The following is a 71,545-nucleotide window of genomic DNA, read 5'->3' as shown; positions in this document are numbered from 1 at the left end:
TCCCCAGGAACTCTTCTCCTGGGAAACAGGTTGTGAGCAAAAATGGAAACCCCTTGGTCCCTCGGACCCTAGTGCTAATTATCTAGTCTCTTATCAAAAGCGCTTAAATAGATTTTGACAGGTTGGAGCTCAGGAGGACACCGAGACACTGGGCATGAGGGAGGAGGCTGCTAAGAAGATGGACGAGAGAGGTCAGAGGGAAGGAGAAAGAGAGCAAGAAAACTGCCTTGCACATTCCTGAAAGAAATTTAGGGAAGGGCCTGGGAAGAGATCTAACCATACGCTATGGATACAGTAGGGCATATCACAAAGCAGGAATGATAAGAACAGTCCATCTGTGTTTTAGGGATTTCAGAAATGCATCTGTCCTCTGTCTCCCCAGAAAGGGGTTATGTGCAGACTCCTTTAAAACCTAGGCAACATTCCTGTTGGCCACTGAGCCCTCCCATGGGATTTAGGCTGAATGTCAGAGGAGAGACTGTGGGTCTTCTTCCCCTTGGTGTGATGGTGTGCCTGGCCCCTTGCAAAGGATACCTGAACTTCGGCTTTGCTAGGGGAGGAGGAGACAGACCATGAAGGCACTTGTTGACTAAAAGGAAGACTTGAAGAATGTTCCAGCCTTGAAAGGGGACCCAGGAAAATTAGGAAGTAAACAGCCACACTTTGCAGAAGCTCAAGACAAAAAGGACCCTACTGTATATAAGTGGCTCAAAGATGCCAATAGCAGGAGGCGGCAGCACATCTAAACACAGGTGGAATGAGAAAAAGCTCCATAAGCCAGTGGTTCAAAGTGACATCAGCTGCCCTTCTTCTGAGAAGGGAAAAGCCATGTCCTTGTGAGGCCTAGACCTCCATCTTTGTCCCTGTGTCCTCCTGGGGCAGCAGTTTGGAAAGGCAGCAACGGGGAAGGGTTTTTTTTAAAAATCTCACATACTATGAGTTACGTGGCCTCTTGCCAAGGACGAAGGAGAGCCTAGTGGGCAGGAGGCATTGGATCAAAATCAAAGAACTGGGCTCCCCAGAAGAGCCTGCCAGGAGAATGCTAACAGCATAGCAGAGGGAGAGCAGGGGTTGGAATGCAGTGCCCAAACCTCAGACTCCAGGGCCCATCTAGGGGGAAAGCTTCAGATGTAGGTCCTAGGGACGCCATTAAGAGCAGAGTGGGCAAGCTCCAAAGAACATGAGATGCAGACCCTAATTTGGTGTCAAAATATCCTTTATCAGATGACAAGGACAGTACACAGGGTGTGTGTGTGTGTGTGTGTGTGTGTGTGTGTGTGTGTGTATTGCTTAATCCCCTCAATAGATACTGATTCAGAAAAAGTGGAGGAAATCTCGTAATTTCTCCTATAACACATGTGTGTGAGGGTGCAGCAGCCTCCTGCCCTGTGGTCCTAAAGTACACAATTAATAGAACACTTTCAGGGGAGCTGGAAACTTTGAAGAGTCTGAATCTTTAGCTACCACCCACATCATTGGGTACCTAGTCCCTGGCATAGTCTCAAGAAGCAGGGCAGCTGGGGACCCAAGTTTGGGGTGATCAAACTCAATCTCTTCCTAATATGTAGAAGGAATGCCCTGCCCCCACTCAGCCCCCCCCAGCCCAACCCCCAGTACAGTACCATTAACCCATGCACTTTGTAGGGTACCATGTAATTTGCTAGCAGGGAATTTAAGAGCAAGGAGATGGTTTCATTCAGCTTTTCCTCCCTTGTTTCTAGCTTAGAGCATGGCATAGTCTGAGATTTATTAAGGAATAAAGCGAGAAGGATGAGGAGGGAGGGTTGTGGAGCAGACAGAGACTTGGGTCTAAAATAACAGAAGGGAAGGAGAGTTCTCTTAAGCACTCCCTTCCCCTTTTGAAGGGCTCTTTTTGATCCCATGCCTTTTTCTTTCCTTCTTGCCCTTATCCTTCTTCCAAATTTTCTTTTAACTTTGAATGTCACCTAATCTCTTCCTGTGTTTGCTTTATTTCTACTCCTGTTTGCTTTTTAGATACTTCTACTTTCCTCTTTTTTATTCTCTGCCTATCTGTCTTTTCTCTGATTATTTTTTCTCCTTGAGCTCTTTCTTGTTCTGTCATCGGATGACTCTTTTTTCCCCTCCTTTTAAATAGCAGTGACAGGGCCCCAGGAGAGTGAAGGGGATAAAAGAATGGCTAAGAGAAGGGGATCATCTGATAGTTTCCCAAGGGCAAAGGGCCAGGTCATCGTTCTCCCCTTGCCTCATTCCATTGAATCAGAAATGACCATTCAAGGTTTGTCCTACCTCACCCTCTGTCTCCCTCTGGGCTCTATTCATGTGCCCTTCAGATCTACCAGTTACGATCAACAGGGGAGCTAACCCTTCCAGTCATGACCTGGCCTTCTGTCTTCTACTGCACCACCTTGGTGAGGCAGCCCCATGCCTTGCCTCTGAGCAGTACGAAGACCCATATTCCACAAAAGCCAAGAGAGCTCCCTGTTTTTTCCAGTCTGCTTCCCCAGAAGCTTACATCTGAGAACTTCACATCCCTACATCTAGGCTCGGTTCAGAAGTTTCTAGGCAACTTTGTCAGACATGGCCAGAGGCTACCTCTCATGAAGGGGTGACTCCAAGTTCCAGCTTCCAAGTGCAGCTTTTCCCTGAGATAGCAACATCTGACTCCAAAGAACCCTGACAGAATAGTGGCTATGTCTTGTTCAGCTCTGAATCCCAGCCTCAGTGGGGAGTACCTCACCACACTAAGATCTCTCTGAAGAATCACATGATTTCCTAAAGGCATTAACACTTAAAGTTCATTTTTAAAGCATTATAATATAGAATGAGGTGGGAGATGGCAGAAACTGTGGCTACTAGTCCCAGATGGAGGTCAAGGCATGGTTTTATCTGGAGGTTCCAGTGGTGGGTTTTCCAACTGCGATCAATGACCGCTGGTGATGCCTACGCATCTGGGCTCCAGTGATGTGGAGGAAGGTGCACAAAAGGGGTCTTCCCCCTTTCAGAACCCTGGATCTGTAGCTGGTTAGAAGATCTTAGCAGGTATGAAAAATGCCACAGAGTCACCACCTGTCTGATGTCATTTCCCTTAGCCTGCTGCTCAGACACCAAACCCTTGAAAGGAATTAACAATCCAACATTCTCCCAGCTCTTAAGGAAACATCTGAATAGCTTTGTTTCCAGAATTTCTTGAAAGGATGTTTGTGGGTTTCCTTCTTGCACTGTTTAGATTGGTTCTACTGATTTGCAGGGGTGTCCCGCAGTGTCTTATAAACAGGGAGGAATGGCATAATCATTTCATTGGTTTCCACTCCCAGACCCTTATGACTTAGCTCTTGTTATTTGTTATTGAAATCTCAGTGACCTCTGCACTTTCATCCTCTTCATATTTGCTTCTATTCTGAAGAGACCCTGACAGTCTTCAGTCATTATGCTCTTTGGCCTTGAACCCCAAACATGGGGGAATGCTAAGGCTAACCACATAGGTTTGTTTTCTAATCAGTAAGTAGAAGCTCCTTTCAAGTCACTGAGTCTAAAAACATTTCCTGACTTTTTAGATCCTTGGGGTCTCTTCAGTTTTGGCACTGGATAGGGTGGGAATGTGCTTTGATGGCCAGCTCTTAGAAGGACAAATAATTTTCCCTCCTTCCCACAAATAAGGGTCCAAATGCAATGGCCTATGACTCACTGAAATGTCGTCATTACCTAATTTCCCAAGAGAAATTTATTGCCCTTTAGATTGAAGCAAATAAAAGGGTAAGAAAGGCAGCTAAGAGCCAGCTTACAGGCTAAAAGGGAAAGAAAGGAGTGAAGAATAGTAGGTACAGAGAGGAGTAGTGCCCAGGGGGTGAGGGCATAGATGATACTCCATGGCCCTTGTCCCTGCTCCAGTCCCTTGTGAAAGCTGTCACAATGCAGGCAGAGGCTGGCTCCCAGGAATAGCCCAATGAGGACAGAGGGCCTGGTCAGTTACTTCTGGACCTATTCCAGTCCTTCTGTCTTTATTCCCTTCATACCTCACACCTGATCTGGTCTCAGCCCTTTCCTTGCTCACTGAGGTGCCTCTCTTCATTGCTGACACTCCCTCCCTTCTCGGTTTCTTCACACCCCCTGAGGCTGTCTCATGCTCTCTCAAATTGTGCCCTGATCCCCACCTGTAAGAACAAAGGACAGCAAGAGGAAGGAAGTAATTTCTAATTTTTGAGCTGCCCCTTGGAACTTTTGGGCTCCATTTCCTTTGGGCTTACCCCAAGTTGATTTCTGTCCCGTTTAAATTCCATCATGGGAGCTCCACTAGCTTCAGAAACTGTCACCTTTTTCTCTACCCTTCAAAAAGTGTTCAAGTCTGTTCTAGGTGGTACCACAAGATCTGACTACTTAAAGACTGGTTTCTTCACACATACCTTTTTCCTTTCTCTAAGATTGGTGTCAATCTTTCCTAGTTCTTGCCCAATCCCAAACCCCAGTTAGCAGACTGGCCTTCTCTGTGGATTCTCACACACTACCCCACAGCAAAAAGATCACATGCTATGAAATACTTCAGGGCCAATTTGAAGGCCCTATCAGATATTAGCTCTAAAAATACACAGTCTTCAGAGCTTTATGCTGCTCCTGTAGCAGATGAACTTTAATGCCCAAATCCCTTAACCTATTAGAGAAGAAGGTTAGTTGCTCCACTGGACAGGGAATTCTGAGGCCAAAAACCATTGTTTCATCCCTCATGCCCTGCAATGATCCCAGTAAAATTTCTGTAATTGATTGATTTCTCTAAATGCGTAAGAAAAAATCAAATTTCATTTTCTACAGTATTTTAGCTGGGTTTGGTAAGAAATAAGAGGGCAGGCATATGCTGTGTCTACACGATCCATAGAATGAGCGGGATTTGGTTAGAGAGAGGAAAGAAGGGAAACAGGGAACCCCACACAGAAGATACTCATGGTTGCTGCAGAATGTGAGTGGGGCACAGATGTTCCTTTTTGATGACCTCTGAGCAACTGGGAATAAAGAAATCTGTGCTCTGGAGATCCCTTAAAAAATAAGCAGTAAGTTTTCTCCAGTCACTCTCTTATATTCCAGAGAGCTACATATTAAGGGAGAAAATGATCTTGATATGGAATTAAAGAAATCATTTGTCCTTTCTTGTGGCCTGTATTCAGCAGCTATTAAATTTCTATCATATGTACTTTTTCTATGATAAAGTTTGAGTTTGGAGGTTAAATTTGAGGCCACCACACACTGACTCCACTAATAGGCTTCACAGACTCAAGCAGCTTAGACCCACTCTCACCCCAAGGTCAGAATCTCCTGCAGACCACATCCTACACAGCAAAGTGTGGGCCCAGTTACAGTTCAAGGTTTCAGCTGCCAAGGTTTTTGGTTTCCAACTTGATATTTTCTAGGGGATATTCTTTACAATAGGGCTCCTTTAAAAAGGTAGTCATCTTTACCATCCCCTTTGAACCAAGAATAACGAAAGCAACATACACATTTCTGGAGGATACCACTCCTTCAGGACTAACAAGGTCAGGGTCCAGAGTTTACGTTATCTCTTGACAGGTTTCTTGGCAAGGGCCATCAGTTATCCTAGGGGTATTGCCAAATTTTCCTGCCAGGGTCTCAGGGCTTCTTGACTGGAGTTCTGGGCATGGTGGTTCTTTCAGCAAGGATAGGCCGGCCCCTGTAACAGTTCCTCTGTCATTTATAAAGCTTGTTGTGTATGGGAGTACCTACAACATGCCTCTCCCTGAGCTTGGCAGTGGACATACCAGAGGACAGAATGGAAGAGCTAATGGTAGTCACTAGCAACAGCACCCAGGGCTTTCTCCTGCCGGAAGTGGTTTCCAGAGACTCTTCTTTCTTCAGTTCACAGTGTCTACAGTGTTTCTTGCCTCTTCAAACAATCCTAAGTTCCTATCTTGCCTAACTTCTTCCTCCACTGTGTTCCTAGATCCTTTTTTAAAACTAGGGTAAAATGCACATAGTATAAAAGTTACCATCAGTGACACATAGCACATTCCCCATATAGCACAGTGATAGTGGCAACTATCACTATCAAAGAAACTTCTGTACTCATTAATAACTGTTGCTCCCTGTCATCTCCTGCTTTCATACTCTCTCTCCTCCTCCCTCCTCCTTTTGTCTGCTTCCTCCACCCCCCCCCCCCAACGAACACTATTCTGCTTTCTGGCTCTTTGAATTTGCTTGTTCTATATATTCTTAAAAATTGAATCATGCAATAGGACCTTTGGAGTCTGGTTTCTTTCACTTAGCATAATGTTTTCAAGGTTCATCCATGTTAAAGCATTTGTCACCATTTCCTCATTTCCTTTTAATTGCAGATAGTGTTCTATTGTATGGGTATACCATATTTTGTTTATCCATTCAATTGATGGACCTTGGACTCCAAGGTGTTTCTAACTTTTGATTATTATGGATAGTGCTGCTTTGAATATTGGTTTACAAGTTTTTGTTTGAACCCGTTTTCATTTCTTCTAAGTAGAAGTCTATGAGTGGGATTGCTGAATTATATGGTAATTCTCTTTATTGAGAGACTTCCAAACTTTTTAAAACATTTATTTGTTTTGAATGGGGGGAGAGGCAGAGGAAAAGGGAGAGGAGAATCTCAAGCAGGCTTCCTGCTGAGCACAAGCCATGTGCAGGTCTCTATCCCAGGGCCCTGAGATGAACCTGAACTGAAACCAAGAGTCAGATACTCAGCTCACTGAGCCATGCAGGCAACCCCCCCCCCAACCTTTTTTTCACACAGTCTATGCTATTTTACAATCCAACCAGCAATATGTGAGGGTTCCAATTTCTCCACATTCTTAACAATACTTGTTATTATCCATTTTTAAATTATAGCCACCCTAAAGGGTGTGAAGTTGTACCCCATTGTGGGTACATTTCCCTAACAACTGATGATGTTGAGCATTGTTTCATGCACATATGACCATTTGTATGTATCCTGTGGAGAAATATATATCCTCCCCCGCCCTGGTGTTTGCCCATTTAAAAATTGTTTTTAGTCTTTTTGTTATTGAGTTGGAAGAGTTTTTATATATTTTGGATAATAGATTCTTGTCAGATATATTTTTAAGAACATTTTCTCTTATTCTGTAGGTTGTCTTTTTACTTTCTTTTTAGTGTCCTTTGATGCACAGAAGTTTTAATTTTTTTGATGCAATTTATTTACCTATTTATTTCTTTTATTACTTGTGATTTTGGTGTCATATCTATGAAACCATTGCCAAATCTAGGATCATTGAGATTTACCTCTATATTTTCTTCTAAAGTTTTATGGTTTTACCTCATATATTTAGAGGATTGATCCCTTTTGAGTTAATTTTTGTATATAGTGTGAGGTAAGGGTCCTACATCCTTTTGCCTGTGGTTATCCAGTTGTCCCAGGACTGACTATTTGTTGAAAGACTGTTCTTTTACCATTGAATAGTCTTGGCATGCTTGTCAAAATCAACTGACTTTAGATTTATGGCCATATTTCTTGAACCTCAATTCTAGTTCATTGACCTATGTATCAGTGTTATTCCAGTACTACATTTTTTTTTAAGTAGACTCCACACCCAGTTTGGTACTCAATGCAGGACTTGAACTCATGACTCTGGAATCAAGGCCTGAGCTGAGATCAAGAGTCAGACACTTAGCTAAATAAGTCACCCAGGTGTCCCAGTACTGTATTGTTTTGAAGTAAGCTTTGCAGTAAATTTTGAAATCAGGAAGGAAGCATTAGTTCCCAGAAGTGTTCTTCTAGTTCAAGATTTTTTGGCTATTTGGAGCCCCTTACAATTCCATATGAATTTTAGAATGAATTTTTCCATTTTTGTAAAAAACTTTCTTGATTTTCTGGATAAAAATTATATTCAAACTGTGAACTGCTTTGGGTGTTATTGTCATCTTAACAATATTAAGTCTTCCAATCCATGCATATGGGATGTCTTTCCACTTATTGATGTCTTCTTTAATTTCTTTTAGCAATGTTTTGTTGTTTTCTGGTTGCAAGTCTTCTACCACGTTGGTTAATTTTATTTCCCAATATTTATTTTTCTTGATACCATGTAAATGAAAAAAAAAATTTTTTTTAAAGATTTTGTTTTTTTGACAGAGAGAGATCACAAGTAGACAGAGAGGTAGGCAGAGAGAGTGAGAGGCGGGGAAGCAGGCTCCCTGCTGAGCAGAGACACCCCCCCCACCCCAATGAGGACCCTGGGATCATGACCTGAGCTGAAAGTAGAGGCTTAACCCACTGAGGCACCCAGGTGCCCCTGAAATTGTGTTCTTAATTCCTGTTTGGATTGTTCATTGCTAGTGTATATAAATACAACTGATTTTTGGTTTTGTACCCTGAAACTTTGCTGAATTTATGATCTCTTCTAATTTGGGGGATTTGGGGGTGGTTTTTTTGTAAATTTATAAATTCTTTAGGATTTTCTGCATGTAGGATCATGTAATCTGTGAAAAGAGAGTTTTTGTTCCCCTTTTTCAATTTGGATGCATTTTTTTCTTTGAATAATTGCTCTGGCTAGAACTTCCAGTACAATGTTGGCTAGCAATTATAAAAGTGAGTATCCTTGTTTTATTTCTGATCTTTATGGAAAAGATTCCAGTCTTTTATAATTGAATATGATGTTAACTGTAGGTTTTTCCATAAATGTCTTTTATTATGTTGAGGAAATTCCCTTCTATTATTTCTAGTTTCTGATTTTTTAAAATCTCTTAAGGGTGTTAGATTTTGTCAAATACTTTTTCCGCATCAATTGCAATGATTATGTGTTTTTCCCCTTTATTCTATTAATGTGGTGTATTACATTGAGTTTTGTGTGTTGACAAATGTTTGCATTACTGGGATAAGTCTCTATATACTTTTAATATTCTGAACTGTTCATTTCTCATTTCGTTTTCTCTTATTTATTTCCAGCTGTATATTTGTATATTTCTGCATTCATCTTTCTCCACATTTGTCACTCTCTCAGTTATTATTGTTTCTCTTTTATTACTTGTATGTTTTACTATCATCATCTCAAATAATTGCCTTATATTCCACTGTCACAGACAATTAAGAACCAAATTAGGAATAGAGGGCAGAAGGACCTAAGGAAGATGACACTACTGACAAATTTCATGGTCAGATCCCACTACCCTAAGTCAGGATGAGGTTACAATGTCCATCTTTCCTATACCCAATTCTTATGGATCAAGAATATTGATCCAACTGGAATCTTTTAAGATTTTACCCTAGAAGAATGGGGGGAGGGAGGAGCTACCATATTTAGGGTATTGTTATGTACTACTGATAGTCTCCTTGACCAATGAGAGGATATCTACATAACAACATTTGGGGAAGTTTAGAAGCATCAGGAAAGCCTCACTCCCTGAAAGAACTAGACCAACTCCTGCGCTAATGCATTAAAGTATACCATTGGAGCTTCATTTCCTTAGTGAAGGGACTGGCCTTTCTTAGAAATTTAATGCTCTGGCAGACAACTCAGATATTTTTAAATGTACATGAACAAGTTCAAAGAAGGGGAGAGAGCAAGAATGTCAGATGTACTTGGGAAGAGATTCTAGGAAAATGGAGGAGAGTGCACAAAAGAATAGGTTGGGAAATCTGTAAACGTACTTCCCTATTGTACAAATGGGCCCAGGGTGAATTCTGAGAAAAGGATCCAAAAGACAGAAGTTATGTTCTGTAATCAGAATGCCCTTAAGGAAGGTAAATGCCCAGATTTGTCCAGGACAAGTCATGAGACACAGGTTTCAGAATGGACACGAAAAATTTCTCTTCTGAATGAGTAATAATTCAGTTTCCAGGTTCCAGCTAAGTTACTCTAAGGCTTTCTCAGTTTCTATTAACAAGGAAAGAAGTTTAAAGTCTTTTCAAAAGTCTAAATTCTTACCTATCATAATGCTACCAGCTTTCAGCCTTTCATTCCATTTCTGGTTCCCATCCTACGTGCCACTTTACTCCCTCCCCCCACAGATCTGACTACTATGGGAAATTCCTGTCTCATATTTCTTTACCCCTAAAACCTGATCTTGGTTCTCATCAAAACCTTTCAAATTCTTATAAAATTGTCCTGTGTGGAGAAATACTAATCTCTAAACTAAATACATCAGCTGTAAAAAAAAATATCAGAAAGATAATATTTCAGTTAAGTTTTCCCATTTGAAGTTGCCTTTAGCTTCTAACTTGCAGTCATTTCTTGTCTGATTTTAAGTTATTGAGCTGTTTTTCTGCTGACAACTGGATCTGTCCCAAGGATGACTTCAGTGATAAATGCCATGGTGTCTCCATCTTTGTCAAGCCGCAGTCAACCAAGGAAATGAACATTCATCCCCACGGGGAGAAATGGAAAAACCAAAGTGATCCTATCTCCATGTGTGATCTTTAGGTAGAAAACTAGAATGGCTGAATCCCTGTGTTTTGAAGGTAAGCCACCTCCGGAGCTCATTATTTGGGAATCTTTCTCTAAAGTACTTATGTATGAATTTAATTCAGTGTTTAAAAAACGTACTTTATTCACATAGCCCTCAAACTTGTCTACATCAGTGTGATTTTAGATCCTTTCAGATGATTGAGAATGGAGATCTAGAAGAAAGGGATGGCCATCATGGGTACCTAAGAAGTGGAAAGAGGGTGTTGAAGGAACCAGAAGGAGGGCACTGACAGAACAAGGCCCTCATTTCTCCCACACCATCTACTGATGACACCAAGAGGAGGCCTTCAGTCTTGTGGAGCAGGTACCACTAACAACCAGAGGAAGCCCTCTCTGAGGTAGCTAAGACCAAGACCTTTTCAACCCCACCATGCTGATAGGGAAGGATGTCAGGATACAGAAGTGACATCAGGACTTTTCTCCATTTTAATCCTAATTGAGAACATTCTTGACAAATACCAACCCTCATTTTCTCCACAGCAGAGCCACTTAGTAGCACCTGCATTGTTTCAGGTCATTTAAATGATGCCCAAATTGAGGGTTAGATTTCAACTCTTTAGCTTGACTAGAGGAGAAGCTTTGTGGCGAGCACACCAACTCATACTCACCCAAAGCAACTTGCACAGAAAAGAGTTAACAAAGCAGGCCTGAGATTGTTCTCTAGAAAGACCTATGTGCAAGGTTGGCCCTTGGCAGGCATCAAGGGATGTATGTTTTGGGAATTGGGATTTAGGGTTCTCACCACCCTAACTGATAAAAAAAAAAAAAAAATTTGGCCCACTATGCCTAAACTGTTTGCACAAATAATGTGATATGTGCTGAACACCTGCTTCTCTGAGTCTGAGATTTGGGTACACAGTAAGCAGAGAGTGTCTATACATGTAACTCTCAATAAAAACCCTGGGCCCTGTGTCTCTAATGAGCTTCTCTGGTGGACAGTATTTCACATGTGCTGTCATAACTCATGGCTGGGGGAATTAAGCATATCCTGTGTGATTCCAGTGGGAGAAGACTCCAGACTTTGTGCTCTATGAAACTTCTCCTTTTGCTGATTTTGCTTTGTAGCCCTTTGCTGTAATAAATCACAGCCATGAATACATCTATATGCTGACTCCTGGAAATCCTAGAGATTCATTGAAACTGAAGTTGGTCTTGGGGACCCTCAGTACACCATCCAGTTCTTTTTTTCCTTTATTCTGTTAGTTCTTATACCTAGAAACACTTGGAGGAGGGGGTGGGAAGAGGGGGTGGAAGGAGAATTCTGTCCTTCAATCCCAAGATATTCCTCCTTGTCCCTTTCCATTTCTACTCCATTCAGACATACTCCTTAAGCTACTTATGTTTTCTCACATTTTCTTCTCTCAGAATTACAGAAAAATTCTTTTATTTTTTTATTTTATTTTATTTTTTTTTAAAGATTTTATTTATTTATTTGACAGAGAGAGATTACAAGTAGGCAGAGAGGCAGGCAGAGAGAGAGGAGGAAGCAGGCTCCCTGCTGAGCAGAGAGCCCGATGCGGGACTCGATCCCAGGACCCCGAGATCATGACCTGAGCCGAAGGCAGCGGCTTAACCCACTGAGCCACCCAGGCGCCCCAGAAAAATTCTTTTAAAGAAGCTTGCCAACCATGGCAGAAATGCCTGAGGTATTGTTCGTTCTAGGATCTGTCTTCCAGTTGACAGCAGCGTACTTCCTGTATGTGAGTTTCTGATACCCCGAGCCTTGATTTCTCAGTCTTTACTGCCTCTTTTAAATCTCCCTCTTTTAATTTAATCTCCCTCTTTTACTTTAATCTCCCTCCTTTAAATTTGCTTTTCCCTCGCTATAGTATCCATCTACATTTTTGGCCTGTTCTGGAGCTGTCCCTCAATCTGTCTGTCTCTCTGACATAAGCTCAATACTGGAATGTTTGTGTGTCTTCCTCTCACACAGCTAAATATGTTTCAACAAATTTTTTCCTGGGAGGCCTAGAGAAAGACACCATCTGAGTTTCTGAGTACATGAGTACTACTACTTGAATCATCAATCTGTGAACAAAAAATGATATTTTTCTCTGCTGGGCCCCACTGAGTGAGAAATAATTGTGTGGATAGTACCTGTTCCTATTAAAATCTGTGCTCCAGCCTGGCTGCCTGCAGGCTCACCCACATTCAGCAATGAAGTGGATATTTATATAGGGGATCTACATCTTTACCTAATACACAGCTACATACAGGCCAGGATCTCCATCCTTTAACCCAAAACATCAGGAAGTGATTTCAAGTCCTACACTTGGTCAGCAGCAAGGGCCAATCTTCCCAAAGTCCCACCATCTTGATTAAAGACTTGGAGATCCATACCCAATCCTTTTTGGCTGGCCCTTCTGGGTCCAGGTGACTTAAGACACAGCCACTGTTTTATTTTAGAACAAAACAATAATAACCTTCCTTCCCCTCCCCTACTCCAGTAAAAATTATTGTTGCAAAGGCAGAGATAATAGAACAACATGCATTCTGCTGTCTCAACCCCAAAAGGTTTTCTGTCACTCCTGGCATGTTTCCTAGGCTTCCAGATAGGGCCTCAAGGCTTTCTGGCAGGTTTTCCAAAAATTTCAAATGGGGGCTTCCAGACTTCCTTTTGGAAGTTTTAGGGTTTTATGTTAAGATTTCAGGACATTCTTTGTAGAAACTATAAGACTTGTCAAAGTTTCCAAAGTTTCTCCAAAGGGGTTACAGGTCTCCTTGGAAAAGGCCATAAACTTCTTCTCTGGGTTATTCAAAAGTTGTAGGCAGAAGCTCATAGCATTGTTTTCAAAGAAGCAGGAGCAGCTGATTATTTTTAGACAGGGAGGCTTCTAGAGGGTCCTATCAGTGTATGCTTTCCTCAGCCACCTCCTTTCATTCATTCATTCAGCAAACATTTAGAGAGTAATCTACCATGTCCTAGGCACTGAGCTGGGTCAGATTTATGACACATAAAATCAATGTCAGGGAGCTCACAGAGCTGCTCTTAAGGCTCTCCTGCTGGTGGGGGCAGCCACCATCTCACCCTGCCTTCAGCTCCCACAGGATCCCTGGTGTTTAGAGCTTTGGTTTCTTTCCAAGCTGAACAGCTCAGGAGCATTAGTCTTTTACCCGGGGAGGAGATACGCTCTCCAGCAGCAGTTTTGTTCCAAGCTCTTTCAGATAGTTTCCTAAAACCTCCTATGGAATGATACAAGGAGAGCAAATCTAAATCAGCCCACCAACTACAATCCTAGGGCCCTCTGGCATTTCTTGGATGAGACAATGGTAGGGCTCTTTAAAGAGCAAGAATTTAAGTCATTTAGGACTAGCCCTACTCATTCGTACTTTGGTGGCCTGGTAGCAACTCTTTTTGCCACACTTTTGAATTTATTCTATAAGCCACACCTAAAGAATATGTTCTCTAAGGAAACATTTGGGGATTGGGGTTAAGCCCCTCTTATCTTTAAGAGTTTTGCTCAGCCAGGACCTTCCATACAGCTTGAGATTTCAGCCAGCTTCACCCCTCTATTGCAGGGACTGACTCCTATTAAAATGAAAATCCCCAGAAGATGTCCAGCTTCCATCAGACTTTTTTACACTCCTACTGTGAGTGATCAGATCCCTTCAGGAAAGATAAGCGAGAGCAGGTTTTGCTGTTTGAAAGGGAGAGAAATAAACAAGCTTCCCTGGATACCTGAGAGGAAGAAAGAGGCAGCTTGACGGGGTACGAAGAGACTCCAAATACATTTTTCTATTAATAGCTGGCCATCAGATCAACCCTGAAAACAAGATCCAAGTGAGTGCTAGAAGTGATGTGATGCCTACAGCCAGGGGACATACTCTCTGAGAGTATTGGGCTCTCCTGCAGGGCTCAACCTGCAGGGCAGCCTTCCAAGCAGGTAGTAGGTGGTCTCTTCCTCTCAAATACCCAGTACAAGGACCCCATAAACCCATAGTGATACCCTTCTCTGCTCGTTGTACATTTCCACACCTCTTCTATACAATAGATAAAAAAAGCCTGAGGGGGGTTGGTCTTTGAAAGTGGAGGACATCACATAGTGTACCTGCAGGTGCTATCACTGAAAGGGACTAGGTAGACTCAAGTAGAGGAAGAATAACAGCTAACCTCCACAGCAGTGTAACACCTCACTAAGCATTCCACGGATTGAACTCACTTTAACCACCCAGTATCCCTATGACGTAGGTACTATCTATGATTTCATTCTCATTTTACTGTTGAGGAAACTGAGGAACAGATTTTAAGTAACTTGTCCAGTGTCACACAGCTGGTCTAATAGCAAGACTCGATTCCTGGAGGTCCCTCCTCTGACTCAACTCTAAAACCCACACCTCGCCATGGTCACTGGGCATTTCTCTGACAAGACTTATTTCCCATGACTTTTTCTTCCTTTCATTTTTTTCTCCTATTGTATGAGTTCAGCTGCTGAAGACCACTCTTGCTTGGTCCCCTCCTCCTCCTGGGACAAAATTTTCTCTCACTTTTCCATCTCTGGCCAATTTTGTCAATCCTTTATAACTTGGCCTTTGCTCTACTACCCCTTTTCCAAACCAGAAGCCTTGGGGACCAGACCTCTCTCTCCCCTTCCTTGGAGCTGGGAGCTGAGACAGAGTGTGCAGTGGCAAGAAAGCCAACCCACAAGGTCAGAGCAGGGTGTGAATGTGCGCATGTTGCCAGCTTCTTGGGGCTCCCTGCTGTCCCCTACCTCTCCTCTCTCACTCTTTGTTCATGTTGTTGCTCCTCCCACCCCACCCACCGTCCTTCCCCACATTGTGTGCTGCTGTATCTATTTTTCTCGGCCTTGCTTTCCTTCTTCTACAGGTCAATCTCTGGAATATTCTTTTTCTCAGTTTACTTGTTCTATATCTTGTTGAAGTTATATCTGTGTCTGTTTTTATTTCCCTTTTTTTTCTTTCAGGCCAGCCATAAGAGGAGAACAGGAGTTCACTACCCCACGATAAAATCTGTTCTCTTTTAACATAGTTTAGAGGCCTTTGCATCTGTCTTCAGCATCAACTTTGGCCACTTGTGCTCCAACATGGTGCTACAGCCATAATGAACTTCCTTTTCCCCCTAAATATGCTCTGCCCTGCACAGGTTGCCCTTCCTGCTGCTGGAGAGACTTTACCACCCCGAACCCAGTGCTCAACTAACTCTCTTCCATCCTTGTTAAGACTCAGACACTGCTTCCTCCAGGAACCATTCCTGGCTGAGGCATCTTTCTTATGAGTGTTTTCACCCTGTGTTTCTACTGCTAGAGCAACAATCACATGAACTATTTGCTTATACCTTTCTCTCTTAGAATCAGATCTTTGAAGGCAGATTTACTTCTAGACACACAGTACAGTAAAAAGCCTTTCTTGTAGCCTTCCCTCCTGGTTCTTCTCTCCCCACACCATCCTCTAAAACACTGGCTCATTTTTGCCAGATTTGGAGATTCTACAGGCCCAAATACTATCTATGTTTTTCCACCAAGTCTAAGGAGACTTCAATCCCCTGGGGGTGTTTTTTTCTGGGGCTTCTGGTGTCAACTTCTCCTCTTATTAATCATAGAAGAAAGTGAGATTAGGTAGAGATTTTGTGGAGTCCTTCCAACAACTGTGTTTGGTTGCTCCACTTAGGGGTAGGAACCTAGAGGAAACCACTCACATGTCAGTTCCCAAATCCACTGTCTCTAACAACAGTGTGCTCTCCTCCAAGGCCAGCACCACAATTGCATTCTTTTCCACGCTTACCCAGTGCCCTGAGGAAACAATTGTTGAAAATCTTTATTCATATGTATATGTGTATGTGCGTGTATGTACACATATACACACTATCTACATGTATGTATAGGTAGTAGTTCATTTACACAGATTTCATTCACATACACACACATGGTTTAGGAGTACAGGATAGGGATGGGATATAGGTCCTAGATGACAGGTAGTACTCCCTCCGGTTTTTCTGGATGCATCTGAGAAATGTGTTTGGGCCATGCGTTGGGTTCTGAGAGGACACAGTCAGTTCCAAACCCCTTTAAATCTGAGCCGTGAACATTTACATAGTCTCCTAAAGGAAAATAGCTTCTGTAGCAGCTGTTGCCAGAGAAAAACTATATCATTGCTTAGCAGAAGTGACCCCCCCAATGCTTTGCCTGCAGGATTCTGTTTATTAAATGAGTATCTGAACATTGTCCAGTTAGTTTGCATCCTCTCCTTTCTCTGCATGCTCCCCAACACTTGAGAGAGAGTGTGAGCCATGTTGTGCTGAAATTTCTGTTGCTGGCTTCAGCACCAACCAGAGCCTCTGGCGGGGCCTGTTCTGCTCTGGACTCCCTCCCAGTAGAGGCAGAGATAACATTCTAGCCACTGACCCTATATCCCTTCTCCAGCAGCTGAGAGCTCAGAATTGTCTCTGTTCTGGCATAGTAGTCCCCTGGCTGAGCCGTCCCATGGACCCTCCTGTGCTCCAAGCCTTTAGTTTCAGTAGCTTTCTTGGGGAACTTATGTCACCTCTCATATGGTAAATTCCTCAGTCATCTTCCTTTATATGATTTTTCTTACCTATTTTATTTACTTTTTGTTTGTTTGTTTGTTTTTCAAAAAATAGGAAACGCTTCACAAACTTGCATGTCATCTGCACTCAGGGTCCACACTCATCTTCTTGGTATGGTTCCAATTTTAGTTTATGTGCTGTCAAAGTGGGCACTTTTCATAGCTATTTTAAACATTTCCTCTTCCACAAGAATTCTAGGATCATCACATCCAATTTTGGAAAAACAAAGATTCATAGGGACGTTATTTTTAAATCTCCCACTGTATTGTATTTTTTTAAAGATTTCATTCATTATTTCAGAGAGAGAGAGCACAAGTAGAGTATGGGGCAGAGGGAGAAGCAGACTCCCTACCAAGCATTGTGCCCAACTTGGGGTTCGATCCCAAGACCCCAGGATCATGACCTGAGCCAAAGGCAGACGCTTACCCGACTGAGCTACTTAGGTGCCCCTCTAATTGTATTTTAAAAATCAAGTTCTCCTTGCCTACCAAATAGTTTTTGCTCGATACACTTAGCTGCTGTATTGTTAAATGTATACATATTTTTGACAATTGATTCAACCTAGCTCATAATCATACTGCTATTTCTGTTCTCTTATATAAATATTTGCATTTGTTTCTTTCTTTTTTTTTTTTTTTTAAAGATTTATTTATTTGACAGAGAGAGATCACAAGTAGGCAGAGAGGCAGGCAGAGAGAGAGGAAGGGAAGCAGGTTCCCTGCTGAGCAGAGAGCCCAATGCGGGACTCAATCCCAGGACCCTGAGATCATGACCTGAGCCGAAGGCAGCGGCTTAACACACTGAGGCACCCCGCATTTGTCTGTTTCTTTATTGTCAAGGTTTTGGAAGCATCTTGTTTCAAGTGTATTTCTTGCTTAATGGCATATAACAGGGTTGGTTTTTTTTTAACCCCAATAACCTAGTCTCTTTTAATAGGAAAATTCAGCCCATTAATATCACACAATAATTGTCATACTGTTACACTCCCGCTTATTCTACTTTATGTTTATCATTTATTTAATTGTATCTCTTTTATGCATGTTTACTTTTTTCTTCATGTAGTCTTCCCTTTCCCTTGTTAATTCAGAAGTTCTCTATTTTTCCATTCTGCTATCATTACCTACCAGTACTTGACATGCAGGATCAAATGCATGTTTCTTTACTTCTGAATAATTAAAAAAAAAACAACACTAAATATTCTTCCACTCTCCCCCTTCCCCTCAATTCCATACATGTTATGGAGAAATGACTACACCCAGCTACTCAGGCCTACCTGTCTGGGGTTGGGGGGGACAAGCAAGCAGAGTAGGCTTGGACCTGAGAGTAGGACTCCAGGGGCCCCATCAAGTCCATGTCTCCACAGACAAACTAGATCTGACCATTCCCAGTGACTGATACTGAAAACCCTACTTTTAGAGCTGGAGGTCCCTCTTTAGGCCTCATGGGACCAGTCATTAGACCCCTTAAAATAGGCCAGATGAGGCTGATTGGGACACTGGAGAGTAAGATGAAGGAAGAGGGTAAGTGTGCTGAAGGGAAGTTGAGGGGATGTCACTTGAACTTGAGGCTGCTCTGCCTGGCAAGTTAATCTCTCTTGGCAAGTACAGAAGCTACCCAGAACTGAAGCCTGTGTGTGTGTTGGAAAGGATGGGCACTCTGGACCTAGGCTCTCACAGGGAGAAGGGTAAAGGCAGGAGGAGGAAGAGCATGGCTTGGGATCTGGCAGGGAAAGGGAAAGATGGTGGAAGATGCAGTGACCATGGAGTCTATGGTAGAGGAAGGGGCTCTGATGTGGAGGCAGGACTTTAAGTAGTTGGACAGACTGGGTCCACAGCAGGGAATTTCCTGCTATGGAAGAGGTTGAGTTTTGAATGGTGAGAAGAGGGCAGTATCCCAGGGTCTAGCAACTGAAGCATCTCCTCTTGGAGCATAGACTGGGGACAGTCAGGGTCAGCCTTGGGCGGGGATAGGCAGGGCCTTTTACCTTTGGCCCTCAGCTGAGGGCTGCACTGGGAGGTAGGATCAGAGCCTGAGACTCTCAATGGCCCCTGGGGGAAGGTGGAGCCCCCAGCTGTGGTCAGATTCCTCCAGAAACCCAGGCACACCTAGACTTTAGCACCCCTGAAGAGACTGTGGAGGTAAGAAGGCACCCTTTCTCAGGGTCTGCAAAAGGGTTCTTTCAGGAAAACATCTTTGCTCCACTCCCTCATACACAGTATACACAAAGAGATGGGGATACAGAAGAGAATAAGGCATATGCTAAAGGAAGCCTTGGGCTCCTGGGTTAGGTAATGGTGGGAAAGCAGAAAGAGGGCCACCAACTCTCATTTGCATAGTATTGACTATTTGACAGGCACCATGGTGTATGGAAATCCTTGCAAGTTATCATTCCTTTAGAGATGAAAAATCAGAGGTTGTGTTTAGATAGCTTGCCCAAAGTTACATACCTAGCAAGTGGGCAAGCTTAGATGAAAACCAGTCCTGTCTGATTTCAAAGCTTAACAACCTCTTAGGCTCTCCCAAATTATTCTGAATACTTTGGTAGCCTTAATTTGGGATCCAACCTTACACTTAACAATGAATGGGGAAGCAGCCCAAAGATTGAACAAATAAAATATGGTAACATATATATATGTTTTCAGTTCACTTCTGTATTTGTTTTTCTTGCACACACACACAAATGTGCAAGATGGGTTTGCTAGTCCCTCCTGTGGGAAGATAAAATCATTCATCTTCCTCTGCCCTCAAACCATGGTCAGAATACCCACTAATCTATTGCACACGATCTTCCTGCACCCTGCACTAAGTTAAGCTGCCCTTTCCTTTTCTTTCTCTTACAACCATAATGTAGGAAAAGCCTAGAAGTATTAGAGGAGGTTCCCCCAAAGAGTAGACAGTCCCTTGATGAGATTGTTAATGGGGTTGGTCTCTTCTTCCTGGTTCCCAGTTTCTTCATGTCTCTGATCCTCATGAAACTGAAAATGTCTATTAAAATATATGTGGATGGTAGAAAATAGTTAATTAAAAGGACAATGGAGAACATCTCCTCACTTGCAAATAACCACTGGTCTCATCTCTCTCTCTCCCTCCACCCCAGCAAAGAATAAGTGTAAGAAACAAAGCTTAATTGTTTGGGGAGCAGGGGTGGTTATGAAGTGATTACAGTTTTTGGAAATCAAAATTTGTGTCTGCTATTTAAACCATTGGAAAGTATTCAACAGACTCAACTATCTTAACTTTGTTATCATAGTTTAAAGCTGTCATCAGTGAGTAAATGTTCAAGTAATAGGTTTTAAAAATGGTATGTGTGAAACCTACTGGTTTTTTTCCTTCAAACTTAGAAGTTTAATAAACCAACTACAAAAGATTATAATAAGGTGGTGAGTACTGCTATCTGTGAGCATAAACCCTTTGGACATTAAGGAAGAGCAAAGAAAGGATATGTTGTAAACGAGAGAGGCCCAGGAAAGGGTGATAAAAAGAGAGCGCAGAAAGTACCAGAAAGACTTAGAGGGGCCAGAAACATGGGAGAACAGGTGCCTCCAATGCTTCTGGAAAAGGGGGCCATGGGGCAGGGGGTTTTTGGAAACAAGAGGCAGGGTAGAAGGGCCTTCAAACCAAGCGGAGAGTGGAGACAGGAATGGAGAGATCACTCCATTTCCAAGGAGAAATGAGCAGTAGGAAATGCATGCCTGCCCCACCCTCAAGATCCAGAAAGGTCTGTGTCTGACCAATTCAGATGGAGGCAAGAGAACTAGAAGGGCCAGTGAGGGAGGAGAGGGCTGTAGCAGTGGGCCTCGTTAGATCCAACGTGGAGCTAACATCCAGGCACCCACAGGGTGTAAGTGGGGTAGCCAGCCCGTGTGACAGCGCAGAGAGACGAGGAGCAAGCTGCCACTGAAGGCCACAGCAGCAGAGGGATCAGAGCCCCAGGCTGCAACCAGTGAGCTTCCACCGGACATGGCCAACGTTTGCCACAGAGCTAGCATGAGGCAGGTAAGTGGGCTCAACGTACAGAACACCTGACGCACTAACGCACGCGGGTGGGGCTGTCAAGGGGCGTGGCCACTCGCCACCAGCCCTGCCATTGGCCAGGCCCCTGCCAGGAAGCCCTGTAAACCCTGTCCTCACGGGTCTACCCCTGCCCCTACTGCCCCAAGGCCACGCCCCCAGGCCGCTGTTGGAAGGCGTTGGTCACTCCCCACTCTGGGCTTCCTGCCGTTGGGCTTCCCTACTAGGGGGGTTGTTGTCACTGATGCAGGCCCAAGGGGAGGCTTGGTGGCATGGTACACCCTGAAACCTTAAACTGTTGCCGAGGCTTTGAATATATTCTTGTGGTGACAGTGGCCTTAGGAAAAGTATTCTGTCTCTGGGTGACTAGGTCAGAGTTGCGCAAGTCTTCTTAAAAAATGCAACCAACCTATGTAGTGGCCTTTGGAGGGACGGTGGGGGAAATTTCAAATCCTGTCAGGGGAAGGTAGGGGGGTATAGAGTAGATATTAAATTCAGTGAAATTTGTAGTTACACCCACAAATACTAAGTTTGAACTGCCAAGTGAGCTGATAACTTCTCCAGCTGAGAGTGAGGATTTGTAGCCAGCTTCTCTATAAGATAGGAGCAGACATATTTCTTGTCCTTTGGTCTCTGTGAGACCCTAGCCATTGATTTAGTAGAGCCTGCAACTAATTCACCGGCTCACCCTGTGCACCCAGCTCAGACTGCTGTCACCACCAGACAAGCATAGGAGTTACTACAAACAGGACATACCTATTTTCCTTCTGTTCCTTTCTTTTTTCCATCAAACCCCTCTCATTCAACTCTATGATAAAACGTGTATCCCCTCCCCTCCACTTCTTACTAGATGTGGGGAAAATTCCCCAAATTACTTTTAAATCATTTTTATGTCATTAGAGAAGTCACTTAACAGGTGTGCTGTTAGGTTCACGGGATTAAACGAAAGATTATTGCCCTCAGTTCCCTCCCTAGTGCAGACATTCTGGTTTATAAGGTTAAGTAGGGTGCATGAGCCTCACATGGCTCCAAAGTTGTCTGTTAACGAGGCAAACCTTTGTGGTGGTCTAAGTTGGAATGCTAAAATATTAGGCTGAATCTGGATGTGGGCTCACCAGAGTTGCTGGGTATTTTGGGATTGGGTGGGTGTTTTTCCTGAATTCAGAATCTCAGGAATGAAATACATAACCAACTGGGGTGGTAAGAAAGGCTCCTTTTATGGTTCTGTGGTGGGGGCACTCTTAAACCCTATTTTAAAAGAGTTTAAACCTGTGTATGAATGTTCACATCCATGGTAGTAATTGGAGAAGACTTATCACAGTTGTTGGGGGCCCAGATGAAGAGGGTGGGACATCACCAGATAGTCACTCCTGACCTAAGGGACACACATGGAATTAAGAAGAAAATTACCTCTTCCTTTCTCATGAATTAGCACCCTATGTTTTTAAAGGGCCTGGAAAATAGAAACAATATTGCAGAAATCACTAAAAAGCAGTCCAAATTTAATTTTGAGGGCTGTTAAGAATTTGGGATCCAATCTTGAGGCTGAATACCCTTCAGTATTCAAGGTCTGGCAGTGGTATCAGAGTAGCAGAAGTCTTTGGTGGGGGATGATACACATCTTCATTGTTAGGCAGGTAGTCACTGTAAATGGCATCACCGTGGTCTGCTTTAGATGCTCTTCCTCATAGGAAGGATAGTAGGCGTTTAATGTCAGTTATGCATCCATGTTCTAAAAATGGAAAATTCTTTTTTGGTGATTTGCTTCTTTTACCTCTCAGCTCTCCCCTCCATGTTAGCATCGCCAAAGTGCCTAAAATTAGGATGAGCTCTTTGTTCCAAACTGAAAGCCTGCCCTCTGTGCTGCTAGACTAGGTGGTAAGCGGTGCTGGATTCTGATGGGAACCTGGGATTGAATCCTCGAGTATCCAAAGTTTTGTCCCTTCCTCCAATTGTGAGATTATCTGATGGGGCCCAAAGCCTCTGGAACCCACATTAGAGCTGGCAAGAGGGAACTTGCAGGGGTATCAGCCCTATGGGAGACTGGATTATGATCAGGAAATGGGGCAGGGACTTGAACTAGCAGTGGTGTGAAGCAAAAATTCTTGCCCAATCTCTGGGTGCTGGTAGGGGCTTTTGCTCTCTGAAAAGAGGTCCTAGGTCTGCTTTGGGACAGACTGCTTAAAGGCAAAAGGCCAGTTGTTCCTCTGCTGGGTGAGGATACACACCCTTGAAAGAGTCAGTTCCTAGGTTGATGGTAACTGGAAGAGCTTTTGGAGTGACTTTGAAGAAACTAGAGAATAGGTTAGAAATTATAGAATAGAAGTTGCTTGTCTTTTAGGATAAGTTAAGAGGGAAATGGAATTAATTACTTCTATTTACAGGATCTGTGGACCTTGCCTCCGTGGGTAGTCAGATGATAACACTTCTTATATTTCTGCTTGGGCAGAAACCGTATGAAACTTAAGTTAACACTGAGGAAAGGGTAAAAGCTTAGAAGGAAGAGAAGGCCATGGCAGAAACTTATAAGGAAACTAGAGACAAAACCAGAATGACTAAATCTCCTTCCCTCTCTGTATTCCTTCTTTCTTCCCTCTCTTCCTTCCTACAAACATTTGAGTGTCTACTACATGCCAAGTTCAAGCTAGGTGCTGAGAATAAAACATGAGCAAGACTTACTTCCTGCTCCAGAAGAGCTCATAAGTAGTGGGGAGCTAATATCATGGCTAACTGTAGGGCATGGGATGAGAAATGGGTTCCCAAGGACTGCTTTTTCTGTGTGTCAGTAAGGAGGAGGCTAAGAAAATAAAGCCCCTCAGAATGGGTTCTGAAGTTACCTTTGTAATTGTCACAGAGCTGAGGGTAGAGGACCAGCTGACACATGTAGGCTAAGGATTCATGCCATCTTTGTGGCTTCTCTTTGGGTGGTGATACAGGTACTAGACAGAGGTCTGAAGTGAATCAGGGCTAGAATACTTCCTATGTACCCTGTGCCACAGTCAGGCACAGTGGAAGGGGTAATGTTATCACTTCTCCTCTCCCTGAAGTATCTTTGTGTTGCTGTGGGTTGTCTGGCTACAACTACCGACAACAACTACCTTGAGTTCTCTCTTGGTCATTATGTGCAAAAGGGAGAATAAGGAAGTTGTGAGAGATTTGGAAAATAGGAAACAAAGAAGAAACTTCTTTATCCCCAAATACAACAACATCAGCAAAACTGAAGAAAAACATTTTTGTATCCAGTTTATGGGTCCCTGAAGTCCAGGAAGTTCAAGGACCAGCCCCAGGACCAGAGAAAAAATAATGCTCTTATCAGAGAATATTCTATTAGCATTTAAGGTTGGTTAAGCGTCTTTGCTGAGGCCTGGAAAACCAAAAGCTCCTAGGTTTTCACATCTTGATGAGAGAACTTCTTTGTGGGAGGTGTTTTTGTGCAAGTATTTAAAAACTTCTTAGAGGTGCAGGATACAGAGAATTCCCAGAAGATAGGCCTTGTGAGGAAGTCACATTTGTTATGACTCTAGGTTTGATCTGTAAAGCGGGCATTAAAAAGTAGTTTTAAGTTTCTAGAGTTTGGGGGTAACCAGATTGCTAGGTCCTAACTGGACCTGGGAGATTTTCCTAAATGGTTTATTTTGAAAGTATTTGCTGCTGCCGAAGCTAATCGGAGGAGGCACTTAAGGTTGCCTGGCCGCAGCGGGAAAGACCCTGGAATTAAGCCACTGGCTGGGTAGATACCCTAAGCCATAGATAACAAGGCCAGGTGAAAAACATTGACTCTTACTACTGTCATTTTGCCAAATGTTTTGAAGAGTGTTTGGTATACCGAGGTCTGTAATGGCAGTCAGGGCTTTCAGTTGGATAGATATCTTTACTAAACAACAGCACCATATTTTTCTTAATAGCCATAGGCCTTTGGATGCTTTCAAAAAATTGCCTTGGACAGTATTTAATTTCCAGTGATCTAGCTCAGCTCTACAGCCTCAGCAACAAGGGCATGAAGTCGATAGCTTCCTCATCTTTGCTTCTTTGAGTAGATGGCCAAGGAACTAGTTCTGCATCATCAAGAACATGGCCACTTTGTGGAGATTCTGAAATCTCTGGCTTAGGGATTGATTAGGGGTTCCCACTCCGCTTTCCCCTGGAGGAGGTGTTTCTCTATGGCTATTTAGCAGATTTTACAGCATCTTTTATAAGGTTTGGAAGTTTGTTTTCTGGTTCTCATATTTCCCTTTTGGTGTATGTACTGCCTTTTCTCAGAGGATGTTGGCTGTTCTTTCAACTGACTCTCAGCTGTTCTTTGGGAAAAGGCCAGAAAATGTAAAACCACAGTGAAAAAAACAAAACAGAGCAAACCCCCAAAAATCTGTGGGTCTTCCCATTTCTGACATCTGGTTTTGTTTTGTTTTACTTTGTTTTGTTTTCCTTTAATTGGTGGTCATTTCTGTACCCAAAGGTCTGCAATTCTAATGACCTATTTTCTGGTATCCTTGCCTGGGAATAATCCATGATGGGCTCCAATCTGTAGTCTCTCATGGTCCCTTCACACTTGTTTAATTTTTAGAAGAACTACTTGTTGAAAGGGCAAGCCGTTGAGTTTCCCCTGGGTAGCTAGCAAGGATCCCAATTTCAAAAAAACTGAAAATACGAGATGTGAAGATGTTTTGAAGAAAGAACAAGAAGCCTGTGTTCTAGTCCTGGCACTACCATTATTATCCATGTGAACTCTGGCAAGTCTCCAAATTTCTTTGGGTTGTGGTTTCCTCATGGGTAAAATTGGGATGTGAATGCCTACCTCACAGGGTTGTTGTGAGGATTAAATGTGCTCTGTAATCTGTTGTACTATATAAATATTCGTGAATTTTTGTTATGATTTAAGAGCCATTTAAAAGTATTCCCTGGCCATATAGCAGACATGCTAACATTTGTACTATCTGATCAAGGACTTTCATGGCCGTGTGTTACATATTTAAATCGCTGGAGCAAAATTATGTCATTACATAAATACTTTTTTTGTGTGTGAAGAAGGTCCATAGCTTTCATTGGTTTTCTAAAGGGGGGTGTCTATTATCCTAAAAATGTAAAGCCCAGTGCTTTAGATTGAAGAGTAGGTTTCAGTAATGGGAATAAATGTATTGCTTCCAAAAGATCCCTCTTAACATGTCTGCAATAGTAGTTGCAATGTTTTTTCCATAGTGAAATTCTTCATGTGTCCTAATGACTGGCTGTACAGGATGTTTGAAACTGGGACAGAAAATTCTTGGCTACATGGTCATGGTAATCATTAGGTTATCCAACTGCTTACAGTGTGAAGATGGAGATAGAACAAATAATTAGTCATGTGGCTCTAAGAAAATCACCTTACCTCATGGAGTCTGTTACCTCATTTGTAAAGTGAAGGATTTGACCTTGAAGATTTCCAAAGTTCTTAGTTTGAATTCTCTTGGGAAGTGAGGTCAAAGCTGGACTCGGATGAAGCCCTTTTGGGGCAGAAATGAATCAGGTTTTGTCTAAGAGGAGAAAGAGAGAGTGTCAGGGAGAGGAGGAGGGGCAGTGCATCCAGGAAACCCCAATTCTTGACAAACATGAGAAACGAGAGCCTGCTGAGCTGAAGAGTTGGGGTCATCAGGGCAGAAAGAGAATTTGTGGGCTACTCGTGAAGATCAAAGACTCTGGTAGATGAGAGACTCAACCTCCCAACTTTCACCCTGGGTCTGACTTGCCAGAACAAAGTTCTCGCTCAGTGAGTGAACACCCCATCTTCTCTGCACTCACAGATCTTCCAGTTCTTAGGGGCAAATGTCTGGAGTTTTCCCTCTTCCAACATCAGGTGATCTGGCTACTTCAGGAGAATGCTGCCCTACAAATGCCTCAAGTCACAAGTAAGTGACACAAATGGAGAGGCTGTTTGAAGGATTAACAGAACCGCTATCTGTACTGTAAGGGTTATTGGAGTCCCTACACCCCGCAAGAGGAATTTTAAGGGAAAGATTCTCATTTTTTTCTACTACATTGATAGATATATAATAATAACAATAATAAAGTCCATAGTTTATATTAGGTTCACTCTGTGTGTATGTGTGTGGGGGGGGTTAAAACTGGGTTAAGGCTATTTTTGTGGTAAGTGGTTGGCTGTTCACATGCTGGGCTTATATTTAACTGCCAGAGAAGCTGTCAGACTCTTCTCCAAAGTGGTGGTACTGTCTTACATTCCCACCACCAGTGTATGAGCATTTAACTTCACAAACCCATGACAAAGTCTTTTAAATTTTACGCATTGTAATAGGTTTAAAGATCCCTCATTGTGCTTTAAATTTGAAATTCCCTAAGATTAGTGGCATTGAGCTTCTTTTCTTATGCTTACGGGTCGAGTCGGTTCTCCTGCTCTTCATCTTTTATTACTGTATTTAAGAGTTTTTGTATTTTAGACAAAATTAGACACATCATATAGAAATTTGCTCTCCCAGTAAGAGACTTGTTTTTTTTATTGAAGTGTCTCTTGAAAGAGCAGAAGTGTATAATTTTGTACATTTTATTGGTTCTTTTATGGATTGTGTTTTAGTGTAGTATCTAAAAAAGTTATCTAACTCAGGGTCACAAAGTTTTCTTCTGTTTTCATCTAGAATTTTTTATAGTTTAAGATTTTATATACAGGGTTGTGATCCACTTTGTGGTAGTGTTTGTATATGCCACAAGAATTTTTATATGGTACTTAAAAGTATGCCTCAGAGCTTGTTTTGCACATGATATCCAGTTGTCGCAACATCATTTGTTGAGAAGACTATTGTCAAAGATAATTTTTCTGTATATGTATGATTCTATTTATAGACTTTCTATTGTCTTCCACTGATTGTTGATTTTTTAAAAAATATTTATTATTTGACAGAGAGAGGGAGAGATTACAAGTAGGCAGAGAGGCAGGCAGAGAGAAAGGGGGAAGTACGATCCGCACTGAGCAGAGAGCCCAATGTGGGGCTCGATCCCAGGACCCTGGGATCATGACCCGAGTTGAAGGCAGAGGCTTAACCCACTAAGCCACCCAGGAGCCCTGATTTTTATTTTATTTATTTATTTATTTATTTGATAGAGATCACAAGTAGGCAAAGAGGCGGGCAGAGAGAGAGGAGGAAGCAGGCTCCCCGCTGAGCAGAGAGCCTGATGTGGGGCTCAGTCCCAGGGTCCTGGGATCATGACCTGAGGTGAAGGCAGAGCCTTTAACCCACTGAGCCACCCAGGAGCCCCTGATTGTTGATTTTTATGTCAATACCATACTGCTTTGGTTACTGTACCTTTATAATAAGTCTTGAAATCATATAGCATTTGTTTTCTGACTTCTTTTTCAAAGTTGTTTTGGCTATTCTAGGTCCTTTTTATTTCCATGTGAATATTAGAATAAACCTGTCAATTTTAGAATTAACTTGTCAAAAAATCCTTGCTGAGATTTTTATTAGGATTATGTTGAATCTATGCCTCAATTTTAGGAAAATTGCTGTTCTAATCCTGAGTCTTCTGAATTATAAAACATGGAATAGCTCTCAGTTAGATATTCTTTAATTTCTTTCAGCAACATTTTGCAGTTTTGGTTATAGGTTTTGCACAACTTTTGTCAGATTTATCCCAAGTATTTCATATTTTTTTAATGTTGATATAATGTTCTTTAAAATTTCCATTTCTGATTGTCTGTTACTGGTATTTACAAATACAGTTGTGTTTTGCATATTGATCTTGTATCTTGCAAATTTGCTAAACTCACTTATTAGTTTTTTTGAGAGACTGCACCTGGTTTTCTACATAGGCAACCTTGTCACCTGTAAATAGATAGCTTCATTCCCTTCCAATATGGATGCTTTTTCTTTTTCTTGCCTTACTGGACTTGTTAGAACTTCTAGTGTTGTACTGTATAGAAATTGTGAGAGGGACCATGTTTTTCTTCCTTTTGAACTTAGGAGAAATGCAGTCAGCCTTTAATAATTAAATATGGTGTGATGTATAGATTATTTAGATGTCTTTTATCATATTGAGGAAGTTCTCATAATTAGTTTGCTGGACGCTTTCAATCAGGAATGGATCTTGTCAAATGCCTTTTCTGCATCTTCTGAGATGATTATGTACTGTTGTGTTGTTTTGAAAAAACTAACCAGCTCTGTGAACTAGTAAAAATGGGAATGGAGGGTTACATTTTTTAGAATAATACTCTGACCTTGTTCTCTAGACTGGGGGTCAGCAAACTTTTTCTATGGTAATATTTCAGTTACTCTCTTAAGCTTTGTAGGCCAAAGCGACTGCCACATAGTCTTCCTTTTTGTTTTAAAAACATTTCTTTAAAAAATAAACTATTCTTAGTTTCCTTTAAAATATTTTGTCTGGTCACCTGAGCTAAAAAATATTTTATTCCATAATTACAGAGTTGGCTGTGTAGTTGAAAAAAGCAGCAGCAGCGGCGGCAGGGTCAGAAATACATGTAGCCAGCAAAACCCTAAAAATCTATGATTGGCTCTTTTCCAAAACATTTTGCCAACCCCCTATTCTAGAATATTGTCATAAAATATTTTGAAGGGAAAAGTACATTTTCATATATGGTATATGACTCAGATTAAATTAAGCCATGGGTAGCAGCTTCTTTCCATCTGCACTGCTAGTCCCTAAACTGGAAATTTTTTAAATAAGAGTGTGATTATTAAAATGCATCATATGAAGAAGTAACTGAGGATCTTAATCTGGAAATTAATTGAATGCAACTGTGCTTGATTTCTCAGAATTTGGAAGACTTGGCTCCTTGGTATAGAAGCAGCATTGGCTGAGACATGGTTCTTTGGAAACAGACAGGTATGGTCTTGTCTGGGTGTTGAGTAACCCCCTGCCCCCATCAGTGCATTTAACTGAAACTAATGTAGCAGTCATTCTGTTCCAGGCATTGTTCTAAGGGTTTTATCCTCTGGGCTTCTCTCCTTGCCTAATGATGCCAACAATTTCTTGCTCACAGCAGGTTGCTGAAAGGATTATATGGGGTTTAGTTAACTTATCTAAGACACTCTTACAGTGTTGGGGCCAGAATTGGGCTCTTAACACTCTCCCATGCTGTTTCTCTAGTACAAGGACTTGTCCATTCTCAGTCTCTACCATCTGATCTTCTTCCCCAGTTGCCATAAAGACTGATAGAAGTGAGAAAAGACTGAAAAGTCCAACTTAACACCCTTTCTGAGTGAACTAGGAGATTTATAGCACTTTTCAAGAAGTGAAGGAGTCCAGAATATTTTAGAGAGAGGGAGAGAGACAAGAAGCAATTAAAGAAACTAAGAACTAGGAAAGCCTCCATCCTTTTCTTTCTGTCTGACATGAAAACAGATTCAAATTTTGGAGATAGTCAAAGAACTTTTCCCAGTTTTGCTTCATTTAGATCAATTTTAACCAGTTTGTGGTGGTTCCTAATGAACTCCTCTGAGGTAACCAGTGACTGCATGTTAATAATGATAATGACTACTTTTTTCTTTTAATGTTTTATTTATTTGAGAGAGCAGGGGCACAGAGGCTGGGGTGGGAGGCAGAGGCAGAGGGAACAGCAAACTCCCCTTTGAGCAGGGAGCCCAACGTGGGGCTCCATCCCAGGACCCTGGAATCATGACCTGAGCTGAAAGCAGATGCTTAACCACCTGAGCCACCCAGATCCCCAAACACTGACTACTTTTAAAGGTCAAGAAGTGCAACCCACATGTCGTTCATTATAAATTAGCTCTCAAATTCATTCCTGCTAGTGTGCACATTCCCAGGGACACTGCTTTTCTTCCCTGGGAGTGGGCAGCGGTGCATCTGTCCAGTGCTCAGTCCCACACAGATTCATGCAGCTGGGGTCCTCTTGCAGCTAGTGCTCATTTGCAGCCTTGGGTTGGGCCTATTGTAGTCATGGTTTTTGGTTTTCCCCTTTCTACATAAATGCATTACTTTCTTATATATATTATCCCAGTTAAGTAGTGTAGGGCTCTTTCTGCCTGGCAAAGGGCCCAGCATTTGACATGTAAGGGAGCCAGGGAGAGCTACGCTGTGAACAGACTACAGCCTTTTTATTTTTTCTTAAGCTTTCAGGGAACTCCTATCCTCCCAGGTATTGAAAGCCTTTTTCTTTTACCTTTATTTATCCTTCCCCAAGTATCCAAGCTCTGAAGTGGCAATTTTAAATATACTAAATCCCTTTAAATTGCCATCTGATGTCTTTAACTATTGATTACTCAAGTTTGTTGTCTACTTAAAGTTGCTTTAGGTTTGTCTCCTGGCAAAATTATCTATTTCTTGAGGGGGGAGGGGTCCTCCTGTAGAGGTAATACATCTTCATTTTGGCAAATCCAGAAAATATGGATGAGCAAATAGAGAAAGATCAGAATCATCTGTAATCCAACCATCCAGAGTCAACTTGCTGGTGTGATTTTAGTGGATTTTTTTACAACGTTTACCCAGGTGCACAATTTTTTCCCCCTAGAAATAGGATTGTTTAGTACAATTCAGTGATACAGAATTTTTTTTTTTTTTGCATTTTTCAAAGCTGAGTTTTTTTTTTTTTAAACATATATTTTTATCCCTAGGGGTACAGGTCTGTGAATCACCAGGTTTACACACTTCACAGCACTCACCAAATCACATACCCTCCCCAATGTCCATAATCCCACCCCCTTCTCCCAAACCCCCTCCCCCCAGCAATCCTCAGTTTGTTTTGTGAGATTAAGAGTCACTTATGGTTTGTCTCCCTCCCAATCCCATCTTGTTTCATTGATGATTCTTCTACCCACTTAAGCCCCCATGTTGCAAGTGATACAGACTTTTTAAAATTTTCTGAGCTCACACTCTTCTACAACGTTAATTTTAAGGATCTATCCCATAATTTTGCTTCAATTCACTAGAAGTCTGCTCTTGTCCACAGGTCCTATTCTAGAAGGATTTTTTATGTAAAAAATGAATGGACATAACCTAAAGACACTAAGAACAAGGGCCTCATGATACAGCATTTGGCTATATTGGGGAGGACAAGATGGTTTTTGTGGCCAAATATGGGATAAATGGGTTTGGTCATATGGAGGTTTCTTTGAAATTGCTTATTGCCCCTCATGGAAGAAATGGTGTCACTATATGCCTAGCACCAAACATAAATGCACAAAAACCTTGAGGCATCTGCTGTATCACAGTGTTATATACTTACAAGTGATAGTAGGGCATTATAATAAAGTGTACCTTTTGATGACATACGATTTGACAAAGCATTTTTTTTTTTTTTTTTTTTTTGTATGTGTAAGGGCCTACTTGATCAATACTGGCCTCATCCCCATAGAATAGCCATCCCGATATTTAGGTAGTGAACTTAGATTGACCCTGCCCCTTCCCCCAAGAGGAATGTGCTTAGAAACAGAACCGGTGAAATACAGCTGGCTGGTGAAATCCGGCCAGCTGCTAAAATATGCTGAATAGCCCCTGATAACAGAGCACAGGTACCAGGACATGTTTGGCCAGGTGGAGACATCCAATCAGTAAAAGTGAAGGTATTACCTCCCTACCCACTAAGGAATGTGAGCCCCACCTTTCAGGCGCCAAACTAAGGCGCCAAGCTGATAGGCTGAGTCAAATGACTATCATGAGGTAGGGTGTAATCCGATTGGCCACCTGTGTGTAACATAGCATGATTGTATGACGTTCTCTGTGCGCTACATTTTCATTGGCAAGGTTCAACTATATGGCCTTTATAAAAACTGGCCTATGAGAATAGGAGGTTGTCACTTTCCCTTTGTGAAAGGTGACCCCGACCGATCAGTTTTGGTGCTCAGTGCTGGCGCCAAATAAAGCCCTGCTTAACTTTCGCTTTGTATCTGTCTCATCCTTTTGTCCACTACCCTTCAGTGGGGGCTCGTCCGGGATAAAATGGCGAGGACTGAGCCAGCATCAGAATTTTTGGGAAAAGCCTCTGGAGGTAAGATCTTGAGATTTTGTTCTTGAGATCCTTTCTGTCTGTCTGTCTGTCTGAGTGCGGAGCTCCAGGGTAAAGCCCGCCAGGGAGAAGCTTGACACAGCACTGCTCCCCAGGGCTGGAGTGGATGCGGGGACACCCCATCACTCTGGGGAGGGGGAGGATTGCCAGGGGGTATGAGCCCTCCCAGGCGATCAGGGGACCAAGAAAATCCCCACCAGTGAGGGTGTCTAGGGGACTGAGAAAATCCCCAGCAACCGCTGGGTTTATGTGTTGCCCTCGGCCCGCAAGGACGACAACGAGCCTGGTATGGTGTTCCGTTTATTTAATCAACTTCCTTAGCTTATATACAGCAGGGTGACCAATAAGGGGTCAAGCAATGGGGAGAGCCAATGAGAGTCCTGTTACTATGCTGATTAAATTTGATACAGCCAATAACTATGTCCTCCTTTAGGCGGGCTTCACCAGAAAGTTCATTGTATACTTGCAGCGTATTTTGCTAGCAGTGAGCCAAGCACCTTCTTGTAATGGCGGGGACTTTCCCGGCCGGAGGCAGTCCCCGACATTTATGGATGCTTGTGGGGAACCGAGAAAATTCCCTACAGCGACAGGTTGTGTTTTTGAGTTGGGGTTATATCTTGCATATCTTTGGGCTTAACATCTGGTCGAAGAAGGGCCACTGGGCCTGTGGTTGTCTTTGTCTTGTCTTCTTGTTGTTTGTTGTGTTTGAAGAAATGGGGCAAATGGAGAGTAAGGAACCTGTGATGCCCCTAAGCCTTGTTCTCCAACATTTCAAGGATTTTCAAGGTAAAGCCACCCAGGTGGGTGACAAGGTTTATCCAGGAAAACTAAAAACACTCTGCCAGTTAGAGAGGCTTACTCTCTCCACAGAGTGGCTGCCGGAGGGAATGTTTGCCTTGGTTCAAATTTATCTTACCCAGAATTAAGTCTTTGATCTCCATTGAGACCAGATACATCGTGGCCTGGCAATACTTGGTGGAAGAGCCGCCATCATGGCTCAAGTCTCATCTTCCCCTTGCTAACAAAACTATTTCTCTCCCTCTAAGGCAGGTCAGTCCACCAAAATCAGAACAGAAAGATGAGAAAGATCCAGGAAAAAGGACCGCTCTGCCCCCGTCGGACACAGAGGACATTGAACTTCCCCCTCCTTATCTGTCCCCCAGACCTGACTCTCGGTCCCAAGACTCCCTCCCAAGCCCATCTCATACGCAGTTTGTGTCCACCTATGGAACTATTAAGAAGAAGGACCACTCTGATCTTTCTCCCGACCCCCCTCCTTCCCTTTATCCCCTCCTTCCCTTTACCCCCCTCTACCCGCCTCTAGCCCTCCGGTCCCAGCGGCCCTGGTACTGCCTTTTCATGAGGTTCATCCACTGGATGGGAGAGGGCACCCCCCCCAACCTATATCCCTTTCTCTTCTGATATTTATAACTGGAAGGCCCAACCTAAGTCCTTCTCTGTCTACCCCCAGGATTTGATTAGTCTCCTAGAAACTGTGTTTCTTACCCATCAGCCTACCTGGGTGGATATTTAGCAACTTCTTATGACCCTTTTCAATGCAGAGGAGAGGGATCGCATTACGCGAGAAACCCGTAAGGTGATAAAAGAGAGGCTCGGCTGGGACCTCGATCCCCGGCGAATGGAGGACTACTGCCCAAAGGAACCCCCCAACTGGGACCCAAACTCTGATGAAGGTAGGGAGAGCCTACGTTTCTACCGCCAGACTCTACTTGGGGGGGCTCTGTGTGGCTGCAAGGAGGCCCATAAATTTGTCTAAAATTAGTGCAGTGGGACACCTGGGTGGCTCAGTTGGTTAAGCAGCTGCCTTCAGCTCAGGTCATGATCCCAGCGTCCTGGGATCGAGTCCCGCATCGGGCTCCTTGCTCCCCGGGGAGCCTGCTTCTCCCTCTGACTCTACCTTCCACTCTGTCTGCCTGTGCTCGCTCTCGCTTGCTCTCTCTCTGACAAATAAAAAAATAAATAAATAAAATAAAATTAGTGCAGTGACTCAAGGTAAGGATGAGTCCCTGGGGGCCTTCCTAGAAAGGCTTATTGAAGCCCATAAAATGTATAGCCCGATTGACCCTGAGATGCCCGAGAATCAAAGGGCAATAAATCTTGCTTTTGCCAGTCAGTCATCCCCGGATATAAGAAAGAAGCTTCAGAAAATTGAAGGATTTGAAGGGAAGAATTTGACTGAGTTGGTGAGAATACCAGAAAAAGGTGTTTAACAATAGGGATGCACACGAAGATAGAAACCAGACTAAGAAAATAGTTAAGGTGCAGGGTCGGGCCTGGTTAGTACTTGGATGGGAGAAAATAGTTAAGGTTTTGGCATTACATGAAAAAGGGAAGAGGCCAGTGGGGAATGACCAATGGAGAGAAAGGCCCAAGCACAGAGAAAATAGGCAGGAAGCCTTGGATTCAGACCAGTGTGCTTACTGTACGGAAAAAGGCCATTGGGCCAAGGAGTGCCCCAAAAAGAAGGCAGTGATGCTGGCCACCAGAGACTGAAGGTGCCATGGTTCAGAGCCCTTCCCCGAACCTCGGGTCAAGATTAAAGTGGAGGGGAAATCAATTGATTTTCTAGTGGACATGGGAGCCCAATTTTCATCACTACTTAAACCTATTGGAGAATTGTCTGAAGAGGAAGCCTAGGTACAGGGAGCAAATGGCAAAGAGAGGCATAAATGGACAATGGAAATGACTCTAAATTTGGCTTCTGGACTTGTCAAACATGGATTTTTGGTACTCCCTAATGCCCCATATAACTTGATGGGACGAGACCTCCTCCATAAATTACCAGCTGGCATTTAGTTCTTGGAAGGAGATGTGACTGTAACTTTAGGAGAGCCCACTGTGCAGATGTTTATGGCAGCAGTAGATGAATACCTCCTTTCTGAGCCAACCTCCAAGCCAGAGGAAAGAAAAGAGGGGAACCTACTCCAAACCCTGCAGGCCGAGTTTACTGAAGTCTGGGCAGAAGGGAAGCCCCCTGGCCTAGCCAAAGGACAGCCTCCAGTGGTGGTACAGTTAAAAGTGACAGCTACGACTGTTCGCATCCGACAGTACCCCCCTCCCCTGGGAAGCAAAGAAAGGGATCAGAAAACACATTAACTGTCTTCAAGGAGCTGGGATCCTGGTTGCTTGTAAGTCTCCATGGAACACACCTTTGCTCCCCATCAGAAAGGCCGAAACTGGGGAATACCGACCAGTTCAAGACATACAGGAAGTTAATAAATGGGTTGAAGATATCCACCCAAAGGTGCCCAACCCTTATACCCTACTTTCCCTCCTGGGCCCCAAAAGAACTGTATATACCGTCTTATATACAGGATGCGTTTTTCTGTATACGTTTAGCAAGAGTCTCAGTCTCTTTTTGCGTTTGAGTGGTCTGACCCACAGGAAGGATTCCAAGGCCAGCTTACCTGGATGAGACTTCCCCAAGGGTTCAAGAATTCACCTACCATTTTTGACGAGGCCCTGGATGAGGATCTATGTGAGTACAGAACCTCCAATCCAGACTGACAAGAGCTCTCTTATAGACTCTGCAGGGAAAAGGGTATTGGGTGTCGACTAAGAAAGCACAGCTTTGTCAGAGCCATGCCACTTATTTAGGCTTTGATCTCCACGAAGGAGTGTGTTCACTGTCTGAAGCCAGGAAACAGGTGATTACCTGATACCCCCGCCCCACCACACCCCGACAAGTGAGAGTTTCTCTGGACAGTGGGCTACTGTAGATTATGGATTCCGGGGTTCGCAGAAATTGCTTGGCCCCTCTATAAACTTACCAAGAGAGGACTCACTATGATAGAATGGACAGCTGAGGCAGAAGGAGCGTTTCAGAAATTACAAACAGCCTTACTAAGTAAGCATTGGCCATCCCAGATGTTACCAAGCCCTTCTACCATCATGTGGACGAAAAGGCAGGAGTGGCCAAATAAGACTCTGGGGCCTTGGCAAAGGCCAGTAGCCTACCTTACCAAGAAATTAGACCCAGTAGTGGCTGGGTTCCCCCCTTACCTCTGCATAATTGCTGCTACAGCCCTCCTGGTTAACGATGCCAGTAAATTAACCTTGGGCCAAGATCTCATCTTGACCACTACTCACGCTATTGAGGGCCTTCTCCGGGCTCTGCCAGACCGGTGGATGACAAATGCCTGAGTGACGGGGTACCAGGCCCTCCTCCTCAACAAGCCGAAGGTGATGTTCTGGCCCCCAGCGGTGCTAAATCCAGCCACGCTACTGCCAGAGGAGCTAGCTGACCACCCGCATGACTGTGGGGAAGTCCTGACCCAGGTCACAGGAATAAGACCGGATCTCAGAGACACTCCCCTCCGGGATGCGGAGATGACCCTACTCACAGATGGAAGTAGCTATATGGTCGATGGAAAGAGGTATGCGGGGGCTGCGGTAGTCTCTCCTGAACAGGAACTTTGGGCAGAGGCCCTGTCACACGGAACCTCGCCACAAAAAGCAGAGCTGATTGCACTCACCAAGGCACTGCAGATGGCCAAGGGTAGGACTGTTAACATCTACACAGACAGCAGGTGTGCTTTTGCTACTGTTCACATACATGGGGCTATTTATAAAGAGAGAGGCCTGTTAACAGCTGAAGGAAAAGGAATTAAAAACAAAGAGGAAATATTGGCTCTCCTCCAGGCTATTTGGAATCCGAAGAAGATGGTCGTTATGCATTGCCGGGGCACCAGAAAGGGACTGATCTAAACTCAAAAGGAAACCAGTTAGCAGATCAGGCCATGAAACAGCAGCCTGAGAGATAGTACTGGAGCTAGTTACACTTCCAGCTCCAGTTCTACCAGAGAAGCTGGACTATTCAGAGGAAGATTTAAAATATTTGCAAAAATGGACTCAGTTGGACAATGGAGGGGACTGGGCCAAGACTAAAACAGGAAAAATAATTCTTCCTCAAAGACTAGGGAAAAAATTAGTAAGCCAGATACACCAGGGTACTCATCTGGGAATACACAAACTTAAGGAGCTTATAGGCAAGCAGTTCCAGGTTTCTAAACTAGGGCGTAGGGTTCAAGATGTGGTTGATAGATGCGTTCAGTGTCAGGCAGTAAACACGGGGGGGGGGGGTTGGATAGAATGGGGAGAGGAAGGAGAGAAAGAGGTAAGGAACCAGGAATGTATTGGGAAGTGGATTTTACGGAGATGAAACCGGGAAAATACGGACACAGGTATGTTATGTGTTAGTCTTTGTGGATACCTTTTCAGGCTGGGTAGAGGCCTTCCCTGCCAAACACAAGACAGCAGGAGTGGTAGCAAAGAAACTATTAGAGGAAATAGTTCCTAGATTTGGGCTGCCTCTTGTGATTGGGTCAGACAGCGGGCCTGCATTTGTGAGTTCAGTCTCGCATACACTGGCTCAGGCCGTGGGCACTAATTGGAAACTGCACTGTACCTACCGGCCCCAGAGTTCTGGGCAGGTAGAATGAATGAACCAGACTCTTAAAGAAACCCTGACAAAGCTAATTCTGGAGACTGGCGGTAGATGAGTAGATCTCCTTCCCTTTGCCCTTCTCAGGGTATGGTGTACACCCATTTTAAGAAAGGTTACTCCATTTGAGATAATATTTGGGAGCCCCCCCCCCCCACTTTGTCCCCTGTTACAGGAGGTTACCATAGCAGAAATGTCTGATCAGTCTGTACTCCAGTCACTGCAGGCACTACAATCTGTCTTGAAAAGGGCCCACGCAGGGATCCGAACTGCCAACAGTGAAATGGAGCCAGAGATGGATCCACATCCTTACCAGCCTGGGGACTTGGTGTGGATACGTCGCCACCAAGTGGGAAACTTGGAACCTCATTGGAAGGGACCGTTTACTGTCATTTTGACCACCCCCACAGCAATAAAAGTAGAGGGCATCAGGGCCTGGATTCATGCGGGTCATGTCAAACAAGCCGAGGACAGGGACGCCCCCCAGAGATGGGTACCATTGCCGATGGACTCCGCTGACCGTGGACTAAAGCTAAAAAAACTCAAACAATGAGTTCATTAAGTTCATTGTTACTCCTATTGTTACTGGTTTATGTAAAAACTTCTGAGTCACCCCATCAGATGGAGAAGTATAAATAGGAAATTAGACAAGTGAAATTAACAAAAGTAGAAAAGGTTATACAAAGCAATGAGTGGCTGACCCATCAGCCAACTATGCAATTTAATGTGACTATATGTCAATTGGCATCTGTAACTCCCTGTGTCACGCATGCCCCCTATTGATGAAGTTCTTGAACCTAGGTGAGGTTCAATAGGGTGAGGTTTGGAGCCAATGGCTTTAGAAAGAATTCTTTAGACGTCTTTGGTGCAAAACAGTGGTTTATTAGAGCACGGGGACAGGACCCGTGGGCAGACGGAGATGCTGCATGTGAGGAGTGGCTGGTTATATACACAGGAGTTGGGTAGGTGAGGACAAAGGGTTGTTCAGAAGGGCTATTGGGATAAAGAAGACTGTCAGGATATTGAAGGCCAGGTTACTATCAAGCCAAGGCCACTTTCCCTCTAATGAGGCACTAACATAAAGACAATTGGGAGTCTCCTGGTGGAATGTTACATTCCTGCTATCAAACGTCCTTGTTAGTGAGATTTAGGTCTTAAAAGAAATTTAACTTTATTTACTTTTCCTTCTACCTCCGTCTCCTTCGGTTTTTTATGGAGGGGAGGGTGACGTTAGGGCTTGAGGAACTGAGTTATGTGTCTTTGGAAATTGGGCTATTGATAAGGTAACTTCTTTGTTGTAAATCTCAAGGACATTTGTAAACCAAGAGAGACTCCTGCCTTGCAGGACTGTGATCTCTGCAAGATAACCATTTGCTCTTCTTGTAGGGCAGTCAGGGGTGCCTGTGAAATGTCACACATATTACCAAGGGGAGTGGGTGGAGAGGGGGTGCAAGGCGCCAGCCCCTGCTCCATTCTCAGCCAGCCTCCTACTCCCTCATCATTCCCCCCTGAACAGTTTTGACCCTTAAATCTTTAAGGTGGTTGAAGGTGGAAGGTCTCATCTTCTGTAACTTCTTCCTGCTGAATAGGGGCGTAGAGTTGTCCCTACCTACTCAGGTCAACATTGATCAGTGGAGGAATGTATAGGGGAGTTAAGAAAGGCGGAGGCAGCTGAATCCAGTGCTGACAATGAAGAAGTGTCTTTGCGCGTGGTAAGGATCATCTGCTGTGGTGAAGTCATTGCAGCAATGGAGTCTCAGCACCAAGTAGAGAAACACTGAACAAAGCAACATATTAAGATTAATAAGGCGATAAGAATGAGAAGCCGGAAAAGGAGATTCCTAATTGTTGGCCATAGTCCTCCTTCAAACCAGGAACTTAACCATTCACTGAGAGAGAGAGAGAAGGATCTTGTAGGGCCTTAATCTGGGTATTCATATCTTAGTTCTGTGAGTTTTCTGGTAGTCTGGGATGTACACACATTCTGCTTTGATAATTGCGCATGTTCCACCCTGTGCTGCTATCAGGACATCTAAGGCCATCCTATTTTCTGGAGTGCCTTGGTATCTGTGAGACTTCGGTATTAAGTAGGGAGATTAGCTGGAGTGGTAATTTTTAGTAATGCGCCCATGAATCCAGGCAAATCCTAAAGGGAAATCCTTATCCACCCTGGAGGAAGCCAGGGCCACAGGTTAGTTCCACATATCCAGTGGGTTCCATTTGGAGCTGGCCATCTAATGCCAGGTCGCCTTGCCCAGTCAGTAGCAAACCTGTCAGTAGCCTGGAGTACTATTATTTGGGAACACATTTCTAATGACAGCCATCCTAGATGTCGTGTGTTATTTGCCCAAGTATCATACATATGATTTCTTTGTTCCCGGCATAAAACTGCCTTTTGACTGAGCTGTCCAGTCATGGGTGTGATTCACAAATACGTATCCCAGATTTGATCTATACCATCTGTCGCTCTCGCCAGCAAGAACGACCCGGAGACACGGAGTGACAAGCTTGCGAATCTTTATTGTTCTCTCCTTATCGGGATCTTTACCCCTATTTGTATCCCCTCTCCTCCCATCAGCAGACTGTACATGTGAAAGGAAGCCTGATAGCATGATAAAAAGCGCGCAGTGTCCTCGGGCTACCTGTTCTGGGCATAGCCAATCATCTTTCAGGTGGTGCACAGGTCCTCTGTTTAGCCGCAGGCGCAAGCGCCATGTGCCATGTTGTCTGCTATGTACATAGCTGCCCCCCCCCCACACACCATCCTTAGTATAGCAATAAGGAGGGTTTTGGAACTTAGGCTCATATTTGATTGGGGAGTTATGGCTTGACAGCAATCCCCTTTCCTTCCAAATAGCTCCATGGGCATGTAGTACCAGGAAAGCACATTTGGAGTCAGTGTTAATGTTTATTTTTAGGCTTTGGCAACTACCAAGTGCTAGTGTATACCTAGCTTTTTTTTTCTTTTCTTTTTTCTATGAAAACTACTGTCATCAGTAAACTGTCATTCACATTTTTAACAGAGGCATCTTAAATCTGGCCAAATAGAGTAAGCAAGATCAATAACCTCTGAACAGTTTTGCTCTATAAAGAAGTACAGTGGTCAGGTTCAGGCATACAGGTAACTAGGTTTAAAGTCTGACAAGTTTTTAAGTATTATTTCTGGCATTTCTGTAAGTATAGCCCAATATTTAATTAGTTGGCCTCCATTATCCACTGATGGCCTTTGAATTCTAAGACAAATCTGGACCTGATGTGAACTCATTAGTTAGGGGCTGTCCCATAGTGAGCTTTGAGGCTCCTTTTATGAGGAGGGCTGTTCTATGCTTAGCTAAAGCATCTGTTTGCAATTGCATCTCAACAGAGGTGGCTTCTAAGATAAATATGACTAAGGGATGGAACCATTAAGTAGCCCTTTGAGTGGTCCAGCCTTAAGAATATACTGATTACAGAGGATCACTGGCAAGTGGGAGAAAACTTGTCAAGAGATAAGGGGAGTTCCCCATGCATCATCCAATCCAATCATAAAGAAAGTGGGGTCCTCCATTATCTCCACAAGTCCATAGTTAATCCTATGGAGTGCGATAGGCTGGCTTTTAGGCAATTTCATTATCCCAGCCACAAACAAGGTTTTTGTTAAGTTATACAATTATAATGGAATCAATCCCATTTTTCCAGTTGTTTAATCATGTGCCACGGGGTTCTGCTAATATCCCCACAAAATAATATCGACTAAAGAAGCTATTGTGTAACTTCTCTGAAGTTTACCTCAAATTTTTTAGCTTAGGTAAACATTTAAAGACAATCAAATCTAGAATTTAATATCCGTAACGGTGTGTTACTGAACATAATTTTTCTCTCTATAATAACCCTAATTTCTAGAGATAGCCAAATCAGGACTAATTCATTTGAAAAACAAGTCCAGTTTTAACAAACTTGGCCTAATTATTTACATAAGCTCAGCAAGAACAGTGCATGATCATATAGATCTTTTAGAATCTGCTTTGCTGGAACTTTTTATAAGGAATCTCTAGGTTGAACGTTTAGTAGCCTCTCCGGGCCAGAAGCCAAGCCATGTACTTGCCATCAGGCATGCCTGCAATACCTGTCGATTTGGGCGAATGCCTCTTCATGAGACTCTGCACCTACCAAGGAGTGACATTTTTTACTCACCTGGTGAGGCTGCTGGGAACTCTGTAAGCAAGGTATCAGGCCAACAGTCCCAAGAGGCTTTATGGCTCCAGGTTACATAAAGTCAACTTTAGTTCCTTAAAGCTGTCTGGTCATATCTGAGTCTATGCATGTCTTTCTCAAATATGACATTCCAGTCAAAGCCTTGGTAAAATAACCCATGTTTCCAATGAAATCCTGTTACAAGGAGAACAGATTCTTATTGAACTTATGCAAATGACTGATTGCCATGGAAGAAAGAATACTTACAGAGACCTTTTGGTTTCAGAGGGTTCAGATAGAAAATTTGAATGCCTTGAGCACTTTTACATCTCTGTAAGTTACAGATAACTTAAGAAAAAGTATCCCTAGTCTGGAAGAGCAAACATTAGAGAACCAGCAATGTCTAAAACAAGACAAAACATTAAGAGACACAACACTATAATCTTGTAGTTCATTTAGTCCCATGTTACTAAATCTGGTGAATGCAGCTTTAGTTAGTTCTGGAAATTCTTACCCATTTCAGTTTTAGGATTTTCAAGTATATCAAATATCTATTTGTCCTGAAAGTCCTTTATATGAATCTCCTTTAAGATAAAACTCATTTTGCAAGGGAATTAAAACAATTACAAATGACAAAACTAGGAATGGATATGGTTAGAGCTGATGAGACAAGAGTTTACAATTTAGCTGGCATGGAAATCAGGTTATTTCTGTGACACATAACATTTCCATAATTATAATATCAAGTGATGATCTCTCAAAACATTAAAACTTTAGGAAATGCATAAATCTCTAGAATAATTATAGCATTTTCCCAAATGTAACCCAAGGTTTATCATTGGTTTAAATCTTGTCAACAATTGCTAAAACCTTAGAAAGTTTAAAAACACATGCCTAAATATAATTAGGGATGTTAAACACCGGATAAAACAAAACATAGGAACTGAATTTTCCAGGCAGGCAAAGAGAAAACCATTTACACTTTTTAACAGATCAATTAGCTAAGAAAACTTTGCCCCTTTTAAACAGAAAGAAAACCAGCTTTTTATACCAGTGTCTTTCTTTTTTTTATTTTATTTCTAAGTGTGCAGTCTTAAGATAGGACTTTTCTGGGTTTCCCTCCTATCATGAATGATATCGCAGACAAGGGAGGGGGATCTTTCCCTTGCTATCCTGTTCGCATCCCTCACGAGAATTTAGGAGTGTCTTAGCTAAGGCCTGTCCGTATAAACCCCGGACCAGGCTACTCCGTGGAGTAGATGACCGTTATGCCATATGACGCCCCGCGAGACTCAAGGTGCAGCCCATTCAGACTCCGTAGCCGTAGCCGAAGTGGTGGAGCCATACAGACACATTCACACAGTCAGGCACTCTTCAGATTCAAACAGGTTGGATACCCTCCCCTTCTGGGCATCTCTGGCTAATGGGAGGTGATCAGTCTCCCCTTTCACTCTTTACAGATTAGAGTGAGTTTCTATGGTTACAGGCAATGGATGATGGTAACAGGGTGTTTTCGCAGTCCCTCAAGGTTGGGCTGTTTCCTTAATCTCTCAAGGCCAAATGGCCCTTATACTAGGAAGTATAATCTGTGTGGAGGCAGGTCAGGAGAGTGCTAAATTACCTTGGAGGCTGTTTTTCTTTCTTTTTTAGTCTGTCCTGACCATATCTAAAATTTCTTTTGTGAAGATTTCCGTTCACAAATCTTCTACAACTTTCCTTTGCATTTAGGTTTTGTCCTGAGTCATTTCCTTCCAAACAACCATCTCATTTAGGACAAAATTACCTTTTATCTTTAATAAAATGCATTTCCCTTCTTTAAATCTTTCTTACATATCATCTACTTTCCTACAGAGTTTCCCTTATTTCCATCAGTTTTAGTTACACTAAGCAGAATTTGATACTCTTAGAAACCCCTTAATCTCTAGTGAAGACTAAGTATTAACCAATTGTGAACTGTTACAACAGAATTCTTCAGATGGCAAATTTATGAATCAGTTAAGCGCAGAACACGTTTACCAACAGATTTAAATACTCTTAGTTTCTTTGCAGTTAAGAAGTCAAAAGCGCAAACCTACATCCAGTAATTAACGACTTAGCTTTTTATCCTGTTTGGTTAAGATATAGATGTCCACAATTCAATTCCATTTGTCATCCAAGCAAAACTTTAAAACTTTCAGGTTACCAAAGACTTTGAAAGTTACTTCAGCAATTACCCATTAGAACTTTGAGACAGACAATTAACCATCAGTTTAGTCATTTCTTTGCTAATAAATTTTAACAAATAACATGAGTGACCTTCAGTAAATTTTGAAGTTTCACATTTACTGCTAATAACTTAAAAGACATGTCTATCTTAATTAAACCAACAAACTTAACTTAATTCCAATACTGATTTACTTTCCACCTGGGCCCACTCCACTTTGAATGTTTACCTGAGTCATGCGTGGGAAGATCTGGAGTGGGGGTTTTAGGTCCAGGGGGTGCTCTTCTTGCTCCTTGACAGTGAAGAGAGGAGCCGTGGTGCATGATCTAGAAGCTAGTCATGCAGGCTGCACGCACGTTGGTGCACAGAAACAGGAGAAGGGGGAAACAGAAGAAACAAAGTGCTGCCAGGAGGCAGAGAAAGGATTCCCAGTTTTGGAGCTCCTAAGCCCCAACAGAGGAGCAGACGCCATCCTTTCCCACCAGCAAGGGGGGGGAGGGGTTAAGCAGTCCAAGCCAGAGAACACAGGGAAACTTCCCCGAAACAAAGGGAGTTTCGGCAGCTGCTTGGGAATATTCCTTACGGTCTCTGTCTTGAGTTAGACTAACCCCAATTGGCTCCAGTTAGAGCCATTAACATGGGAAGTGAGTGTGAGAGAAGCCCCCACATCTATTAGGAGAAACAGGGAAATAAAGTTAGAGTCCCCTTTGCTAGGGATGGCCCAACAACCTGGGTTTACTAGAAGAAGGCTTATTTACGTAATTATCATCAAATATGTCAGGAGAAAGTTTACTAGCTGACTCATTTGGGCAAACACATTCCGCAAAAGCCCCTTAGTCTGGGGTCCTGGTGCAGAGCAATGAAGGCCTAGGTATGAGCCCTGAAGGTATCCTAGGTCCATTTGCCCTGTTTCCTGCAGAGGATCTAACTGATAGATCCCACTGAGGCCATGCAGTGTTACAGGAGCTCAGTCCTTTCCTAAGTTTTGCAATCCAAATTATTTCCAGTGGGTTAAAAGGCACCCCAAGGTAGAGTCCTTGGGAACTGAAGAAGCCTACTGAGGCCATGCTTCCAGAAAAGTAAAGAAGGTCCATTACCAAATCCCCCCTGACTCCTGGGTAGCGTCCCACGCAGGATATGTTAGAGGTTCCTGTGTGTCAAAAGCGACCAGAGGCGTCCCTCAAGATATCGCTATTGATCACCATCCTGCCTTCCCTGGGAAGGCATTTCTGCCCTAAAGGCCCTGGAGGGGTGCCGGCGTCCCTCCATTTCCCCATCGCATCCTAGGCTGCTGATGGGTGCCTGGTGAATGGACCAAAACACTGTGCCATACCATGCCATCGTCTGTCCTGAGGACTGCATACTGTTTTGCCATTTTAACCCATGGAAATACTAGAAAAGTTTGGCAAGGGGAAATTACCCAATTTCATAGCTTTAAGTAATCTGTATAAGACACTGACAAGAAACAGTAAAGACTGAAATCCATAATGGTCTATGCGACATTCCAACACATGTGGCCCTTACAGCCAACTTCCCTAGGAAACAGTCCCCGGTTGCGTTTTAATTCAATCGGGTACTGGTTTTGGCCGGCTCCCAGTGGAGGTCCCGTGGCCAGAAGTGGCTAGGCCAGGGATGTGGAGGGGATCACATTAGATCAATCAGGAGGAAACCTCACACGGGAGTCTTAAGATTGGCAGCTGTCCTGGTGACTTCGGTGGCTGTCCTGTGCCCAAGAGAGACAACTTTCTATAAGAACAGGGATAAAGAGAGGCCATCAAGTTTCTGGGTCTATTGCCATTCTGGCCAGGGTACTAACTTACAGCCAAGAGACAGACGCTCTCCTCCCCATAGAGTAGCCCCGGGCTAGAGGATTACAGCCTAAGCAATTGACATGCAAGTGTTCCAATAAGACCATACTCCTTGAAAAGCCCTGAAATGAGAGTAAAGGAAGAAAAGAGAAAGAACTCACCAATTTTGCACCGAAGCTCAGAGTCCAAATGTAAAGACTCACAGTCCCTTCGTGGTCGCCAAATGATGAAGTTCTTGAACCTAGGTGAGGTTCAATAGGGTGAGGTTCGGAGCAGACGGCTAAGAAAGAATTCTTTAGACGTCTTTGGTGCAAAACGGTGGTTTATTAGAGCACGGGGACAGGACCCGTGGGCAGACGGAGATGCTGCTGCGCCGGGCATGTGAGGAGTGGCTGGTTATATACACAGGAGTTGGGTAGGTGAGGACAAAGGGTTGTTCAGAAGGGCTATTGGGATAAAGAAGACTGTCAAGATATTGAAGGCCAGGTTACTATCAAGCCAAGGCCACTTTCCCTCTAATGAGGCACTAACATAAAGACAATTGGGAGTCTCCTGGTGGAATGTTACATTCCTGCTATCAAACGTCCTTGTTAGTGAGATTTAGGTCTTAAAAGAAATTTAACTTTATTTACTTTTCCTTCTACCTCCGTCTCCTTCGGTTTTTTATGGAGGGGAGGGTGACGTTAGGGCTTGAGGAACTGAGTTATGTGTCTTTGGAAATTGGGCTATTGATAAGGTAACTTCTTTGTTGTAAATCTCAAGGACATTTGTAAACCAAGAGAGACTCCTGCCTTGCAGGACTGTGATCTCTGCAAGATAACCATTTGCTCTTCTTGTAGGGCAGTCAGGGGTGCCTGTGAAATGTCACACATATTACCAAGGGGAGTGGGTGGAGAGGGGGTGCAAGGCGCCAGCCCCTGCTCCATTCTCAGCCAGCCTCCTGCTCCCTCATCACTATTACATGTATCCTAACACAGGGACTTATACAGGATGTTGGGGGGCTTCAGACTATTACTGTGCAGGGTGGGGCTGTGAGACAATAGCCTCTGATTGGGGAATTAACCGTGACCCCCACATAACGGTAGTACCCACCAGAACAGACAACTGTGTAACAAAAGGAATTTGTTAAAAATTTAGCCCCAGGGATCTTCCCTTCAACCGCATCCCACCGATATGGGAGATATTGTACAAATATATCTATTATGATCATCAACCCCAAAGATTGTCTTTGGGAATATGGCCGATCTTGGGGCCTTAGATATTATGAACCTGGTGCAGATAGAGGAGGGCAATTCTCCATCCAGAAGATAAAGATTCGAGAAGCGCCCTGGCCTACAGGGCCGAACCCAGTTTTAAATTCTCCCAAGCCATTAAAACCAACCAGGCTACCTGCCACGCCTACCCCGAAGGAGACTATTGTGAAGGATAAAAAAGAGGTTGACAATGGCAATAGTGCCGCAAAAGTTTTACTCCCACTGATAGATACAATGTTTAATTTTTTAAATACTTCAGTTCCTAATATCACCCGAGACTGCTGGCTATGCTTAAATCCTCAGACCCCATACTATAATGGTGTGGGGGCCAATCTTACCATAGGGAACCGAAAGGGGAAGATTAAAAATGAAAGCTCTCATGACTCTTGTGAATGGGGAAAAGTACCTAGACTAACCCTAGGGGATATAGAAGGTAAGGGACTTTGCTTTGCGACACGAAAAGGGAAGCAATCTTCCCAGTACAAAGACTTATGTGAAATTATAATGGTCCCTACCATCTTCACTAATTTCCTTAAGGCCCCTGCCGGGGCCTGGTTTGCTTGCAATTCAGGACTCATGCCATGCCTTAATCTTGCCTTGTTCCAAAACTCTTCCTGGAATGAACTCTGTATAACGGCCCACATCCTTCCCCAAGTAGGTTATTATGGGGCAGTCGAGGGATTCCAGCATCTCACTGCAGGGACAGGATGAACAAAACGTGTGGTCCCCATCCTAATTCCAGCGTTAGTGGCTGCAGGGATAGCAGGGTCCACCGCCAATAGGAACCGCAGCCTTAATAAAAGAGAAAGTAGATTTTGAGGCTCTTGGATCCCAAGTAGATGCTGACCTACACCACATGCATGAAAATATGGATAAACTGATTCCCTGAACTCTCTAGCTGAAATGGTACTGCAAAATAGAAGAGGGCTTGACATACTATTCTTAGAGAAAGGGGGACTTTGTGTAACCTTAGGGGAAGAATGCTGCTTTTGGATAAATCACACTGGAATCATTAAAGACAGCCTGGCGCTGTCAAAAGGAGGCTAGATGAGCGCGAACAACAATGCAGGGACTCCCGGGGTGGTATGAGAGTTTGTTCAACTGGTCTCCGTGGATGACTTCCCTAATATCAGCGATTACAGGCCCCCTGGTCTTACTATTACTGATGTTACTCTTTGGCCCCTGCGCTATAAACGCCCTGCTGTCATTTGTACAAAAAAGAATTGGGGCGATAAAGATGCTAATCTTACAAAGTCAATATAACCCCTTACAACAGGGGGACATAGAACCGTCAAAGATCTTTTCCAAAGAAAAGGGGGGGAATGTAAGGGCCTACTTGATCAGTACTGGTCTCATCCCCATAGAATAGCCATCCTGATATTTAGGTGTGAACTTAGATTGACTCTGCCCCTTCCCCCAAGAGGAACGCGCTTAGAAACAGAACCGGTGAAATATGGCCGGCTGCTAAAATATGGCCGAATAGCCCCCGATAACAGAGCACAAGTGCCAGGACATGTCAGCCTGGGCGAGATAACGAGATAACGGAGCCCAGATACCAGGACGTGTTTGGCCAGGTGGAGTCATCCAACCAGTAAAAGCGCATGTATTACCTCCCTACCCGCTAAGGAATGTGAGCCCCACCTTTCAGGTGCCAAACTAAGGCGCCAATTCTAGCCAAGGTGATAGGCTGAATCAAATGATTACCATGAGGTAGGGTGCAATCCAATTGGCCATCTGTGTATAACCTAGCATGATTGTATGATGTTCTCTGTGGGCTACATTCTCATTGGCCAGGCTCAACTATATGGCCTTTACTCTATAAAACCTGGCTGATGAGAATAGGAGGTCATCGCTTTCCCTTTGTGAAAGGTGACCCCGACCGGTCGGTTTTGGTTCTCGGTGCTGGTGCGAAATAAAGCCCTGCTTAACTTTAGCTTTGTATCGGTCTCGTCCTTTTGTCCACAGACCCTTCAGTATGAAACTCAGATACATCAAAATTGGAATAATATTTAGTTCTATATGTAATAGACAACATACTAGCTAGAGTGTGAAAGTGTCATTTGGAGCCCTCACTTGTAAAAGGCAGTAAGGAATGTTCTTACTGGAATTCTTTCATTGTTTAGGCTGTACCAGGACCCCAAGTCTGAACTCTGAGAAAAGGGTCATGGGAATGTGGGTAGTTTTGTTCTTTGGTCCATTGGTTTGCTCTAAAGATGCCTCTTTTTAGGCCCAACAGTGTCAAGTTCAGGCAACTGCCCCAGTGGCTTCACTTGGCCTAGGCAGACCTGGCTACAATGAACTTCACTGATGCCCTCAGTAATTATGTGCTCGATGCATAGCCTCCCCATGGAAACATGATGCTTTCTCCTTTCCAACATGCTTCTGTCTCAGGGATGCCAAATATGAATAGAAATGGAAATACCAGCTACCCCAATAGATCCAGAATCCATCTTTTCTTCAACTTGGACGGTTTATCCTTAAAACCTTGTTAGGTTTCTGTCATCTAATCAAACATAGTGGAAAAGGGGATTCTTCAAGCTGGCTGGTCTCCCATCTGGCTTGAAAGATACAAATGGCATCAGCTTTCAACTGTGATCAGGAAAAATTTGACTTAAGACAAGTAGCTGCACTTCTATAAAGAAAGAAAGGCTTCTACTTTTGCTAAAGCAGAAGTTACCAGTGAAAAGAAACAATTTACTCCATCACATACATACTACATTAATGTTTCTCTTTCACCTAACACTAGCTCCCACTTTGCCCTTTCCATGTCTCAGGCAATAATATTCTAAATAATGTATATGCTTTTAGCCTTCAAACAGCTGTGGAACTAGGTATTCTTACCCCAGTTATTACAAATGTTGAAAGTGAGGTACATTGGTTATATTCTTTGCCCAAGAACACATGGCTCTCAAACTTCTATTTTGTTTAATGAAAGGAATATAATTAAAATTAGAAGTGTTTGGGAAAATATAAAATATAGTACTTCTGTTATAATCTTCATGAATTAAAGTTTTGCTGTTTATCTGTTATCTTTTTAAGGTTGGGGTAGGCCAGAAAATTCAAGCTCAGGGTAATTTCAAAATGTTAGTTCTAGAACTTAGAAGTGACGTAGAAGTTTTGCAAAACATGGGAAAGATGGCTTCCCCCCTCTTCCTGCAAGGAACAGGTTTTATAATATTGGCTTTCCCTTCTTGGTGAACTAACTTTGGCCACTGCTCTCTGGGAAGCCTATTCCCTTGCCCATTGTTCTCTCAAAGAGCCCCTTTACAGCCCATGGAACTTTTAAGAATACAAGGTACAGGGACATGGCCAATTGTGTTTGCTAACAGTCTTTGAAGAAATTGTATTTAAGGGAAACACTAATTACAGAGACCATCTAGCACTTTAAGAAAGAATTTCTCTAAGCTGAACCAAGTTGTGTCATTCATAATATGTTATGCAGCAGAAAATTTTTTTTCAGAGCCTTTACAGTTTCCTTAAGCAGCAACTATTTTTCTTTGCAAATCAGGGATGAAGCAGGGTCTTGGCCCTATTGGTGAGCTTTCACATTGACCCAGGGAAAGAAACAGATTTGAAGAATCCTCTAGTTCAGAAGCAGAGGTGGAAAGATGACCCACTTGTTGTGATGGTGTGGACAGTTGATTTCGTTCCCATGGGGATTTCTGTCTGTGGCCCAGCACTGAAGTTCCATCTCCGTGAGTGCACTTTACTGATGGTAGTAAGAGCCATGAGAATCACGTCCCATCTCTGCCTACCACACAGCTTAACCTGGCTAATTCTTTGATTGCTAATTCTTTGATTTGATCCCAGATTGAATACCACTATGTTCTCTAGTGCTTCTTGTTTTCCCCAGAAAAAAGGAACATTTTTTGGACTTTCCAAAAACACTCGTCACATACCTTCATGCCTTGATTTATTAGCTCCTAAACTGAGCAGAAACTAAGACTCCCTTCTGGCATTACAGGACCTAGTGGCAGGTTATGAACTAAATTTTTGAAATCCGTCTAATACCAGGGAAGGTGATGAGATAAACAACATCTGTCTGTGGGAGGTTTTCACCCCAGTTCCCCCAGGACTGCCCTTTACCTTATGCTCTGTTCCCCCAAATGCTGGTGACCAATCTGCTCCTAGATTCTTTATTCGTGGTCAGGGCTGCTTGGACTTTCTGTGGAGACATCAGGAGTACCAAAGGTTTCCTAGCTCGTACCACTAAAGATCTGGAGATTTGGGGGAGCTTGAAATTTCTTGGAGCTTCATACTCCCTCTCAAAAAGCCATCTACATTTTATGTTTTATATGTCCTACTGCATGTGAAAAACTTTCTCGTAAAATGTCTGGAAAATGTACATAACTTCCCAGTTCCAGAGAAGGTAGTTTGAGAAGCATGGTGCTAATTACAGCTCACTGAGAGCACAGCAGATAGTGCCCCAGAGGAGGAATTTCTGAAGCCTGGAAATGAGAGGGTGTGGGGAGGTGGGGTCCAGGTAGCAATCTGCCTAACGAGAAGTTGTTACCAACAGGAACTTTAGACATAATTTAAACTCAAGTTGTTAATTGCTGATAGAAAACAAAACAAAACACCTCCCAGCTTGCTGAGAAGACAAAATGGTCACTGAGATGTATTTAGTGTTCTCTGAAGCTCTGTGTAAGTCACCTAATATTTTAAAAAGTGTGTGTGGGGGGGGTGTACTTAGATTTAGATTGATTTGTGTGAACTGTAAGCCAGTTTGTGCTTTTCCGTACAAACATTTCAGGGTGGAGCAAGCATTGACTACAGCTTAATTTTGGACACTGACCAGCATTAAAAACTAAGAAACAAATTAACCAAAGACAAAACTCTGTATGTCATTAAGAGTAAACCATTCTGTCTTATAGGAGCTTTCCCAAGTCACTGATTTTCTTCTTTGGGAATGAGTCAGAATCCTGACAAATGCTCAGTTGAGCCAGCATGTAGGTGCAATGGTGCAGCTCCTGGGCATTCCCATAACAGGCCTGAGGGCTTCTCCCAGAGGAAGATGTTAATGGCTTTCTACAGCAGCAGTGTTTAACTTGCCCTGAGCTGATAGATTTCAATGATATAGATTGATATGTGAATAAGTAGTGTGGGGTGCATTTTGCAGAGCCCACAGTTCACCTAGTGTGCTCATCTGTTAACCAATTGTACTTTTCAGTGGTTGTCCTATGAAAGCACCAAGCAAAACTCTTAAGTCTAGCAGGTATCCTGCATGGCAATTACTTTGTGATATGACTTTTACTTTGGCGAGGTATTTCAAACATCGTTTTACCTACCTAATCTTGTTCTTTCTTAAATCTCCCAGGCTCTGAAGTGGCCATTGTTAACATACAAACTTCATTTAAAGTCCCTTTTCTGATTTCTGCCTCTGGTGGTTAAGCAAATCACTATTTGGCTAATGTAGCCACAGGCCTACTTCTTACAAGGTTTATCATAATGGAAAAAAAAATAATTTCCTCTTATAATCTTTAGAGAAAAACTAATTTTTTCCCTATGACAAAGGTAACATATTGGGTTGATCCAGAAGAAATATTTAAGTAAAAGGAGAAAGATTAGAATAATCTATAATCTTACTACTTGAATTTTATGGCCATTCTTCTAAACTCTTCCCATATGTTTATCTTTTCCCAGAAATGGGATCATCCAGTGCCCGCTGTTTTATTCTCTTATAGTCTTCTACAACTTCCATTTTCATGATCTCCCTGTGGACGGCCCTTGGTTTATTTAATCAATGTGCTGTTGCTCACAGGTTACCAGACCCAAGAAGCTGCCCCTAGAGGGGCCTGGCTGTCACCTGGATGCACCCTAACAGCCCCAACAGTGTGATGTTCACTTGTCTTCTCCTGGGTGGGGCATGAGTGCCCTTGTGATTTATGAGGGATTGGTGGCGTATGTCAAACAGGGGACTCTTTGGGATTAGATGTTTCTGCTAATGGAGCAGAGGATGCCAGCTGGTGCTGAGTGGCCAGACCCTGCTTGGAGCATCACCCCATGTCACTCTGGAGTGAGAGCACTGTCACGCTGTGGAGTGCTGTCCTGACTACCGCCACCCCTCTTCAGTTCTTCGACACTCATTCCCCTCGCTGCCCACAAGTCACAGATAAATTCCTCTCCAGAAACTGCCGTAACTAAAGGGACCCACCATGATTAAGCCCACGGCCCTTTCCCTGGGGGAGTTTTCACCCAAAGACTGGTTGATGGGGAGGCTATAATTGCCTGTCCCCTGACCCCCAGTTTGGGACAACTCTTCAGGGCTCTTTTGGTTCCAGAGCTCTGCATGGTCCATGCTGAGACCTGTATTAGGACCACACAGCAGCTCTATTTCCCCTACCCAACTCTATTCACCCCCACAGATGTATCTCCCATGGAGACCTTCCAATAACTTTCCTCCATGTGTATTACTAGCTCAGTGTCTGCTTCCCTGGGAACCCAATCTGTGGCAGGCACTAAAAGTCTACATTTTTGGCCTGACATCAAGTTTATGTGCTTAGTATGTCTTACAGAGACAATACAAGTTAAATCATATGAGTTGTAATTGTAATACTTACAGGTTTCTCCACAATATTTATGTTGCTAAATAGCTAACATTTCCTTTCCAAGCTGAATCAGATCTGTCTCAGAGGTCTCTTGAGGAAGTCAACAAGCTGTGTTCTATGTTTGTCATTTCCTATGACTCTTACCCCACCATTTGGGCGTCCTAGGTCTGAGACACAGTTGATGGGGAGGTGGGTGGGTCCTTGGCCCAGGCCTTAGCAGGCCGCTCCCAGGCAGGCCAGTCTCCTCGTGGTGTCCTTCACCATGTGCTGGCTATGGGCCCTCTGGGCTCCTCTTGGTACTGATATGTACAGCCCCCTGTGTGGCCACACATGCCCTTCTCATTATGGAGGAGGAAAAATATTTTTACAATCTATTTCCTCTCTTGAAATTCAAGGCTTTACTCAGGAGTTTCCTTATTCAGGATGAGGGGATTTTATCCCTTCAGCAGCCACTGCTGGCCATCTGCCAATCTGGAGCAGCCTCAGGAAAGTGGCAGAGCCCTAGGCAGCCTGGCTAACTTTCATATTTCCCAGGAGAGGAAACAATTGTAAATCTCTCTGCTCAAGAAACAGAAGTGGAGGGGTGACCTCTGATTCCTGTGCAGGGAATGGGTGACTCAATTTTTATGAAGATTCCTACCTTTTTTCCTGGTTTAGGTTCTGAAATTGCCCCCCTCCTTCCCTATATGACATTGGGCTGGGGGGCCATTGCTGACAGATGGCTCAGACAAAGTACAAGTTAGCCACTATTACAGGTTCAGCTGTGCCGCACCCCCCCAAAAAAAAACCTATGTTGAAGACCTAACCTCAGGAACCTCAGAAGGTGAATACATTTGGAAATAAGATCTTTGCAGATGTAATGAGTTCAGATGAGGTCCTACCAGAGTAGGGTGGGCTCTTTATCCAAAAGGATGGTGTTATAAGAGGAGGAGAGACTGGGAGACACAGACATAGGAGAGAACACCACAAGATGACAAGGCAGACAATGGAATGCCACAAGACTGGGAACTCCCAAGTACCACAATGAGGATGAGTCAAGGAAGGGTTCTCCCTTACAGGGATCCATTGACATGATTTAGGAGCTGAGAGGTCCATTTCTAGCTTAGTGAGACCAAAAGAAAAGCTAACAGAGCAGCTGGGGAACTGTAAAGTTGTTCTCCGGATTTGGCTGGGGCCCGGGAGGCGCTTCCTTGTAGGACCTTATGTAGCTGCTTTGTAGAATTTTTGGATTCTGAGAATGAAGCCCTACAAAGGAATTTGAAGATTACCTGGTATCATTGAGTGTCATGTTTCACGTGGAGAAAATGAGATCTGGGGAGGTTAAGTGACCTACCCAGAGGCCAACTGGTAAACAGTAGAGACAGGTCTGGAGCCCACAAGCACTTTGAGATACAGGCCAGTTTGCTTGTCCCAGCTTTGGACTCCCTTCTAGGCCTGTCAAAACACTGTACAAAGTCCTGAAGAAACTCTAACACAGATCTGCCATGACTTCTCAAAGCTACTAAGGTCAGCAGCCTGGGCTTTGGGGGCAGGTCCATCAACTTTTTTGAGCCTCAAGTGATTTCTGAAGACAGTGTTAACATCACAGACCTTAGGCTTTTGTATCAGATAACAGCTTTTAGATTCTAGGTCTGTGGTTGGTGACCAAGTAACTTTAGGAGAAGTTATTTAAACGTTCTCAGTCAGGATTTATGTTTAAATGCTAGGACATTGGAAACTTGCAAGATTGGTGAAAGGTCAGATAAAAAATTCTTTGCAGAGAGCTTGGGCCAGAGTTGTTACCTACCAAAATGAGTTGTTTTTCCTCCTTTAGTTTCTTTCTAAGATCCCATTTGTGCCTGAAAAATTTAACCTGATATAGGAACAAAGAGTATAGTAACAAAATACCACTGTTGCCATTACCATTAATATCACTACCATAAAATAGATAAGATTTACTGAGTACATGCCAGACACTATATCCTAATGGCTTTACATGGATTACTAATCAGCATAACCCTAGGATATAATTAGAACTATTAACTTGCTTTTATAGGTGACAAAACTGAGGTTTACATAAATTAAGAAACTTGCCCAGGCTCACACAGCCAGATCATGATGGAGATGGACCCAGACAGTCTGTCACTAATACGAAAGGAAAATCAAAATGAGCCACATTCAGTCCTGGGTGTCCACCAGGAAAATAGAGCAGTCCTATTACAAGGGAGGAAACTGTAGGCTGTTTACATCTAATTCCTTACAGTTACCAAAGTGTGTCCATTCACAGCATTTGGGGAATTGTCCATAATCTTAAAGAACTTGGTAGATAAGTTGTGGCTTTAAAATAAAAGTCAGGAGGAGGTGAAGTGTAGCCAAGATAGGATAAATAAGTCCTTTGAGATGATATTTGAAATATTCAGACAAAAATGCCTGTCGTACTCAGATCTATGACCAGACATTCAATGGTTTATAAGTTGACATGATCCAGGAATCCTTATAAGATCTCTATCTCATGATTGTCCAGACTATTTGAATACCCCCAAAGATGGGGAGCATATCACCTCCTAAAAAAGCCCTACTCACATTTAGGGAGCACTGGCTGGAAATTCTGCCAATTGCTGGCTTAACAGTCTAAATATGAATAAGCAAAACTTTTAAAACATCAGAAGAAAATGGAAAAAAATATCTTTATGACCTAGGGGCAGGGAATTCTTTCTTAAGCAAAATCATGAAAGAAAAAATTGATATATCTGATTACATTAAACTTTTAAAACTCCTATTTCTCAAAGGACATCATAAAAGTATGAAGAGCAAGTCACAGGGTGAAAAGACATTTACAGCACTTAAATATGACCAAAAAAGAAGTGTCCAATGTGTGTATATATGTATAAGAGAAGGAAATAGCACTATAAAAACATACAAAGTGAAAGACTTCTTAAAAAGAATTTTATAGGGGTACCTGGGTGGCTCAGTCAGTTAAGCATCTGCCTTCAGCTCCGGTCATGATCTTGGGGTCCTGGGATCGAGCCCCACCTAGGGCTCCTTAATTAACGTGGAGTCTGCTTCTCCCTTTCCTTCTGTACTGCCCCCACTCGGCTTGTGCTCACTTTCTCTCCCAAATAAATAAAATATTTTAAAGAATTTTATAGAAGAAATCTGAATGGCTAATTAACATATGGAAAATTGCTCAACCTCAATTGTAAATGAGAGAAATACAAATTAAAACTATGATTTTTAACTTCATTGCCTTGGTTTGCTAGGGCTGCAATAACAAAACACCATGGACTAGCTGGCTCAAACAACAGAGAATTCTTATTTTTTAAGTTTTTATTTAAATTTCAGTTAACATACACTGTAATATTAGTTTCAGGTGTACAATGTAGTGATAGCTTTATCTCTCTGCATGGAGATAAAGAAGATTGGAGACTAGAGGTCTGGAGACTAGAGATTAGAAGTCCAAAATCCGGAGTGCCTGGATGGCTCAGTGGGTTAAGCCTCTGCCTTGGGCTCATGTCATGATCTTAGTGTTCTGGGATGAAGCCCCACATTGGGCTTTCTGCTCGACAGGGCGCCTGCTTCCCCCCCACCCCGCCCCTGCCCCTTGCCTGCCCCTCTGCCTACTTGTGATCTCTCTCTCTCTCTGTGTCAAATAAATAAATAAATCTTAAAAAAAAAAAAAATGTCCAAAATCCAGGTGTGGGTAGCATTGATTTTTTCTGAGGGCCTTTCTTCTGGGTTTTCAGATGATGGTTTTCTCCCCATGCCTTTGCACAGTCCTCCTCCGTGCATGCCTGAGTCCTAACTCCAAATGTGGTCCCACTTGGAGGCACTGAGGGTAAGGACTTCACATATGAACTTAGTTAGGAAGGACACAGTTTAGCCCACAACACAGTCTTTTAAACCATATTAACATATTAACAGTCTTTTAAAAGCTGATAATACAAATGTAGTTGAAGGAAGATATGGAACAGCAAGAAATGTTATCCACTGCTGATGAGAAAAGCGAGTTTGCATTAAAACTGAAGATGCAAATACCCTATTACCAGCTCTTCTATTTCCGGAAATGTACTCTAAAAAATCTGTGTACAGGTGGCTGAGAAGACATGTATACAAATGACCATACCGGCACTAGAAAACTGGAGACAATCGCAATGTTCATCGGCAAAAGAAATGAAGTACATTTTTACAGTGGAATTCTCTCTGACAGTGAAAACGAATGAACTAGACCTGTACACAGATATGTAAATGAGTCTTAAAAACAGAATGTTGAATAAAGAAAAACTGCAGAAGAATGTTTGTAGTCTTAACCATTTTTATAAAGTTCAAAACCAAAAAATAAACAGAATAATTTGTAGGGATATGTACTAGGGCATAAAACCAATATTTAGAGAAAGACAATAAGCCTCAAATTCAGGATAATATTTAACTCTGGGACAACAAAGAGACAAAAAGGTGATCGAGAAGAATTATAGGGGGTTTCAACTGTTTTGAAAACTTATTTCTTAAGCTGGTTGGTGGATAAACAAGTGTGTACTATATTATGTTTAGGGCCGTTTTTGCATTCATTAAAGGTTATATAATTTTTTAAAAAAATGCTTAAAAAGGAAAAATTGAGCGTGTGAACAGGGTCTAGATCTTGTGGACAGTAAAAGAAAAATAAGCGTTCAACAGGGATGTTGCTCTTAGTCAACCCTGTTAGTGACGAGAAGAGAATGGAATACTTAAAAATCTGGTTATTACTTGTAGAGAAAAGAAATCAGTGATCAACTAGAATGAAACGGTTGGGGATCAAGACAGGAAGTTCGTTTTCTGATAGCTCATGAGAAAAGTATAAGTGGTTACCTGTTAACTGCCATGTTCATCAATTTAGTAAGTCGTATCAACTACTTGATTTAACATGAGTACAATAATAAATCACTTTCATAATGTAAATGCACCTACATGGTTGAATTTTTAAAAGACTATTTATTTGACCTAAGGAGATTCAAATAACACTAACAACAGTGTAGATAACTTGAATTAAGCAATAAGAGTTCTTTTAAGACAAGCATCATAGGAATTAATGTACTAACTTCCTTAGAGTAGAAATGAAAAGTTAATGCTAGTTTCTTACCTGGTTCCTTTTTAGGCAAAAATACAAACAATTAAGGTAAATTCTCAAAAAGGGGAGGAAGATATATATAAAAAGGGATTCTTAACCTCAAATGAACTTCAGCCTCTGTTTGAAAAGATGAGATACAAACGCACTTGGAGGAACACCCAGTTAAGTAGCAGCGCGAGACTGTGCCTGATTTCAGCAGCCATCTGACACCCGTGTGACAGACCTGTGCTGGGCCTGCGGAATGGGGGTGAAAGTCTCGGTCAAAGAGACCTGCGGGAGAAACAGACAGGCAAGCAAACGTCTTGAATACCATAGGAGAAGTACTCTCATAGCGGACTGCATGGCCCAACCCTGGGAGGTCAGGGAAGGCTTTTAGGAGAAGACAAAGGAATGAAGAGGACTGTTAAAGGCAGATGGCCGCTGGGAACAGCATGAACAAAGAAAGACCTGAGGTGAGTGAATATGCGCTTTCAGGGAACAGCGAGTACAGGGACTGCAGTCCTAGGCGTGGTGGGAATAGCTGGAGATTGTGGCTGGGAGCGGCCAGATCATGAAGACTCATACTCCAAGCAGAGCACTTTGGGCTTTATCCTAGAGGCAGTGAGGCAACACAGAAGGCTCGAAGTCCGGGAGTGACCTGATCAGGTTTGCTTCTTAGCTCCAGGGAGGAGTGGGAGGGCAGGCTGCTTGCAGGTGGGGGACCGTGACAGCCCGGAGAAGCATGCACAAAGAGATTAAACTGAATCCCTGGGGATCAACCAGAGGGAGACTGCAGAAGAAACTCTGGGAACAGCAGCATTTCAACGTGGGCAAAAGCAGAGGAAAGTAGCCAGAAGGAGAAAACATGCAAATGTGCTTAAATGTCTGAGTTACTTCTCACTTCCTCATGACAATTTGTGTCCAAGCTGCTTTTGCTTTCCAGTGTATTTTTTAAATCCCCTGGGTCACAAGCAATGGTAAACATTGTTTTGGGAGAAGAACATAAGCTATGGAGTCAAGACCAGGTTTGTATCTTGAAGGAAACACTGAGTCTCAATGTCCTCCTCTATAAAATGAGCATTAGACTGACATGATTGTTATGAAGAATAAACAAGGGCGATATTTGTAAAACTGACTAGAAGTACTGCATACATTGAGTACCTAATGTGTACATAAAGGAGACTAATCTCTGACAGGAAAGGAGAAAGCCCAGTGAGCTGAAGATTCTTAAAAGATAACCATAAATTAGTCTAGACAGTTATCTGGAGGGAGAAGCAAACAAATGGAAGAATCTAGACACTCCTCCTCTGGAAAAAGAAAAAAAGGAAATTGATAACCTTGATTTTTATTTGTTAGCTTGATAAACATTCAGTCGGGATAATATTAAATATTCAGCAGTTGTTTCTTGGTGGACCAAGAATTAGTTTTAAGTTGTTCCATGTATTTTTCATTAACCAGCTTTAAAAGCATTCAAATGTAAACATGGACTTAATATGTTTTAGCAAACTAAGCAATTTTGAAAGTTTTACATGGGAAACTTAATCCAAGGACATTATTTCAGTAATAATAACCAAAATTCCCGGAGCCCTTTTATGTCCTTTGTGCTTTCTATGTCCTATCTCTAATCCTCACAAGATGGAGGTAAGATAATATTAATAAATAAGATTGGACTCAGAGGATTTTACTAACTTGGCTAAGGTCACTCGTATGGAAAATGTCAGAGTGGGATCGTGAACCCAGGTTTCAGAGACTCCAAAATTCACTGCTATGCCTTCCCTTCGCTCTGAAGGAAAATCAGAGAAAAGAGGCCCATGACCAAAACTTGTCAGTCCTAGAGGGCTTTCAGGAGGTCGTAATGTTTGAACAGAGTTCCAGAAAAGTGGATAGGAATCTTGAAGGGGGGGGGTGGTTTGATATAAAAGGAACAGGAAACAGGGAAGCTTGCAGGAAACAGCAAGTAGAGGATTGAGGCACTTTATGATTTACAAAGTATGTTCACAAGCAAGTTCCCACTCTGTCTTTAGAAAACAATGTTCATCTTTCCCATCTAATAGATAAAAACAAGTCATATTGGAGGTGCAATGACTTGTTTGAGGACAATGAAAAAGTGAATTGCAGCACTAGAGTTCAAAGTCAGCTCTGGTGATGCCAGATTTTTGGCTCATGTTCTAGTACTGTGGCAGCTACAAAGAATAGAAAAACTTCACTACATCGCTTCCATTATAACTTCATTTCCGATTTTATCATATCGTCCTTACCCTTCTTTCTTTCTGGGTCAGTTACTTCATCCTCTTCTTTTTCTTTTATTTTATCATCGTGTTGCACCTGTATTTGTAAGCTTGCTCTAACTTTCAATGAACCAGGGCATAAATTGATAAAAACTCCAATGCCCACAAAAAAAGAAATAGTGTCTATGTTGTATATTCCCATCTAGTTCTGGCCTTTAGGAGACCGCATCTTTATCCAATTGTGATGTTAAGGGATATATAGCCTTACATATTGTTAACTTCATGGACTGTTCCAACGGAAACCCGCTTCCGTGTTGCTACAGTCTTTTTGATGATGATTTTCCATGACTGTATTTTTTTTCTGTAAAGGAGACATGGCCATTCCCATGTTCTTCTGGTTTTCCAAGGTTCTTCTGGTTTTCCAAGGCTGGTGGACTGTGAGGGTCCTGTGGGATTTTCACAACCCTAAGTCTTCCCATTGCAGCCTCTTTCACTGCCTTCATATCTTGTCCATCCCATTTTAGGGTTATGGGTGTTGGTACATGTTAGTTTGGGACCTAATTTATGGTTCCTTACTCAATCCATTGCATTTCTTTTCCATTTTTATCGTCAGGCTCTAATTCGTAAGTTCCCTGGGTCTTTGTTACATAAATCCCCTTAAACCCTGTTTTGGAAAAAGGTATGATATAAATAAAGAGAGTGATCACACTTCCGGGGAGGATAAGGATTCTGTTTACAAAACAGCACTATTGTGCAAAACCAGTGATTTCCTGCTTATGACAATTGCCTGTGGTAAGCTATTAGGTGCTGGTATAAACAATAGGTGTGTAGTTTCAACCCAAGGCTTTGGAACAAAGGTCTCTTTTTCTTTTATCTAACCACCCAGAGAGGACATGGGTTCAGAAAAAATAGCTCTGAAGGAGACACTCTAGGGAAATGGTTATAAGCATACAGCATAATGAGCCAGAAGGATCTGGATTTGACTCCCAACCTTGCTTTGCATGGCTATAAGCCTCTAGACAAGTTGTTTCTCTTCTTTGAGCCACAGTTTCTTCATCCTTACCTACTTTAGTGGGTTGTTTAGGGATTAAATAAAACCCAGTATATAGTGAGCGTTCAGTAAATGTTAATATTATTCTTGGGATAGATTATTTGAAATAACAATGTCAAAGCTTTAAATGCAAGACAGTGGTGGACCTTATGTGGTCATAAGGCACAAAACAATGAAACAATCGGAGTGATCAGAGTTTCCACTGAAACACAACAAAAAGGCATTGTTTTTCACTTTTTCCCAGTGTGATTTCAGAATCAGGAAGAAAATCAGGCCTCTAACTGTGGACACAGCCTGCAGCTATGGGCTTAAATGAATGAATGACTGGAGTGTATTCTGGGGTAAGTAATTTAATTTCCCTGTATCTCACTGTCTTTTCTGTAGAATATTGATTCATGGAAAACTAATGGTTTTAGAAAACCCTCTAGATAAGGACTGGGTTTCCAGCCCTGCTTATGTTGTCCTATGAACATGAAAGCGCTGTCAGCATAACGACTCAAATCCCACGTCCTGCTTTTGGTGGCATTTACCCACTGACAAAATGTTTGTGTGTTCCTGCCACAAAGGCCCTCGGGAGAGCCATTTTCATTGAGGTCTAATTTGAAGTGAGCCAGCACATTGGCAGGACCGAATGCTGGTGTTTTCTGCTTTTGAGAAGACCATTTGCCTGCAAATCTGCAGAGGGTCTGAAGAATCAGAGGGACTGATGCACTCAGAGACCCCCGGGACAGCTCTGCCTGCAAGTTTGGCTTTGGTAGGATGGTTACTGTTCCCTGGTTGCAAGATTCATGCTTGTCCCATCAAAAAAGCATATACCAAAGGAGAACAGTGATCAGTTAAGAAAATATTATTACTAACATGGGGAAACATTCACTCTCCTTACTTCTAAGGATTTGGAAATAATGGTTACTTATTTCAAAGCAAGGATAGTAGAAAATGCTTAACAGTAGACTGAGTAGCTAAGTATTAACGTTCTGGGTGTAAAGTGTAATACAAGCCACACACACACAAAGTCTGACACACAACAGACTTAGCCAATTATATTGAACTAAAAAAGGGAAGGAAGGAAGAAATTAGTAAAAAGTTGGGACTTGGGAAACAGCATATTATTCATAGTTTGAAGGACCCTAGACAAATCTCTTAACCTAAGCCTCAGTTTCTCATCTGGTAAACAGGAGCAATGTCCACCTCACCGGTTTACTATGAGAAATTGAATAATGTCCTTAGAGGGGTAGGTGGTTAAAAGCACCTGACAGTCATAAGACCTGGATTGTAGATCAGGCTCAATTCCACACAATGTAATTCACTCAAATATTTACTGAGCACTTATTATTTGCCTGGCATTGTATTCCAGGTGCTGGAATTGGATAGAAGATTAATAAGACAGGCAGATTTGTCCCTTGTATAGGGCAACTAGGAGGGAGGCAAACCCAGATTCTGAATCCTAGCACTCTTATTTTATTATACCTACATTCAAAAGAGGTCCCCAAACACCCTGAAAGAGTCGTTCCAGCCTTTGCCCTCAAGAAACTCCTAGTCTATTGGGGGAGACAACCTGTAAACCAAAATTCCAAAGCAGCATGCTAAATGCAGCAATGCTGGTACATAAAAGATAATGTGGAAGGAATAAGGAGGGACTGATGAACTGTAGAGAGGGAGTTGGGTAAAGGTTCCTGAAGGGGATGCTTGTCTGGCTGAATGATGGAAAATAAACGAGTTCCTACAGAGAGAAAAAGCAGAGGAAGGGCATTTCAGATAGCAGGAAGCATCACATGCAAAGCCAAGTAAACAGGAAGTAGCTAGTTCCAGGTTCTGCCATTAACTGGCTTTATTTAACCTTTATGGAATTTCCTCAAGTCCCTCTGGGCTTCCAGTTTTCTCATATTAGAAAATGAAGGTGTTGGGGGACGGGGTGGGGCGTGGAAAGAGGCAACGTAGATTTTCCGTAAAGGGCTTTCTAACTGGTCACTCCCTACTGAAGCAGAAAAGGGATGGCTTTGGGAATATCAAGTGTTATTTTTCTAGAGTGTGAGCCAGAGGCCCCATCTCTTGTGACAACAGATGACAGGCTGCCGACATTCAGATATGTTTGCAAAATCCACCCAGTTCATCAGTATTTACGGCATTGACTGAGCAGGCTATTAAGGAGGTCACCATCCAGCAGAGGGAACCCTGTAGTAAGTACACGGGTACGTGGAAACTCCATCTACACGTGGCGGGTGCGTGGAGGGAGTAAAATAGAAGAACCTCGGGCGTGTCCGTCACGCGCAGGCTGACAGGCTTTAGCTCCTAGCAAAAAACTTCCTGGTTCCTCATCCTGTTTCACTTTCTCCAAGAGGCCACCAGCATGTTCCGCCGCCAAGTTCTCCCTGGGCACGGCAAACGGGCATGCTCTTTTCACCTGCAATCTTTTTCCAGGCCTGTGTAAGGGGCTCTGTGCACGCCGAGAGGATGCAGGTCCCAGGACTGACCACACGGTCACGCCCAAGCATCCGCTGCCGGGCCCGGGCAGCGGCGAGCAGGGCGAGCGGGGCTGGCTTGGAAGGCGGGCTGTCCAGGGCCTCCAGGGGTTGGGCTCCCGGCCGGCTGGGCGGGACTCGGGCTGCCAGTATAAGGCAGGGGCGCCACTGTCCCAGCCAGAGTGCTGAAGCTGGCGCCCCAGCCAGGACCGGGAGGCAGCTAACCCTGAACTTGCAACTCTTGACCCTGAGTGACTGGAGAAGGAAGGAAAGGTCTGATATCGATTTGTTCGTTTATTTAGTACCGATGAGTGGAAGGCGGGCAGGCCTGTGGTGCGGGAGAGCTGGGCTTGGATTAGCCAGGGATCGTAGGCCGTTGGTACACTCGGAGGGCCCCGGGGAGCGGTCCAGCCACTTCCCGAGGGGCTCCAGGCGTCCACGCTCACCAACTTCTCTCCTCCGCAGGAGCACTTCTTGCCACCACTCCCAGCCTCAGCCTCTGAGGATGCGGCTCCTTGGGAAACTGCGCGCCTCCGCTCCGGAGCCTGCTTTCTCCAACGTGCTCACTCCGGCCCGCATCCCCGAGTTCTGCATCCCGCCCCGGCTGCCCGCGCCCTGCGCACCGGAGTCTCCGCCTCCGGCCGCGGCTCTGCCCCGGCGCTGCGCTGCTGAGCCAGACCTGTGGCCCGGAGGAGCCTACGGTGCCGCGGGACATACGGACTGGGACCCGCGCTCGCAGGCCGCGCTCTCGCTGCCGCACCTGCCGCGCGCACGCACTGCCTACGGCTTCTGCGCGCTGCTCGAGAGCCCGCACACCCGCCGCAAGGAGTCACTCTTCCTCGGGGGCGCCGGCGCCGCCCCGCTCCTGCTCCCGGGCGCAGCCCCGGTTCCCGACCCCGCGCTCCCCGCCGGCCCCCGGCAGACCCCGGACGTGCCCGCGCCGCCGCCCCGCGCCCACCGCCTCCTGCGCGCCCCCGAAGGACTGCTGAGCCGCGCGCTGCGGGCCCGGAGGGGCCGTGGCCTGGCGCGCGCCCGCTCCGTGTCCAGCGGGGACGACGACGACGACGAGCGCGGCGCCGGCTCCCGGCCCCCGGCCCGGGCCCCCTCCGCGTCCCCGCCGCCGCCTCCACCGCCTGGCCCGGACCCGCGGCCCGAGCGCCTGGAGGCCGAGGGCATTGTGGCCCTGGGCCACGACAGGGGCGCCCTGCGCCTGGCCGCCGAGTACAGCCGGGCCAGCGGGCGGCTCCGCGTGCGGCTGCTCGGCGCCGAGGGCCTGCCCGCAGGGACCGCCGAGCCCCGCGCCGTGGGCTGCCGCGTCACCTTCGTCCTGCGCTCTCCAGGCAAGACGCGCCCGCAGCGCAGCGCCGTGGTGCGGCCGAGCCGCAAGGCCGCCTTCGACCAGGACGTGTGCCTGGACGGGCTGTCGGAGGAGCAGGTGCGCCGCCTGGCCGTGCGCGTCCAGGCGGAGAAGCGGGGCCGCGGCCGCGAGCGGGGCCGCTGGCTGGGCCAGGGCGAGCTGCTGCTGGGCTCCCTGCTGCTCCCCTGAGGGCGCTCGGGCCTCGGGCCCTCCCCTTGGGGCGCTCTCCGCGCGCTGGGACCTCGGACCCGGACAGCCCCTTCGGACAAAATAAATGCTATTTATTCATTTTTCTATTTATGATCTTGTTTTATTGACAGTTTAGTTTTTAGATGTCTGTTTTTGCCATTGTTGGTAGTGATGGAAAAAATGAAGTTCTCTATTCACGACATCCAATCCTTTTTTCCAGACCATTTTTACGTTCAAAGGGAAAGAGGCTGGAAGGGAGAAAAAGTAACTACACCCAATCTGCCTTGATTATCCTCCCTGCTTTATGATAACGCTAAAGGTTTGTTATTTTTTAAGTTATTATTTCAGAACGCTGCCCAATGCTAAGATTCACATATACAGCTTTACATATTTTGGTGTGGCATAGGTTCATATCCTCACTGATGCCCAGATATCAGAGTCGGACATTCTGCAATAAGCATATCTTGGTGGAAAAAGAATTTCTTTCCCATTAAGCAAAAAGGATTCTTCTGAAAGTGAAGTTTTTAAAAAATGCTAAAGAAAAGTAAAAGGGCGAGGAGGATCTTTCCAAAGATGGTCATGTAGGGAATTGATAATCCTGGCATCCCCCTCTTCCTTCTCCAGAAGGAGCCCTGGGAAATCTTGCTGTTTCAGAAGACACATCTTTTTGCCTCTGTAAACATACTGATATTTTTGTGGCATTATTTCCACCTAGCTATGTATTTAAGTTACACAGTAATCAATGCCTCTGCAATAGGATTTTCTCTGCAATGAATTGAAAAGTAAACTGTCAACTTTTTGAACCCTGGATTTTAAGAGAGGGTTTCTTAATCCAATTTATTTTCATTTGTTGACTCAACAAATAGACCTGAGTCCACTGGAAACTGATTGTATCCAAGAGGGTTTCCCCTTGACCATAGGCATCTGTGGTATGGGGGAAAGCAGAATGAGGAGGTGGGGCGAGACCTAGCTTCTAATCTTTTTTCTGCGCCTTGTCTGAACTAGGGCAGATCAGTTCGTGTCCCTGAACCTCATTTCCTACATCAGTGAAATGGGGGTGTTAATACCTACTTCATAGGGTTTTGTAGAAATATGCTTTGATATCCAAATAACTCTTAAATACACATGAAATATGATACCTTCAAAGGTATCATACTTTACCTTCAAAGGCTTGAACTGTACTGGGGAATAGGTAGGTGTTCCATAATGTTCCAGAAAATAAACTCCTTCACTTCTTCTTTCTTTCCAATTGTTTCTCCCTGGTCCTGGAGTGGAGGCTAGCAGAACGGATGAATGAATAGCTGAGACAGGATTTAGGGGAGCTAGGAGTGTGAATACAGAAGCCTTCAGATTTCCCGTGGTAAATATCCCCATAAGCAAGAGTTTGAACAGTCTACATCAGAAAGCCCATAAGCACTGCCACTGAAATGAGGTTCGAGATACAAATTTGGTCAGAGTAAGTCAATAAAAATCATACATTTCAAAGTGGAAAAACTATCCCTTAGAAATCATCTAATCAAATTACTTCTGGTATTGAGAAAATACCACAGAGGTAACTTGCCTGAAGTCAAATAGCTAGAGATTGGCTAAGCTCAGATAAGAACCAACTTGTGCTGACTTTTCCAGAGGACAGACATCCCCTTTGTTCCCTCCTGTAAAAATGATTTGTTGAGCCCTTTCTCTCTGACAGGCACAATACCAAGCCCAGGGACACAGCTATGAAAAAGACAGACAAGATTCCTGTTCTCACAGGACATAGTTTTAGTGGGAGTAGCCAAACAATAGCCAAGTTTGGTTTTTACAGATTGTGGGGACTATCACGAAGACCGTTAACTAAGGAGGGCAAGAGAGAAGAGGCAGGTGGAATGCTTTCAGAGATAGAGTGGCCAGCGAAGGTTTCCTAAGATTTGAGGAAGGATTCATACATAAGAGAAATTTAATCTATTCAAATAACTACTTCCTGTGTCCAAATGACCCCTTAATACATCCAGACAGAATTCTTTTTTTTTTTTTTTAAAGATTTTATTTATTTGACAGGCAGAGATCACAAGAGAGGCAGGCAGAGAGAGGAAGGGAAGCAGGCACCCCGCTGAGCAGAGAGCCTGATGCAGGGCTCAATTCCAGGACCCTGGGATCCTGACCGGAGCCAAAGGCAGAGGATTAACCCACTGAGCCATTCACACGCCCCTCCAGACAGAATTCTTGATTTTCCCCTCTCAAATCTCTTCACCCCCAGTCTTCCTTATTTCAACGAATAGCAACATCATTCTTCATCAATGTTGCTATTGCTTTTTTATTCTTCATAGCACTTATCACTACCCGATATTATATTATACCCTTATTTTTTTTTTTTAAAGATTTTTATTTATTTATTTGACAGAGAGAGAGATCACAAGCAGGCAGAGAGGCAGGCAGAGAGAGAGGAAGGGAAGCAGGCTCCCTGCTGAGCAGAGATCCCGATGCGGGGCTCGATCCCAGGACCCCAGGATCATGACCTGAGCCGAAGGCAGAGGCTTAACCCACTGAGCCACCCAGGCGCCCCTATACCCTTATTTTTTGGTGTTTGTTTCTTTCTTTCTTTTCCACCAGAAGTATGATTTATAAAGCAGGAGCTTTAACTCATTGCTTTATTTCCAGCGCCTAGAGCAGAGTCTGGCATCTGGTAGACTCTCAATGAAATTGATTGAGTGTTGAACAAACATAGAAAGAGCTAGAATAGAGAAGCATAGAGGATCTAGGACCAAGCCTTGAAACAAAGCAACATTTAGAAATTTAGTACAAGAGGAGCATCAGTGTAGGAGAGAGAGAAGCAGTAGCCAGCGAGACAGGGGAAAGATCAGGGGAGTATGGAGTCATGGAAGCCAAAGAAGAAGGACATGCCCACCCCATTGAAATCCTACAGTTGTCATAACAGGTGCTTTTACCATAAAGAGTAGTCCTAACAGGAGCAGGACCAGAAGGGGTTAAAGTGTGACTGGGAGGTGAGCAAGTATACCCGAGGTTTTAGAAAAGGGGGAAGAGGAAAGGGGCCTATAGCTGGAAGAAAGGCGGAGATTTCCAGAATCAAAGATTTATTTTGTTTTAATATGAAAGAATCCAACACATGTTTGGAAAAGGGAGAGGTTGATAGTGAAGTGAAAGAAAACCAGGAATAACTATAGGAGGAGACTCTTTGGAAAAGTAAGAGAGGACCCAGAACGTATGTGGGTCGAAGAACTCATGTTCCTGAACCATATCTTATTCCAAATTTCATCCACAGCATCACTCCATCCCCAAGCAGGTCACAATTGCAGTCTTAGCTTGTTGGCTGGGACAGCAGGACTGTGCCATGATTTCTTGTTAGACCCCAGGCGGGAGAAAAGGCCTTGCTTCTATAGGCACCCCTATACGACTAAAGAAGAACTTCCCCAGAAAACTCCTCTCTATATTTTAGTAGCCTGAGTTGGTTGCAATCCCAGTTATGAATAATTCCCTGAAAGGGGAAGAATAGTTAGACTTAGGGAAGTTGGACCCCTCTTTATAGCGAGTGGAGTGTGAGGTCAGCGTCGTCTGAAGCAGGTGCTTCTTCCTGTTAAAAGTAAAAAAGTGGAATTGCCACCTGGGTGGCACAGTCAGTTAAGCATCTGACTCTTGGTTTCCGCTCAGGTCCTGATCTCGGTGTCATGGGACTGAGCCCTACTCGGCCCTATGCTCAAGGCAGAGTCTGCTTATGTTTCTTTCTCCCTTTCCCTCTGCCCCTTCCCTCACCTCAATTACATAAGTAAATCATTAAAAAAAAAAAAAAAGTAAGAAAGGGTACAGTACTAGAAAGAATAGAAAGTCTGAGGCCAGAAAGACCTGGCTTCAAATCTAGGCTCTGCTACTGGGTAGTTTTGTGAACTTGGGGCCAATGCTTAGCCTTCTTTATGTCTCAGTTTTGTCCTTTCTGAAATATTCGGTGTGAAGATGGCAAGGGTTAAAAGAGATAATTGCATTTAGTTACAGCAATAGGACTATACACTTTTTTTTTTTTAAGTACAGTTTGAATATCCCCTGTTTTGTTCAAGCAAATGAGTATGATTTTGCTGAATGGCTTTAGCGCACATCTGTGGTTCCAGTCTTAAGTCTGTACAAAGGGCAGTGTACTGGGAACATATCTGGGTGACTGCACTAAATGATACAAACACAAAGAATTACAGCCTTCCATTCCACTGGTTGTATATTTCAGACTCCATCTGCCTTGTTCCAGAAAGAGGAACAACAGCTCAGCTGATACGTGCTAAAATCCAAACATTACTACCAGGAGTTTTTCATCCTTCATGAATAACAAAGCCTTGATGAGATATCCTTATGTAACCAGACACTGGTATTTATCCTAACAGGGAATATCCATATTTTATTTTCTTTGGCAAAAAGAACAGGATTTATTTTCCAGGTTGGCCACAGTTCCTGATTTAAAAAAGAATCGATGTCTCCTGCCTTTGTCTGTTGCCAGGAGATGGTGCCTGATTTGTCTAAAATGTCCATGCAGTTCTCTGGAGTTTCATCTCTTTCTCCTTCTGGTCCCCTAAGCCAGAGCCATCATATCTTCCTCCTTTACTCAATCTGCTCTGTACTGCTCTCTTCACCATTATCAATTTTATTTATTTATTTATTTGTTTATTTTTAAGATTTTATTTATTTGAGAGAGAGAGAGAGAGAGCATAAGAAGGGGGAGGGTCAGAGGGAGAAACAGACTCCCCGCCAAGCAGGGAGCCTGATGCCGGATGGATCCCAAGACTCCAGGTCCATGACCTGAGCCATAGGCAGTCACTCAACCAACTGAGC

The 71,545-nt window shown here is 43.5% G+C and overlaps 1 protein-coding gene and 1 non-coding gene across 4 annotated transcripts; one reads left to right on the top strand and one right to left on the bottom strand.

Moving 5' to 3' along the window:
• Nucleotides 1-17,017: 17,017 nt before the first annotated feature.
• LOC123388250 lies at nucleotides 17,018-17,124 on the bottom strand. Its single transcript, XR_006602805.1, has one exon. It is a non-coding gene; the product is annotated as a U6 spliceosomal RNA (small nuclear RNA).
• A 4,000-nt stretch (nucleotides 17,125-21,124) lies between these two features.
• Nucleotides 21,125-66,846, top strand: LOC101675930 (C2 calcium-dependent domain-containing protein 4A). 3 transcript variants are annotated; one of them, XM_045067474.1, is made up of 8 exons: nucleotides 21,125-26,864; nucleotides 29,739-29,808; nucleotides 32,860-32,929; nucleotides 34,510-34,641; nucleotides 59,504-59,928; nucleotides 62,979-63,075; nucleotides 64,760-64,911; nucleotides 65,659-66,846. In XM_045067474.1, exon 8 carries the CDS (start codon nucleotides 65,699-65,701, stop codon nucleotides 66,737-66,739), a length of 1,041 nt encoding a protein of 346 aa, XP_044923409.1. In that variant the 5' UTR covers nucleotides 21,125-26,864; nucleotides 29,739-29,808; nucleotides 32,860-32,929; nucleotides 34,510-34,641; nucleotides 59,504-59,928; nucleotides 62,979-63,075; nucleotides 64,760-64,911; nucleotides 65,659-65,698; the 3' UTR covers nucleotides 66,740-66,846. The 3 variants fall into 3 exon arrangements, with proteins under 3 accessions (XP_044923409.1, XP_044923410.1, XP_012914886.2); XM_045067475.1 differs by having other exon boundaries at nucleotides 64,760-64,923; XM_013059432.2 differs by lacking the exons at nucleotides 21,125-26,864; nucleotides 29,739-29,808; nucleotides 32,860-32,929; ... (2 more) ...; nucleotides 62,979-63,075; nucleotides 64,760-64,911 and adding an exon at nucleotides 65,032-65,466.
• Nucleotides 66,847-71,545: the final 4,699 nt, after the last annotated feature.

The sequence above is a fragment of the Mustela putorius genome, unplaced genomic scaffold (assembly GCF_011764305.1).
Source record: "Mustela putorius furo isolate JIRA1106 unplaced genomic scaffold, ASM1176430v1.1 tig00003896_pilon_pilon_pilon, whole genome shotgun sequence".
NCBI lineage: Eukaryota > Metazoa > Chordata > Mammalia > Carnivora > Mustelidae > Mustela > Mustela putorius.
This window is presented reverse-complemented; position numbering and strand designations above follow the sequence as displayed.

What these genes read in the sequence shown, in the direction of transcription:
- LOC101675930 (XM_013059432.2), top strand. Translation starts at nt 65,123, where the DNA reads ATGCTCTTTTCACCTGCAATCTTTTTCCAGGCCTGTGTAAGGGGCTCT. An exon ending in GACTGGAGAAGGAAGGAAAG is followed by an intron (nt 65,467 to 65,658) that starts GTCTGATATCGA and finishes TCTCCTCCGCAG; the next exon opens with GAGCACTTCTTGCCACCACT.